Source organism: Equus caballus, chromosome 11 (genome assembly GCF_041296265.1).
Source record: "Equus caballus isolate H_3958 breed thoroughbred chromosome 11, TB-T2T, whole genome shotgun sequence".
Taxonomy (NCBI): Eukaryota; Metazoa; Chordata; class Mammalia; order Perissodactyla; family Equidae; genus Equus; species Equus caballus.
In genome coordinates, this window is record NC_091694.1 from 48,326,034 (window position 1) to 48,394,627 (window position 68,594).

General features: G+C 50.4%; 6 protein-coding genes across 26 annotated transcripts in view; 4 read left to right on the forward strand and 2 right to left on the reverse strand.

Annotated features, from left to right (window-relative positions):
• The first annotated feature begins 221 nt into the window (after positions 1-221).
• Positions 222-24,360, forward strand: SLC13A5 (solute carrier family 13 member 5). 2 transcript variants are annotated; one of them, XM_001504735.5, is made up of 12 exons: positions 222-425; positions 3,877-4,005; positions 4,286-4,422; positions 5,730-5,917; positions 6,942-7,110; positions 8,276-8,398; positions 13,341-13,556; positions 14,404-14,504; positions 15,388-15,506; positions 17,485-17,646; positions 20,252-20,389; positions 21,527-24,360. In XM_001504735.5, the coding sequence occupies exons 1-12, from the start codon at positions 324-326 to the stop codon at positions 21,656-21,658; spliced, it is 1,716 nt and encodes a 571-aa protein (XP_001504785.2). In that variant the 5' UTR covers positions 222-323; the 3' UTR covers positions 21,659-24,360. The 2 variants fall into 2 exon arrangements, with proteins under 2 accessions (XP_001504785.2, XP_014583588.1); XM_014728102.3 differs by having other exon boundaries at positions 227-425; positions 5,730-5,905.
• Positions 24,361-33,484: 9,124 nt separating this feature from the next.
• Positions 33,485-51,607, reverse strand: C11H17orf100 (chromosome 11 C17orf100 homolog). The gene is made up of 4 exons (XM_070227926.1): positions 50,829-51,607; positions 46,681-46,809; positions 38,722-39,199; positions 33,485-34,589 (listed from the first exon to the last, which is right to left on the reverse strand). The coding sequence occupies exon 1, from the start codon at positions 51,511-51,513 to the stop codon at positions 51,139-51,141; it is 375 nt and encodes a 124-aa protein (XP_070084027.1). The 5' UTR covers positions 51,514-51,607; the 3' UTR covers positions 33,485-34,589; positions 38,722-39,199; positions 46,681-46,809; positions 50,829-51,138.
• Positions 51,608-51,880: 273 nt separating this feature from the next.
• MED31 (mediator complex subunit 31) lies at positions 51,881-61,150 on the forward strand. Its single transcript, XM_001502782.6, has 4 exons — positions 51,881-52,023; positions 52,884-52,961; positions 53,241-53,337; positions 58,530-61,150. Exons 1-4 carry the CDS (start codon positions 51,996-51,998, stop codon positions 58,720-58,722), a joined length of 396 nt encoding a protein of 131 aa, XP_001502832.5. The 5' UTR covers positions 51,881-51,995; the 3' UTR covers positions 58,723-61,150.
• On the reverse strand, positions 59,967-62,351 carry TXNDC17 (thioredoxin domain containing 17). Its single transcript, XM_001504736.6, has 4 exons — positions 61,997-62,351; positions 61,352-61,433; positions 60,848-60,923; positions 59,967-60,203 (listed from the first exon to the last, which is right to left on the reverse strand). Exons 1-4 carry the CDS (start codon positions 62,139-62,141, stop codon positions 60,135-60,137), a joined length of 372 nt encoding a protein of 123 aa, XP_001504786.1. The 5' UTR covers positions 62,142-62,351; the 3' UTR covers positions 59,967-60,134.
• KIAA0753 overlaps positions 62,322-68,594 on the forward strand; it is a 57,887-nt gene continuing 51,614 nt past the window's right edge. For 9 of the 20 annotated variants that reach the window (XR_011423437.1, XR_011423438.1, XM_023653298.2 and 6 more), the window contains exon 1: positions 68,027-68,160. Coding sequence is in view for 7 of the 20 variants with exons in the window: in XM_023653298.2 (XP_023509066.2) it covers positions 68,068-68,160 (93 nt within the window). In the remaining 13 variants the exon portion in view is untranslated. Of the gene's footprint in view, positions 62,595-67,202; positions 67,302-67,997; positions 68,161-68,594 lie in introns of those variants that run through there. The other 11 variants (XM_070227917.1, XM_023653300.2, XM_070227915.1 and 8 more) reach the window with 5 other exon arrangements.
• Positions 62,865-66,574, forward strand: LOC138916305 (collagen alpha-2(I) chain). Its single transcript, XM_070227913.1, has one exon. It carries the CDS (start codon positions 62,865-62,867, stop codon positions 66,393-66,395), a length of 3,531 nt encoding a protein of 1,176 aa, XP_070084014.1. The 3' UTR covers positions 66,396-66,574.

Consider the following 68,594-nt stretch of genomic DNA (forward strand, 5'->3'; position numbering starts at 1 on the left):
CCCCGGGGCGCGCCCCTGTTCAGGCAGCGCAGGAAAGACTTGGAGAGTCATGAGGTGCCAGGGTCCCGGCCGCTCCTGGAGGGCCGGTCCGAAGCGCAGGAGTCCGCAGGCGCCTCCCGCCGCCGCCGGGTGGCAGCGTTGGGGGCCGGCGCGCCCCACAGACCCCGCGGGGTGGCCCCGCCCAGGGGCCGCGGGGAGGCCCCACCGTGGGGGGCGGAGTTGCCGCCGCTTCCCCCATCCCCGGGGACTGCGGCCCCTTCTTAAGCCCGCGGAGTCTCTGGCTGCCCCTCACTCGCCTCTCCCGCCAGTCTTGCTCCCGCGCGATGGCCTCGGCGCTGAGCTATGTCTCCAAGTTCAAGTCCTTCCTGGTCTTGTTCTTCACCCCGCTCCTGCTGCTGCCACTCATCGTTTTGATGCCCGCCAAGGTCAGTTGCGTCTCGGGGCAGCCCCGCGGACCTGAGCGCCCCGTGCTCAGCAGTGGGGACCGAACCCCGGGAGCACTGAGCTGGATTCCAGGGCGGGCACAGCTCTCCTGGGGCAGGCACACTCGGGAGCTCCGGGTGCCGGAGGGAAGGTGCCCTGCAAAGAATCCCGAGGAGCACGGAGACCCCGGGGCGCACCGATCTTGAGGTTCACAGACCCCAGGGAGCAAGAACCGTGCCGGCAAGCACAGAAACCTGGAAGTTAGCACAGATCTTGGTCACACAGCCCATCCAAGACTCAGCCTGGGCTCAGGTTCTCCCCAGACTGCATAACCGCTTGCCCCCCTCCCCACCTCTGCCGCGCCCCAAATGCCACTCGTGCCAATAAGGAGCCTGCGCTCCTGTCCTTCCTTCCTTCTCTCTCCTGTGTCTTCCCTTGGCCAATGGGGACTTCCAAGCTGTAGGTGGCTTCCCAAATCAGGGACTTACAGGAAAAGAGCCTCACCTAAGTGGATCCTGAGGGCTGTCTTTGCTACTTTCTGGCCCTTCTTCGAGCCTCAGTTTCCCTATCTATCATCCATATTTCTTTCCAGCTCTGAAACCTGAGAAGCCCCACAGCGGAGTCAAAATCCTGCTCCCAGCTGAAAGGCAGGTGGGGGTTGGCCTGCTTTGCTCGCTGCCTGCTGTGGCTGTGGCAGGAGGCGGGACATGTTCCCAGAGCTCACACCGTGGGTGGCACGGCCCAGAGTGGTGGGGAAGCCGTGTCCCATGCCCTGGCCTCCTAGCGCTCCTGGGAGGGAGGCAGAGAATGAATGGCCTTGGCCGCCGAGTGGGGGCGGTGCCCGGAGCCCTGGCCGGGCTGTGCTGGGCTGTGCAAAGCCTGTTTGGCAGAGGCCCGAGCCCTTTGAAGGCCTTTGTGGCTGCTGGCTGCTCCTTCCTCATTCCCTCTTTCAGCCCTTTCACTCTCAGCCCAGACAGGAAACCTCCGGTTCCCCCCACCGCCCCAGGCAGGTTTGGGAAACAGAGGAGCTTTTTAGGGGATGCTCTGGGTGCAGTCCTGGTGGAGTGGAGTTGTCCTGGGATATCAGGAAGCCAATCTGCTTTGGCGGAAGCCGAACTTCCACCATTCACTCATCCTGTGACTTTAGCCAAGCCCCTGTGTTCTCTGGGCCTTGGTGTTCTCGTCTGTACAATGGGGCAAGGTGGTTTGGTTCTGATACTCTACGGCCTTGGGTGCCAAGAGGAATTATGGTGGTTCCTAGGATGGGGTGGGAGCCATTGGGTGAGCACTGGCCCTGGGTAGGCCATGGACAGTAGATCCAGCTGTGGTGGCTCTATGGTTGCCACGCCAACTGTGCACAGCCATATTTCCTCTGTAGAAGGAGATTTGGGGCTGTTATCGTCTGTGGGAGGGAGTCAGGCAGGAGAGCTGTGATTTTAGTTCTGCTGGCGAGGAGTGATGTTCCCTGGAATAATTATAGCAGCTGAGCTGAACTTCCTGCTCCGGTAGAGTGTGATGGAGACCCCACTCCTGCCACGCACACACACACGCACACACGACAGGTGGCCCTGAGCCAGCACCCCCCTCAACTTGGGGTTTGCATGCATGTCATTAACCTGCCCTAGGAGTGAGGACCAGGTGGGGGAAGAGGAGACACGAGTGAAAATGGTTCTAGAGGCTTCCTTCATGGGGTTTCCCACCCAGTGGGGCAGGTGACTGGGAGCCTGGACCCCTGTCTTGTTTTCTCCCTTTGTGCCTCTGTTTTGGTCACAAATGAAGAACTCCCTGTCCCCCGCCCCCCATGGCCACACCATTGTGCCCGGAAACCTAGAGGTACCTGGCATGGGGCAGAGTGGCCGGGAAGCCAGCAAGACCTTGGCAGCCTGGCCCGCAGGGTTCAAGCGGAGTGGTGACTTCCTGGCACGCCACCCTCTGCTGGGCTGGTCCTCTCCTGCAGGCTTTCTGCCTTTATTCCTCTCCTCCACCTTGCTTCAGTCCTGCCTTCATCTCTGCTCCACTTTTTCTGCCATTTCTGTGGCTCTTTTTTTTTTTAAAGCTTCTTAATAAAATAAACAATACATTCATTGTGTTATTTATTTTATTAAAATCGTAAAAAATTCTTACTTTTAAAGTCTGTAAAGTAAAAATGACAATACTCTGAAGTCCCGTAACTTAATATTTTGATGACCATCTTTCCAGAAATCAATCAATCTCTTGTTTTTCTGTCTTTCTGTGTCTCTCCACACACCCACACACACACACACACACACCCACACACAGCAAATTCTCTTACCTACATTTTTTCATTAAGCAGCATCTCATGGGCACCCTTACTTGTCAATAATTAGATAAATAATGAGTCATGGTTTATTCGGTTGTGCATTTAACATATGTTTATTGAGCCCCACTATGTGCTAGGCACACTGGGTGCCGACTTTTAAATCCCATTGTCCACTTTTATCTTCGCTGCAAGGGTTCCTTTGGCTGCCTGCTCAGCTGCAGGAAGTGCTCTGAACGCATCAGGGCACCGGGCTCCTCTCTGCAGGGAGAATCCAGCTCATTCTGCCGGGTTACCACCTCCTCAGACTTCTTTAACATCCCCATCCCGTTCTGCTCTCTCCACTCTCACGGCAGAGCGTTCTAGGGGGAGGGTCAGGTTTGCTGACTGGTCTTAGTCAGGGATGGGGCATCTCCTGGGCCTCCTGATTGCGGCATGGGAGTGGAGGGCAGCTAGCCTGGGTCTATTCTGTTGGTTACGTTTGGCACCTCCAGGAACTGTGCCGTGCAAATTGACTACACGTGGCACCTGCTGTTGCTAACATTAAGTAATAAAAAATCAGTGAGCACTTTTTGCGTGCCATCCGTTAAGAATGGGCACTCTTAAATCCTCACCTTAGGATTGGTGAGGATATGAAACAAGCGGGGAGAGGGGCCAGGGTTGGGAGCGGGAGAACCCTTTTATCAATGCCATTGTTGAGAATTGCTATGACATGGCACTAAGAAGAAGGAGACAGACTTTTAGACAGTGTTACTGTTGTGAAATTCTTTACAATGCACCTCTTATTACCCACCCCTGGAGGGCCTCATTCCGACCCCTCTCCCCCTCGACACCAAGGCCCAGAGAAGTTAGTGACTGCCGAAGGCCAACAAAGGCAGACGGTGGACATTGACCAGGTCTGTCTTGTGTCAAAGCCGGGTCTTCTAACCACCTTGCTGTCCTGCCTTGAGCCTGGGGGCTTTAACCAGTATTGATTCCCCATCCTTCCCAACCAAGGGACATCTGGCAAAGTCTGGAGACATTTTTTTGTTGTCACAACTGGAGAGACTGCCACTGGCATCTAGTGGGGTGGAGGCCAAGGGTGCTGCTAAACCTCCTGCAATGCCCAGGACGGCCTCCTACAACAAACAAGCATCGACTCAAAATGTCAGTAATGCTCAGGGCTGTGTCTTCAGTTTGTCAGGTGTGCCTACGTCATCATCCTCATGGCCATCTACTGGTGCACGGAAGTCATCCCTCTGGCTATTACCTCCCTCATGCCTGTCCTGCTTTTCCCACTCCTCAAGATTCTGGACTCCAAGGAGGTGAGCCCACCCAGGGGATCCTGGCAGCTTCCTGCTTCTCCCATTGGCTCATTCTCCAAGCCCCTCTCTGAGCTGCCTAGGCCCCCAGAGACCAGATAAGCCCACCTGTGGATCCTCTCTGGCTGGAGACATACTCCTTGACCCTCCATCCCCACTCCAGTCTCTGCTCCCTGACGTCAACACCTGGTCTGCTCCCCTGTCTGGGGACGTGGGTGGCCCTGGGCCCAAGCAGTGTATGGCCAGCGGGCAGCCCTGACAGGGCCTCCATGCCACCCTCCAGGTGTGTGTCCAGTACATGAAGGACACCAACATGCTGTTCCTGGGCGGCCTCATCGTGGCTGTGGCCGTGGAGCGCTGGAACCTGCACAAGAGGATCGCCCTGCGCACACTCCTCTGGGTGGGGGCCAAGCCCGCACAGTAATTACACCTTCTCTTTCTTGCCAGGAAGTTCACACATGCTTCTCCGCTCCTTCTTGCTGCCAGGCTCCTCCTCTGAGCTTTGCTTTCAGCTGTCCGTGGCACTGCCTGCCCTAGGGGTGACCTTTATGTTGAGGTCCCCTTGATGCCCTGAAGCATCATGTAGAAGTCATGGGCTTTCTAAGACCAGCCTCATTTATGCAAATTCTGACCCTCCTCCTAGTCTGAATCCCAGTCTTTGTTCTTATGGGTCCATGAGGTCAACCTGCGTGGACACCAGCTGGACTCTTGATTTGGTGCAGGCCCCAGATCCCTTCTTCAGACAAATTAGTGGCCTTGGGGACTGCAGAGGGGCACAGAGACTGAGAGCAGCTGAGTTCTATGCAGCCAGCCCTCCCTGAGCGCCTTCTGTTCCTCCCTGGGCCAGGATGCATGGGAGCCATGCAGAAGAATCAGAGCTTTTCCCTGGAAATGGGTCCTCTGAATCCAGCCAGTGATGAGCGTAGAAGGGGGGATCCAGGAGGGTGTGGTCGGCCCCGCCTGGTGTGGGCTGGGAGGGAGGCCACAGAGGAGGGATGTTGTCCGGCAGGTCTTGAAGGACCATGGAAAGTTTTCTAGGCAGATGGCAGAGATGACACAGGTAGAAGAAGGGGTCTTGTAAGTGAAGGGAATGTATGATCTGAATACTGTGTGTTTGATCCGGTGCGTTGCAGAGTGGCAGGGGTACCAAGTACATGTGCAGAGAGACATGGTGCAGGGTCAGCCATGAGGGCGGTCACACCTCCCCAGACCCCTCCCTGGCTCGCCCTACCCCTGAAGGCTGCCCAGGTGCAGCCCTTCTGAACTTATGAGAGGAGAAGCAGGGTTTTGGGTGGGTGAGAATATTCTAGATAGAAGTAGAAAGTTGGGGCTCCCTGCACTTAGGGCTGCTCCAGCACCGCCTCCCCCAGGTCATTACTAGGGCCAACTTTCCACACTGGGTTGGCACCATCTGAATGCTCATGCTTCCACTGATAGACAAGGGGCCTAAGGTCCCTGGTGGCCCTGGTAGCCAGCAGAGGGGACATCAGTAATGTTTGTGGGAGGGAGGTGGGGGGGAGAAAAGAAGGAAGGAGGGGTTGGAGGATGGGAAGCAGGGGAGGAGAGAGGCACTAGGACTGCTACCCGCTCCTGGACTACCTAGTCTTGAACTGGCCTCAGCACCTTGGCCCTGACCCCCATCCCTACAGGGGGACCTAGCACCCATTGCTCCCTAGAGGCTGCGGGGTGGGGGATTCTCTGGCTTTCCTTCCTGCCCTCCTCTGCAGGTTGATGCTGGGCTTCATGGGCGTCACGGCCTTTCTCTCCATGTGGATCAGCAACACGGCCACCACGGCCATGATGGTGCCCATTGTGGAGGCCATGCTGCAGCAGATGGAGGCCACGAGCGCAGCCACGGAGGCCAGCCTTGGGGCCCTGGAGCTGGCGGACAAGGGCAAAGCTGGTGAGCTGCCAGGTGAGCCCCTGGCCAGGGCCCCGCGGGGGCCCACAACGGCAGCCTTCCCTCTTGTTGCCAAAAGCTGTGGCCGTCTCCCTGCCTCCTGGAACCCTCTTTCAAACAGGCGTACAGAGAAATATTTAGAAAATGCTGTTTACATAAGTTTTAGGAATGTAATTCTTGCATTAGATCCTTTAGTGGAGCTTATAGCAAGTTCCCACCCTTGGTTCCTGCCAATCATGGCCATCAGTATGTGTTCACTTTATTCATTTGGGCGTCTTCTGAGCATTACTGGGACCCCTCACTTCGTGCTACTCCGAGCCATCCTCAGGAAGGCCTTCTCTGAGCAGGTCACCTCCCTGCACCCTCTGCTCCCACAGGCATTGGGGTTGGTTTCCCCACAGGTGCCTCCCCTCTAGGCGCTGAGCTCAGGGAAGCCGGCGAGCATCTGTTTTCTTCTCTGCCTTGTCCACTGCTCCATCCCCAGGGCCCAGCACAGACGGGCTCAGGGCCCATGCTGATGGCCTGATAGCCAGACCCTGGGCCGGGTTCTGGGGCCACTTAGATGAAGCAGACACACTCTTGCTGCGGACGGATGGAGCCTAGTGGGGCAGGGTAAAGAGGCCCTCGCAGAGTTCACCTGACTTGGGGGAAGCCACAGATGCCATAAGCCAGACACGGAGGGAGCTCAGGAAAGAGAGAGGGTTTGTGAAGAGGAGAGGACACCCGGGATAGACCTGGACCCGCAGATGGAGGGAACAGCCTGACCAACAGGAAGGAGACAGGAGAGAAGGCCGTGTGTCTTCAGTTGCTGAATTTGCATGGAGCATGGAGGACCCTTGGGGAAGCGGTGGGAAGTGAACTCGAGAAGGGACCTCAGGGAGGCAGATGGGGCTAGACTACAACTCTGGGCCGGAGGCTGAGGAAAACGGGAGGAGGGGCCAGCAGAGCTGGCATGTCCCAATCCTCAGGTCAGCAGCTGGGTGAGGAGCGGGAGCTGGGCATGCCTCCAGGACCAGCTCACAGCGCTGTGCCTCCACAGGGAGCCAAGTGATTTTTGAAGGGCCGGGCATGGGGCAGCAGGAGGACCAAGACAGGAGGAGCATGTGCAAGGCCATGACCCTGTGCGTGTGCTACTCGGCCAGCATTGGAGGCACCGCCACCTTGACTGGGACGGGACCCAACGTGGTGCTCCTGGGCCAGATGCATGAGTGAGTCACTGGCCATGCCTTCTGAGGACAAGAATGTGGGCCCTGGGGTTGGAGGGGCCCACCCACTCTCCCTCCTCCTCAGCTGGGCCCTGGAGCTGGGGACTTGGTAGGGCTGGGAGGATGTGCCCCCATCAGCCTCTGTGTCCCAGCACCATGCACCAGCTCAAGACCCCTCAGGGGGTGGACCACAGGGGGATTCTGGAACTTTCCAGCCTTGGCCACAAAGGGACACAGGCCTTGAGGGCCCCAGTTCTGTCGGGGCTGGGATCACAGAAGTGCGAGAGACCTGGGCCCTGCCCTGGGGTACTCACCATCGGCTGAGGGGAGCAGCCGCCCGGAGAGCTCCAGGCAGGTCCAGTAGAGGCAGTAATGAAGGAAGTACCAATTGCGGTGGGCACAGAGGGAAGGGACTGAAGTACAATGGTGTCCGTCCCCTGCAGACAAGAGCCCCGGGCAGGGGTGGAGAGCGCAGCTGGGAGGTGGGAAGGACAGGCTGGAGCAGGCCGGGCAGACACTTGAGATCCCACCAGCAGACTGTTTTGGTCCTGCGAGTGTTTTCTGTAATGACAGCCTTACGGGTTTCCCTGGAGTTCCTCTGGGGAAGGCGGCTGTCTGGGCTGAGCCGGGAGAGCTCTGCGTCCACTGTGACACCGTGGGCTGAAGGGAGCAGTGCCTGGGGCGGGATGGGCGCCTGGAGCGGAGGTGACCCTCCTCCAGCCCCCAGGAAACGACTTCCAGTCCCACCCTGGGAAGCTTTTGAGAGCTGCTTTCCTATGGAGGCCATTCCCTGGTAGACGCCCACGGGTGAGGGTTCTGAGGCCCCCGCGGAGCCCCTGAAGCTGTTGGCCAAACTTTGTGTGTACAAATGAGTATTTTTCTGGAGAGAAGGGCTGTGACTTCCATGAGGTTCTCAGCAGGTCTGGACCCATAGGAGGGTCAGTTGGTCACTCCTCAGGCTTGTCTTGTTCGTGGCTGTGTTCTGGGGCGCCCCCTTGGTTGGGGGTTATGCTGGGTGATGGCCTTGGCTAGCTTGCCCTCAGGAGGATGAGGCCCCCACTGGCCCCGCTCTGGGGGCCCAGCTGCTGTGCAGCCTCTACCCACAGGGCCTGGCCCACCCTGCACAGCCCGGTGTCTGGAGAGACGTGGATGGTGTTTCTCCCTTCAGACTGTTTCCTGACAGCGGAGACATTGTGAACTTCGCCTCGTGGTTTGGATTCGCCTTCCCCAACATGCTGATAATGCTGCTGCTTGCCTGGCTGTGGCTCCAGTTCATTTATATGAGATTCAAGTAAGTTTGAGCTGCTTCAGGAATAAAGAGTCTGTCTGATCATGCCACGCCCCTGCAGAAACGCCTCAGGCTATAGAGTAGGCGAGTCTAGAGAGTTCTTCCTGTCTGGCCCCATTTCTCCAGCCCCATCTCCTGCTAGGCTGCCCTCCTGTCTGGCCTCCCCAGGCTGTTCACTGTGCCTTTGCACATGCTGTTCTGTTTTCCTTCCCTACGTTCCGACCTCCTCAGCCTTCAAGGCCAGTTGAAACCCTGCTTCCTCAGCCACACCTCTCCTGACTTTCCCCTCCCCCATTCCGTCTTGGGGGGATTCCGTGCTTGCACCCCTAGGCTTTCCTGGACACTTCATAGCCCTCTCCCTCGGTGCCTGCAGTCATGTTCCAGGGCCGTCCCTCCCCCTGACCTGAGCCCCTCTGGGGACTGTGGTAAGTCCTCTCTGTTGCTGTACCCCACCCAGCTCCCGGCCCCGGGAGGAAGGGCAGGTGTGCCATCAATGTGGGTCAAAGCAACTAAGGAGAAGCTTGTCCTCGTGTGCACCTCGACACTGCTGGACAAACTTCCACTTGGCTGCATGTGTGCCTCAGGCCAGGTCACAGCAGACTGCCCGGTAAGGGCCAAATCAATCCAGACCCAGACCTTTACTGGACGCCCACACCGTTCCCAGCAGCGTGCGGTTCTGGGAAGTCACCTTCTGTTCCCAGCACATGGCAAGTGCACCCGGAGTCAACCTTGACAGCAGCTGGACTCTGGACAGAAGCCATGATTCGTGGCTGACAAACACCTCAAAAGAGCTGTTGTTATTTTAAAAGGCACAAATCTGTCTACGGTGCAAAGGGGACTCCCTCACACTGGGCTGGAAAGTCCTTAGCTGTGAGCACGTGCTCTGTGCCTTAGTTCACAGGGAGCTGGAGCCAATGAGAAACAGGGGCCTGTGCGGCCATAGGAAGCAGATCTCAGAGCTGAGAGGCAAAGGGGCCCCTGAAAACCTGTGAGTTGACGGGGAAAATGGGCATTTTGGTAAGTTTTATTGCGAAGGAGAAACTGTTTTGAAAACTGCTGTTAAAAAATCTCCAGACGTAATCAAACAGTCCTAATGACGTAACAGTCGTAGGGGGCATCCCTCTCATTGCCCGCCCCGCATCCACGGGAAGCTGCTCCCCTGGGGGCCTGCTGCACAGCTTGGGTTCCACTGCGCCTCTTTGCCCTGCTTCTCGCACCTGCTCCAGGACCAAAGTCCTGCTTGCTCGCTCGCATCCACCCAGCAGGCCTCAGACCTGCCCCAGCCTGCCGCAGCTCGGTGTCTGGGTCTCCTCGCGGGGCAGTCGTAATAATAATAACCAGTATTTACTGAGTGTTTATCACGCACTCCACACGTATTAATCTTCACGTCAACCCGGGAGGTGGGTGCTCTTGTTACTCCCAGTTTACAGACAAGGCAGCTGAGGCACAGAGAGGTTAACTGACCGACGCAGGTTGTATGACTTGGAAGTCGTGGGACTGAGATGTGAACTCAGGCGTTTTGGCTCTGGAGCCTGTGCCCCCCACCCTCCATCCCTGTCTCAGTTGGCGCGGGCCGCCACCACAAAATGCCACAGACTGGGCAGCTTGCACCACAGGCGTTTCTTTCTCAGCACTCTGGAGGCTGGAAGCCCAAGATCGCTGCCCCAGCAGATTTGGGTCCTGGTGAGGGCTCTCTTCCTGCCTCGCAGAAGGCAGCCTCTCACTGTGGCCTCTCACTGGAGGGTGGAGGGGAGAGCCCTTGTGCTTTCCTCTTCTTATAAGGACACTAATCCCCCTAAGGGGCCCCACCCACATGACCTCATCTAAACCTGATCACCCCCACAGGCATCGCCTCCTAATACCACCACTCTGGGAGCTAGGGCTCAACCTATGAATTTGGGGGGACGCAATTCAGTCCATAGCACTCCCCTCTTGAGGAGGCCGAGGTTGCTGCCCTTGGCTGCCTTGAAGCCGAGGTACAGCCAGGCGTCAGGGGCACCAGTTGTGGCCTCCCCTCAGCCTCGGGGGGCTGCCCTGAAGCCCTGAGGCCTCCTGAGTTCCCTGGCAGAGCAAGCAGAGGGGGGGATGGCCTGGCCCCAAGGCCACAAGGGCACCGCCAGCCTCCAGTGGGTCTCCAGGCCCCTGGGAACTCACAGCCAAGAACCTGAGCTGCAGCTTACGCAGCCTGGCGTGGCCTCCATCAGCTCTTCTTGACTGGCAGGGCACCTGGAGACCTCTGGAGTCTGCCTGTGTTTGGGTTCCCAGAATGCCACTCTAGTTCATTCCCAGAATGCCACCCTTGCCAACCAGATGTGGAGTGTGGTGGGTGGCGTGGGGTAGCTCACCGATAGCCTTGTTTGGACAGGTTTTTATTTTATTTTTTATCTTTTTGTGAGGAAGATTGGCTCTGAGCTAACATCTGTTGCCAATCTTCCTTTTTTTTTTTTTCTCCCCAAAACCTCAATACACAGTTGTATACCCTAGTTGTAAGTCTTTCTAGTTCTTCTATGTGGGATGCTGCCACAGCACGGCCTGATAAGTGGTGCTAGGTCCATGCCCAGTATCCAAACTAGCGCACCCTGAGCCACAGAAGTGGAGTGCGCAAACTTAACCGCTCACCATGGGGCCGGCCTCAGGACAGTTTTTTGCACTCAGCTTGAATGACAGGAACAGCAGGGCGTGTCCTCCAGTCCAAGCCATGTCCTCCACGTACCAGGACCTGGTGGCCCTCCCTCCACACCGCCTGGACCTCCTCCCCTGAGGCAAGGGAGCACCTCTCTTGGCTGTGGGAAGTGCGTCTACTGTTGCCCTCGCTTGAGTCCCTCAACGGGCAGTCGCGGAGTCAATGCCAGGTTGCTGCCTCTAGCCTAATCCAGAAGGACGATCTTCCTGAGTTTATGGGCAGCCTCCTAGGCCACATCCAGCCAAGGGGGCCACAGACCCCCCAGGACCACCCAGGACTAACGGGGTATTACTGCTGGCTTATATCCAACTTTCTTAACCAGGCTACTCCCCTGCATTAGGGATGAGGGGTCTTCTGGACCCTTGCCATGGCAGAGGCGCTCGGGGCTGAGGTCCCTTTGCCTCTCCTCAGCTCTGCAGCATATTCATCAGCGTGCTGCAGAAGGACACTGTGTGCCCACCCCACCCCTGGGGCTCCCACAGGCAAACTGGATCCATCTGCCTGCATCTTATGCCAACCCAGTGGTCACCAGGCAGGATTAACTCAGAGATGAGAGCAAAACTGCTTAGTGTAAGAGGGTCCTGAAGGCTGGTGGCACCACTGTGCAGGGCTCGCATTGGACACCAGCATATAAGAGGCAGCCCCCTGAATCTGCAGCCACTGTGGTGTCAGGATGTGTCACCAGCATCAGACATGAGCTGAGCAGCTAGGAATACCAAAGTCACTTATCCTGGAAACCTGAAGCCTCTGGCCCAGCCCGAGTCTCGAGAATGACAGCAGATCGGTGCTTGGTAGAATGCAGACTCTCGCACACCAAGGGAGCCAGAGCAGAGAGGTGACCTCCCATGCCTGCAGAGTCATCGCCATACTGGATGATCTGGAGGCTGTCCCCGGCGGGTGACCCTCGGGACACACAGCCTTGTCCCTTGTCCAGCATGGAGATCCTGGCAGGCTGTGTAGACTGGAGACCCCATCGCCACTTCCTTTCCTACTGAGCACCCTGGGAAGCTGTGTCCTGAAGTCCCCGTGTCCTGTGCTCCAGGCCAGACCCCCCCCACCGGCACGGCCCGCACCCTCTCAAAGGCGGTCCACGTGCAGCCCTGGCATCAGGAATTGGCACCTCGGTGCCTTTTCCACAAGTCCCTGCCCTCCTAAGAAGTCTGTCTTAGGGCCCCAGGAAGGACTCCCACAAGCAAGGGCTCCCTGGGGACAGTCCTCTTGGACTTGCCCACCACCTTCAGGCTGACAGGAGCTGGAATGTGTGAATGGGATCCTCAGAGAATCCTGCAGGGCCTGCGTCCTGTGCACCAGCGGCCCCAGTTAGCCCCTCCTCACAGCTGGGGGACCCTCTACACCTCCTCCAAGAATCCCTCCTCCTTCCTGCCCCCTCATGCCAGCACCCCCCTGGGGGGTCCTGCAGGGCACCCTGGGCAGGCCATGTTGGCCAAAGGGCACTGGTCCCCAGGGAGCCCATCTGAGAGCAGGGCCCAGGCTGGCTTCCTTTCTGCCATAGCCAGAGTCTCCTGGATCCCTAATCCTCCACATCCAGCCCCCTGGAACACAAGCATCCAGCCTGCTCCTGCCTGGCCGTCTACTTGGACCCGTCCTTGCTCCTTGTGTCCTCTTGAGCTACTCTGATGATGGGGGCTGGCATCCTGGCACCATCAGAGGCAGTTCCAGCCTGCGGTAGGAGGAGGAAGACGGGGAGCATGTGAGGGAGCCTGGCCCACCTCGATCTAGTTCTAGAACTTCTCACGGCCTTCCCCCAGATGATGGGGGCAGCTGGTCTCCAGGCGACTGGGCACCTATTAGGTCCCTGTTGCCAGTGGTAGCCTCAGTTCTGCTTATTTCCGCCTCCTATTCTCCTGTCCTCACCTCCCTACTCCTGTTCTGCTCAGCCTCCTGCCCTCCTGGCCATCCCCTCTTTTCCTGCCTTGACTGTCCCTGAGAGCTTGTCCAGACTGGCCATCCCACCTGTGCCATCTCAGGCCTCCTCTAGGAGCACCCTCCAGTTCTGGGGGCACTCTGGGGCATGTGCTGGGCACGCATAACAGAGACTGTCCCCAACTCTGTCCTGTGAGGTAGGGTAGGCAGATAACAGAAATGGGGAGTGGGGAAGTGACTTGCTCAAGGCTCCCACAAGTGACAGGCGGCACCGTGTGCCTTTCCACCATGTTCTGCTGCCCAACATTCAGGCTTCCATCCGACAAGCCCCTGACCAACCAACCTGCCCCGCTGTTCTCTCCTCTTCGCATCCTCTAGCTTTAAAAAGTCCTGGGGCTGTGGGCTGGAGAGGAGGAACAATGAGAAGGCGGCCTACGAGGTGCTGCAGGAGGAGTACAGAAAGCTGGGGCCCTTCTCCTTCGCTGAGGTCAACGTCCTGCTCTGCTTCCTCCTGCTGGTCGGCCTGTGGTTCTCCCGGGACCCTGGCTTCATGCCCGGCTGGCTGTCCATCACCTGGGTGGAAGGCGAGACACAGTAAGTCGCTCCTTCCCCAGCATCCTCCGTGGCACTCCTCCTTTCTGCCGTGGAGTTCTGGAGTGCTCTCTTGGTTTCATGACTCATTTTTTTCTCACCAATCTTCATGACAAGCCCGCAGATGTGTTCCTGTGTCCCTTCCTCCCCCAACAGGCTGAACAGAAAATACTTGGCCAGGCAGGGCGGCCAGGGCTGTGATGGAGGGAGACTTGTTGGGCTAGGAGTGGGGCTCCCAGAGTTCTGGTTTCCAATGTCTTTCCATCTTTCCTTTCTCCTCTTTCTTCAGATCCAGGCAAGATCCCTCTAAAGACACACATCCTGGGGTCCAGAAGTTTCTTTAGACAGAGACTTGGCAAAAGAGGGTATATGTAGTTTTTTTCCTGGCTAAGATGTTCTGTGGTCAGCATGGAAGAAAGGTTGAGAAACACGCATATCCTAGAAAAGACAGAAGATGCAGGTCGGGAGCCAGCTGCCTGGTACTGCTTATTCCTATTGAAGTCTGCCTGGGTCAGCACCAAAGTCCTTGCGGTCACCCTGGTGAGCCCAGAACTCTAGAGAATCTGGTCAAGAAGAGGTCATGAAGTTTACCCATAGAGCCACACAGGCTGAGAGGGAAGCGAGCTGCTCTGGGTCACCCAAAGTTGGTGGCAGAGCCAGGAATGTGGGTGTCTTGGTTTCCAGCCAGGATTCAGTCTACCACCTGACTCCTGATCTTGGCCTTTGGGGTCCCACTTTTCATACACAGCTGAGCCTGTTTCTTCTTGTAGGAGCAGTCACAGAGCAGCTCTGTTGAATGACTGCCACTGCAGCTGAGCTGGGCGAACCCTGTGTGCTCTTCCCCACCTAGGTATGCCTCCGACGCCACCGTGGCCATCTTTGTGGCCATCTTGCTGTTCATTGTGCCTTCGCAGAAGCCCAAGTTCAACTTCTGCAGCCAGACTGAGGAAGGTAAGTCTCCTGTCCTGGTCCCCCATTCATCAGGGTTGGGGCCTCATGGGGTCTCCATGGGATTCCCTGGCCCAAGAGGGAGAATGTCGCACCCTATGGAAGAGGACTGGCTGGGTCACGTCTGGGCAGAGGGTGTTTGTCAGCCTTCCCGGGGTATCATTTAGTGCAAGATCGCTTCTCTTTTTCTTTTTAAATATTTGAAATCTTATTTATATTATGACAGGAACAGCACAATGTTTCAAATTTCCCATAATGCCATCAGCATTTTTTGGGTTTCTCTCTTCTTCCCAGTCTTTGTTAATGTGCGTATATATTATATGACTATAATCAAAACACACACAATTTGAATCCTGTTTCTTCATTGTTTTTGTTTTCATGTTTTTTCCTGGGATCACGCTATAAACATTTCCTGCTATTACCACAGTCTTCAAATTTATTTTCTCTTAATAACGGCATTATTTTGCATCGAAGGGCTGTAACTTCTCCTCTTATGGAATATTCTGGCTGTTTTGAATTTTTCATTATTACAAATTACTGTTTTCACGTATACAGCTTTTTCTTTGAGGGTGTTTCTTCTTTAGGATAAGTTTCTAGGAGTGATGTTACTGGGGTAAAAGAGTACATATGTCTTCATGGCTCTTCAAATGTATTGCAAATTGCTTTCCGCAAAGATTGCACCAGTTTACACTGCTACTGGGCGTGTGTAAGAGCTTACCCTATCTTCACCAGCAATGGGTGCAGGAATTATTGTAAATTTTAGCTACTTTACAGACATGAGATGGTCCTCGTTGGCCTTACAGGCTTTTATTCCCCTTGATTTGATCTCTTTTGTTTTCTAATGCTGCTCTGGGTTGTGTATGTGTGTTTTGTTGTTTCTTCTCAGAAAGGAAAGCTCCCTTCTATCCGCCTGCCCTGCTGAACTGGAAGGTGGCCCAGGAGAAAGTCCCGTGGGGCATCGTGCTGCTCCTGGGCGGTGGATTTGCTCTGGCGAAGGGATGCGAGGTAACCTCTCCAGCTGTGGGCTGCCAGGGCCCCTCCTTACACCAAGGACTGCTGTGTCCCTCCAGCCCCGCCCCCGGGCTGTGCCTGAGTGGTCCTGTGTCTGTCTCCTCCTCCTAAGTGCATATATCCAGGACAGGGACTGTCTTGTCGTCCAGGAACCCTGCACCACAAATAGTGCCCGGAGTAGAGAAAGTGCTCTTTGATTGCAGAAACCAGTGAATAAGTGACCCTGGTTAGCCAAGAGAGGGAGAGGATGCTGTGAGGTCTCCTTTGGGGTTTGGTAATAATGATCTTTGGTTTGATTTATTCTAGGGAGATCTTTCTTTCAAGTCCTTGGGAATATTTTCACTATTACCTCTGGGTCTTCCACTTGTTGAACTCTTTGTTGATATGGTTGCCATTTAAAAATTTTCCTCTAGCTAAGTATGTAGCAGCATAGAAGGAGAGGAACAGATTTTGAGATGAAACACCCAAAAATGTAACTTTCTTAACCCCCCTTACCTGATAGGAAAGTAATGAACCAGAGGGAGGGATAAGTCAGCTTGGTGCCGCTATCTTTCATTCATCCACTCATCCATCTGTCCATACGTCTGTCCATCCACCCATCCATCCATCCATCCATCTACCCACCCAGGAATAGAATGTAATAGATAGACTTGGTCTATCTTGTATTGCTGTTTCCTCAGTATCTAGGACAGAGCCTGGTGCATAGTGAGTACACAAATATTGTTTCAATGAACAAATCCATTTGTCCAGTCACTTCTCCATTCAGTCATCCATCCATCTATTCACCTCTCATTCATTCATCCATTCATCAAACATTCCTATTATGTCTGTGTTAGGTCAGGTAGGGGAATTACAGAGGAGACTGATATATGGGCCCTGTTCTTGAGCACTTCCCAGCCCAGAGAGGGGGATGTATCCGGACGAGTATTTCAGGAAGAAGTGACAAGTGAGTATAGGAATAAGTGAGTGGTGTCTAGCTGAGGAACAGTAGAAGATGAGGCTGGTGAGGTTTGCAGAAGCCACTTCACTGAGGGTCAAGAGAGGGAGTGTGGATTTTATTCTGAAGGCGGTGGGCAGCCACTGAAAGATTAAGGCCAGAGAACGATTTGGTCAAATCTACACTTGGGAAAAATCATTCTCATGTCTGGAGTGGAGGGCTGGGCAGGGCAGAAGTTGGGGGAGACCCAGTAGACGCTCCATAGCTTTCATCTAATTCAGTCTCATAACACTGGACGCCATGGAACTTTCTCTCCTTGAAACTCCCTCCTCCTTTGAACCCCAAGACACCATTCTCTCCTGGTGCCCTTCTAGCTCTGACTGTTCCTGCTTTGCCTCCTCTGATGACCTATCCTCTGCTCTCCCTTAAATATGACTGTTCCGCAAAACTCTGTCCTTGGCCTCGTCTCTGTTCACTTTTCATTCTCTCCCTGGACGATCTCTTCTCAGCCCAAAGCCCCAAATATAAATTCCCGATTTCTGGCTGAAATCACTCTCCTGAGCTTCCAGAACTGTGGGAGACGGAGAGGAGATAATGGACATGAAATGATCTGGGTGACTTGGTCACTGATTGGGCACAAGGAAAAAGGGGACAGAGAACCCCAGGATGACTCCCAGCCTTCCAGATTGGACAGCGGGTGGATGGCGAGTCCATTCACCAAGCTGGGGAGCAGACTCTGGGCTAGCGAGGATGAGTTCAGGGTGGGGCGTGTTGAGTCTGACATGCTCACAGGACATCTGGGTGGAAATCCGGATAGTAGACCAGCTAGGCCAGAAACACAGATTTAGGAGATAGCAGAGTGCGGATGGAGACTGAAATCGTGGGCATGGATGAGATCACCTATGGAGCATATGCAGAGAGCGAATGAGAGGTGGAGGCTGGGCTGACTCCTTGGAGAAAGATGACGGTCCCTCCTGGCCCTGGAGGAACTGTCACCAGTAGCCCTGCAGTAACTGCCCTCCCGCTGCTTCCCAGGCCTCGGGGCTGTCCGAATGGATGGGGAAGCAGATGGAGCCCTTGCAAGCTGTGCCCCCAGCAGCCATCACCTTGATCTTGTCCTTCCTCATTGCTGTGTGCACTGAGTGCACAAGCAACGTGGCCACCACCACCCTGTTCCTGCCCATCTTTGCCTCCATGGTAAGTAACCCTGCTTAGGGGGACAACCCTTAGCCATGGATTCATAGGAAGCTGTCAACCCCTGACAGGACTTGCCCCAGGAGGAGTGGGCAATGCCACAGGGGAATGAGAGAGGGTCTGAAGATGTAGCACAGGTGTGTGGGAGGACTGCAGAGCAGGGGGACGTCGCTGGCTGGGACCCACCAGGAAGAGATCATGGGGGAACTGGGGTTTGGGAGTGGCGGGAGGGGAGAGGACGACCTGGGAAGATGGAGTAGCCCAAGTAGAGGAAACGGGGTGCATTACTGAAGATTCCCAGAAGCTTCACCTGGCGAGCCCAGGGATTAGGGATCAGTGGGAGCTGAGCCCAGAAAGGTGGTGGGTGATGGTGGAGGGGGCTGCTGAGTGCCAGGCTGAAGAGTTTCGTTCTGTGGGCAAGCATAGTTTTGAGTTGGGATGGAGAAGAAAGCAGAACTTATAGGAAAATCAGATGTGATCTCTCCTTGCATTTCCTTCTGTCACTCATCACATGGCAGTACTGACCTCAAGGTGGTACAGAAAGAGCCCTTGGCTTGGAGTCAGAAGACCCGAGTTCAAGTTGTGGGATCCTCGAACATGTCACTTAAGTTCTTTCCTCCTACACTTGTGCTGAGGGTCAAGTAAGAGGAAGGCTATGAGAATCCTCTTTAGACTGCAAAACGAGCCTGGGAGAGGCCGTGGCTATCATTCTGGAGTTGGGAGACAGACATACAAAGGCCTCAACACAGGCTTGAAGTTGGTAAATTTCCATTCGGCTGCCGGGGCGTCCGCATGTATAAAAAGCAAACTCAAGTGGTTTTCTCCTTCCATTCCAAGAGAAGATGAAAGTGCTGGAAATAGCAAGGTGGCCCCATCCCCCGCTCCTCTAAGCAGGCTACCCAGACAGAGGCCGAGGAGCATCTTTGGATGCTGGGAGTGTGGTGGTGAAGCCTTCCCTCTTCTAGCCAAGTCCTGGCTTTGTCACCTCCAGCCCCAAGCCAGACAAATGGAGGTCTTCAGCTGAGGGGGTGGCCAGGCCCTTTGAAAACAAGCTTTTCTAGAACCAGAAGCCCCAAGTAAGATTCCCCACAGCTACCTCCAAGGCCCCTCACACTCCTGCCTCAGCACCATCCTTCAGGAAAGGGAAAAGAGGTGACCTCCCAGCTGGGTCGCAGAGGGACGTGGGGTGCACACACCATGTGTCCCCAGGGCCAGGACAAGTAAGGGAACCAGGAAACCCTGCCTGGGACCCTCAGTCACTCCCAGAGGGAGTGTAACTGTGCAGCCTCTTCAAGCCCTGTTTACGCACGGGAAGCCTAACTTGAAACCTGCTCACACCCTTGACTTGGCAATTCCATGTCTGGGACTCTGTCTTAGGGAAATCATCAGAGACGCCTCCAAGCATATCTTATAAAGATGCACATCACAGAATTATTTATTATAAAAACATTCCCATAATAGTAGGGTATTGGTGAAATTAGTTATGTATTCATACAATGTAATACTATCAAGCCATTTTTTTTAAAAAAATCACAGTTTTGAAGGGTATTTAATAAAATGGGAACATGTATAATTTTTTAAAGTTGAAAATGTAATACATATACATGGCCAAAAAGTGTCTAATAATACCAAAGAGTATACAGTCCCTAACCCTCCACCCTCTTTCCCAGAGACAGCTTCTGTCACTAATTTCTTAGGTATCTTTCTGGATGTATTACACACACACACACACTTTTTAAACAAATGGTATCATTCTATGGTCCTGTCTCTGCATCTTAATTTTTTTTTTTTTTAGCTAACCATACATCTTTGAGATCTTTCCACGTTAGCACATAAAACTCACCCAATTCTTTACAGCTGCAAACTATTCCATTGTTTGTATATACATATTTTGTTTAACCATCCTACAACTGAGTCTGTTTCCTGTGTGTTTTACTGTTATAATGTTGCAATGAACATCTCTGCATATGTGTCTCCCCTCACGTGCATGTAAATTTGCAGGATAAATTATTAATTTTGATACATATTGACAGATATTATGAATTATATAATTCATTCATTCAACAAATGGAATTTAATGAGTGTCTATCTACTCTGTGCTAGGCGCTGTTAGATGTGGCTGAATTTAAAGCTGCGGAGTAAAAAAAGATGGATACCTAATTCCATATGCAAAACGATCCCAAATGTGTATAAAAATGCATGCATACATAGGTGCAAACATGAGTGAGAAGACATTGTCCCTGCCCTCTAGGCTGTCTCGGTGCATGGCAGGACAAACAGATGTGCACATGTGGGCTACAGGAACACCGCAAGATTCAGTGCAGTCTAAGTGCACAGTCTCTGGAACATAGTAGGCACCCAAGAAATATCATCTATTGAGTGAATTGAGGAGGTTCAGAAAGGCCTCCTGGGGAGGTGGCTCTGAGTTCAGCCTTCAGGGTCCAGCAGAGTTACCATCCAGAGACGTGGCTAGGGTAGCGGACCCAGTGGAACAAAGCACAGAGGTGGGAACGACGCAGTGCATTAGGGGAGTGCGTTTGAGAATGGTGGTCCCTCCCCGGAGCTTTGTTTTCTGTCTGTGACATGGCAGTGCTGTGTTTTTCCCCAGTCACGTTCCATTGGCCTCAATCCGCTGTACGTCATGCTCCCTTGCACCCTGAGTTCGTCCTTTGCCTTCATGTTGCCTGTGGCCACCCCACCTAACGCCATCGTGTTTGCCTACGGACACCTCAAGGTTTCTGACATGGTAACGCAGCCCTTTTATTTACTCCTATCAGCTATGATGCTTTTGTCACGAAGGATGCCCTATTTATTAATGACCTCATATGTGATGATGCATGATGTCATATCGCTTGGGAATACTACTGAACGTCACACCTATACTCACGATTTGCATTCGTGTGCAGTTTTTCTTCTTTTTTGAAATGATCTCAAATTTCACAGACTGTTCTATCTCCCAAAGCTAAGAGGTGGCTTATAAAATCTCCCACCTGGAGGTGCCAGAGCAGCCCCAGGGGAGCCCTTGCTGAGCCCTCAGAAGGGGGAGGAGCAGGGGGTCGACATGACTGAGATGGGGGAAATGCTAGTGACAGCCAGAGAGGTTTGTATGTCTGTAGACATAGAGCAGGGAGGGGCAGAGAGACCACTGCCTGGGGGCAGATGACGCCTTGGAAACAAAGGCAGCCAAGGAAGTACTCTTCATGCCTCTGTGGCTTTATCACCTCTGACGGGAGAAGGAGGGCAAGTGTGCAAGTGGGGCAGGCCAGAAATGAAGGGCCCAACCTCAGCCCAATCAGGGCTTCATTATCTCAAAGCCTCCGCTGAGTATCTCTGGGACTCCATGGAGCATTTTCACAAAGAGGGTGGCGCCCAGAAACCACGGGCTGCAAACTCGATTCCAATCTGCAGCAACAAATCTACAGCAGGGTTTGAAAGCGATGGTTAACGAGCACGCGGAGAGAATGCGGGGCAAGCATCAGAAGGAGCCAGAGGAGGTTCTCGGGACGGTGAAGGTGCATGGGTGAGCACCGCACCTCGATTCAGACCCGGGCTCCCCCAATAACTCCCTGAGCGGCCTGGGGCTCTTGCCGCGCCTCGCCTCGCCTCCCTGAGGCCCGGCTTTTCAGATGCTCAAGTGGGCACAGAGAACCCCCCTGCTCTGCCTGTTTCCCAGGGATGCCTTGAACACTGATGAAGCTTACTGGACAGGAGGTTGCTTTGTCTGTGGGTCGGGTGCGCACAGAGCATGGCCCAGGGACGGGAGGCCCAGCAAACCAGCCTTTGTCCCCTTCTCCAAGAACACTAGTTCCCAGTGTCCCATTCACCTTTGTTCTGACAGCCTGCCAGACCTGCACGTGCTGACTCTCACCCTGTTTTTTTCCAGGTGAAAACAGGACTAATGATGAACATAATTGGCGTCTTCTGTGTGTTTTTGGCGGTCAACACGTGGGGACGAGTCATATTTGACTTGGATCATTTCCCTGACTGGGCTAATGTGACGCATATTGAGACTTAGGAAGAGCTGCAAGACCACCGACACAGCTCCTGCCCTCCTGAGGACTCCTGAACCTTCCGGCTCACCTTGCAAAAGAGCTCTGGGGTTCATACCCCAAAGTAACCCAATGATGCCCATACCCCACTGATACCCAGCCAACAGGCCACCTCTTCCTCTAGGCCAGGGCTCATAGCTGGGGATAGGCAGCCGGAGGGCAGGCTCAGAAGTGAAGGGGCCTCCCAAGAGGCTGCTGGCATCCATCTTTCCCAGGGCCCAGTCATCATCTCAGGGACAGGCAGGCTGCAGAGGGCCCAGGATGCAGGCTCCTGCCCCTACTCAGTCTCCAGGGGGCCCCATGTTGGGCTCTGGTGTCCACTTTCTTAGTCCCAGGGTTATCTAAGTGGGAATCAGATCCCCATCTTGGAGGGGAGAAAACGATCTTCCAGAGCCTGCGCCTCTTCCAGCTTACCATGGGCCGCCTTGCTTCGCTCCTGTCACTCAGAAGGGGCAACCCAGCCCAGGGACAGAAAGTCTGGTCATGGGTAGCTTCCTACTGCCAGAGCAAGAGTGGGAATCAGAGCCTCCTGGAACCACCAGGAGGATGGTGCCACCCCCGAAGGATGAGGAACTTGAAGTAACTTCCAGATGACACCACCCACAGTGCACCATGGGTGAACCTGCTCTCCTCCTTGCCTCGCTCCTTTTTAAGTGACCATTTGGATCCCATTCCCAGCTCTCCAGGAACCGCCTTCACCTCCTCGGGCCCTTTGTTGTCTGGTCCAGTATTTGCTGGGATCCACCGGCTGGGGCCCTCCAGCATCCCCTGTTCTCCCAGGCAGCTCAGTGTGGCTCTCCCGAGAGATACTTTTCCTGCCACCCCACAGCTGGGATCACACTCCAGGTACAGGCAGCAGTGATGGCTCCTTTGGGGCCACAGTTGGCTATCTAGGTCCTTCCTCACCTGGAGGCTCAGAGTGGACACAGCTGTTTACAGCCAAAAGCAGGGTGCCTTCAGAGTTTGTCAGTCACGCCAGAGTTTGAGCTTCTTGGGGAAGCCTCCCCTTTGCTGTTGGCCTTCACAGCCATGCTGTGGCGACTGAGCCGACAGCCCCTGCCCGGGAGGGAATCTCCCTGAAGTTGTTGGGCAGACCCCAGTGTGGCCATGGGACCCTCAACACCCCTGTGAGAGAAATGAGATACCCACCCTCTTGCCCCAACCTCCTTTTCCTTCTCTCTTGTGCTGCCCTGGAAGAGAGGCAGTGGCAGATATACTAGGTCCATTGATGGCATTTTTCTGGGCAGGAGAAAGTACGAGAACCCAAGGACACCCCCTCAAGGACCAAGCATGTATCTACTTCCTTGGGTGGGATGACTCCTGGCCACTCCGACTGTCTCCCATGGAAAGGTGCGCAGTGCTGACCGTCTCTAGCTTTCTGCCATGGGTCGGGGTGGGGCAGGTGCCCACCCTCTGTGCCAGGCCTCCCCATGCCATGCCTGGGGCGTCCGCTAGTTACCTCATCCATCTTTGCAGCAGCCCTGTGAGAGAGGCAGGTGTCATTATCCTTGTTCCTCTTTCAAGAGTACCGAAGCTCACAGAGGCCAAGTGACGTGTCCAAAGTTACACATCAAGTTAGTGGCAGTTAGGGTTCCAATCCAGGTCTTCCGCTCCATGTCCACTGCTCCTTTCTCTAGCCACTCAGGGCCTTGGCCTTACACGGCCTGTAGGGAAAGGTGAGTGGCCAGGAGCAAGACTCCCCCCCCCCCCCCGCCCCGCCCACAAAGGGCCTGCCTGCTCAGGGAAGCTCATTGAATGAGAGCCCCTTTGTGCAGCTGCCTCTGAGATGGGTTCAGGACACACTGGGGCAGACATGGCTGGTCTTTGCCTGAAGCAGCAAAGCATTTGGTTGGAGAGAGCGGTATGAAAAAGGCTACCTGCTCCCTCCCCCAGCATAGAACTGGCTCACCCCTCTGTCGTGCTCTCCACACCGCTGCTGTGGACGTGTCTGTCCCCTCAGGCTGAGCAGACGCCCCTGAGGACTTGCACTGCCTGCTGAGTCCAGTGCCAGCTCTGTGACCGACCCAGAGCAGGCCACCAGAAGGATGACTGACAAATAAATGATTGATCAGTGTGGTCAATCAGATGCATACCTGGTAGTCAGTGAAGGTCATCCAAAATGGGCACTGAAGGATGAGCAGGACTGGCCAGGCTGCTGGGGGAGGATGTGGCGGGGTGGAAGGAGGACTCTACTAGACTCCATCTGGTTGAGGGCTGACAAGAAAGCTGCGTGGGGGCTTCAGGAGAGCAGACCCCACCGCTGAGGAGGCTGACCACTGGCTGTTTCTAAACAACCTCTCTGGAAGTTGGCTGGAGTTGCACTAACATTTATGGCCAATGCCCATCGGGATTGCTTTTGGCTGCAAGCAAGAGAAAAATCCAGCTGACAGCAGCTTAAACCATAAGGCATTTAATGTCTACTTAAGAAGTCTGAGAGGAGATGGTTGTTGGCATTGGTCCAGCAGCTCACTCAAGCCACCAAGGACTTGGGCTCTATCGTCCACCCTGCCATCCTTGGGGTATCATGCCTTTACTGTCATGCTTGACCCTCATGCTATATACATATCTGCATTGAAGGCGGGAAGAAAGAGGTGCTGGGTGGGGGCATGACAGTGCCTACCGCATCTTTCCTTTTTATTAAGAAAACAAAAGCTTCCTCAAAGCCCCATACAGTCTTCGCTTTATGTCTTATTGGTCAGAACCAGGTCATATGCCCACCTTTAGACCAATCATTGACAAAGGGGACTTAGAATACCACTGGAATACCATGATAACAGTTAGGACTCATTTTTTGGGCTTGGGTAAATGGCCTATGTTTTCTGAAATCAAGAGATTTCCAACCACTACAAAGTCTGGGTTCTGGAAGGAAAAAAGGAGGGGAGCTGTTGGGTAGGTGGTGAACAGGGTCTGGTATTATGACCGTTTCACAGGGCTGCCCTCACTCCAGGCTACTTGAGTGGCTCCCTTTCCATGGAATTCAGGAGAAACACATTCCTAGGTAGGAAGAGAGAATGTGGGTGTCTGGTCAAGGGCTTCACTTCTGCCTCCACTTCTCAAAGGCCAGGCCTTCTCCAGGAGACCCAGTGAACTGGGAGGCTACAGTCTGAGTTATGGACGGAGCTTGGTCCTGACATCTGACACTGAACAAGTCAGTCTACTCTCTGGGCCTCAGTTTCCATCAGGGAAAGGCTGAGCTAGAGGATTTCTAAGGGCCTTTTCCCAGAGTCATATATCCTCTTACCCTTCATCTGCTTGGGCCAGATGCAGCCCTTGCCCCCAGTCCCCACGCTGTCTCAGCTTGGAGTCCATTACAGGACCCACTCCCTGCCCACGTCTGGGTCTTAGCCATTTACTGAAAGCCCTCTCAGACCTTGCCCCATAGATATTCTGCCTCTTACATTTTGTAAAGAGGTTCTACCCGAGACCCTTGAGTTCTCTCTTCTTAGCATCTGGATCAGACATTGGGGCCCAAGGTTAGCTGGACTCCACAAAGGTCACTTCTATGCCTTCCAAAGGTCAGGCCCCTGGGGTTCCTTATCCTCTCATCCTGGAATTGGGTCCTTCCCTGTCCCTCGGAGCAGAGAACTTCCTTAGGGAAAGACCTGGGCCTCTGGCTGTGGCAGGGCCAGGGAGCAGGGCACCTCCCGGCAACGGGGAAGTCTCCTCTCCTCCTCACCATCTCTCACGCCCTGACAGCAATAACTGACAGCGAGACTCTTGCTCCGATCCAAGCAGGGCATCAGCTCACTAGCAGAGTCCAGTTCCCAAAACCGATACGAACATTCTCAGGTAACGGCATGTTCTTCTTTATGGAAATAAAGACCAAACGCTGGATTGGATGGTTGAAAACTACTCCTGGCAGTCCCATTCTCAGCTCAGAACTCCTGCTTCCAGGTACTCTCTCCCCCAGTCCCACAGCCTCTTAAAAACCTTGTCTCCCAACCCACCAGGGAAGCTTCTTTTCACATTAAAAAAAAAAAAAAACTTCCATCAAGATAAATCTTCCACACCAAGGGATGGGTTTTCACATTTTTCAACAGAGAGCTTATCATGTCAGGCTGAAATCCTTGCAATTGGATATTCAGTTTATTTCCCTCGGTGTCCTGAGCAGGACTCAGGTTCTCACTTCCCTGCCCCAGGCACTCTTCCAGGCGCTTCCCTGATCCGCCTGTCCAAACACCCACTTCCACCCTCAGAGATGCAGGCCGCCCACTGCCGGCAGCCTGAGAGCAGCTTTTTGCATCCAGCTATCAAATTCAATCTCAGCACACCCTATTACCCTATCAAGAAATTTTACCTAGTTTTTATATTAAAAACAGTTCACATGAACACAGTGAAAGAAATCCGTATAGTGCAAAAAGTTTTAAGACGTGTCCCTCCCACTTCAGGCCTTGAGGCCTCCACCCCTCTCCAGGCAGGCAGCCACTGTCAAGTTTCCCACGTACCCTTCCAGAAACATTATGTATATACAAGCTTATGTAAGAGATATATATATGCTCTTTATTGCATATGGGAGCATACTATATACATTTTCTCTCCTTATTTCCACCCCATCCCCTTAATTTATTTGGAGATTATCCCATTTCAGGACATACGAAATTTGACCAGTTTTTTTTCATTCAACATTTAATTTTGGTTTTAAATAGAGGTAAAATTAAATTCAGTGAATCACACAGATCTTAAGTGTACAATTCAATGATCTGGACAACTGTATACACTGTGTAAGCAACAGCCCACTTCCACTTCCTTCCCCGCGAAACTTCTCTGCCCCTTCCGGTAATTGGCACCTTCCCTGGGCAGCCCCTGTTCTGACGTCTGTCACCAGGGGTTAGCGTCACCTGTTGAACTTCATATCAATGGAGTCATACAGTACAGACGCTTCTGTGTCTGATTTATTTTGCTCAACAAAATGCTTTTGAAATTCTTTCCTGCTGTTGTGTGTATCTATTCCCTCCTTTTATTACCATGGCTAAGTAGCGTTCCATTGTATGGATATGCCACCATTTGTTTATTCTCCTTTCATGGACAGTGGGGTTGTTCCAGTTTGGGGCTATTACGAATAAAGCTGTTGTAAAATTCTCTGTACAAGTCTTTTTGTGGATGTATGTCTTCATTTCTCGTGGATGTGTGCCTAGCAGCAAGCTGCAGTCTTTTTAAAAGCTGCATAGATTCCCTTGTAAGTATACACCATACAATAAGCAAGCCCCCCGTCCAGGGCATTTGGATGTTCTGCAGTCTTTTGCTAATACTGTAATAAATGTGTCTGTACTTACATCTTTGTGAACGTATGTGAGGAGAACACTTTCCTAGAATGGCATGCCAGATAAAAGGGGATGTATATTTAAACCTGGGACAGATATTGCCAAATTGCTTTCCAAAGGGGCCATGCACTCTCAAGAACTGTGCATGATACCATATTCTCCCACATCCTTAGCAGCGCTGTGTATAATCAAACTTCTCAATTGCTGTTAATCTGATAGTTGAAAAATGCTATCTCATGATTTTCATTTTCATTTCTTTAAATTGCAAGTAATGTTTAACATTTTTTTATGTGTTTATAATCCATTTGTCTATCTTTTTTTTGGTAAACTCTGTCTTTCTCCCATTTTTCCCAAGAGTTTTTAAAAAGGCCTTTTCTTATTCATCTGTAAGAACTCTTTATATATTAAGGAAATTAGTCATTTGTCATAGAAATATTTACAGTATAAGATACAGTGAAGCTAGTTACTCTGCCTATTCTTTTTAATTTTTCCCCCTAGCTATTCTCATGTATTTTTCCATAAGAATTTCTGAGTCAGCTTCTCTAGTTCCAAAAAAACCCTGGTTTGCATTTACCTGTCTGGCTCTCTCTCCTACCACTCTCCCTCCCTCTCTAGGGTTTCTTGACCTCAGCACTGCTGGCACTTGGGACCAAGTAACTCTTTGTTGTAGGGAGCTGTTCTGTGCACTGTGGGAAATTCAGCAGCATCTTGGCTTCTATTCATCCGATGCCAATAGCAAGCCCTCACCCCTATGCCCAGTTGTGACAATGAAAAGTATCTTCAGGTGATGCCAAGTGTCAGTGAATACTGATCCTGCTCTGGCTACACCGGCCTCCTTGCTGCTCCTAGAGCATACAAAGTGCACTCTTGCCCCGCTGCCTCCTTTAAATCTTGCTCCGATGTTACTTCTCAGCCTACTTTAAATTATAACTCTCCACCCTCCCCACAATCTCTATACTGTCCTTGATTTTTGTCTATTGCACTTTTCATCTTCCACTATACTATGTAATTTATTTTTTTTGGTGAGGAAGATTAGCCCTGAGCTAACATCTTTTGCCAATCTTCCTTTTTTTTTCTCCCCAAAGCCCCAGTACATAGTTGTATGTCCTAGTTGTAAGTCATTCTAGTTCTTCTGTGTGGGACACTGCCACAGCATGGCTTACTGAGCCGTGTGTAGGTCTGCGCCCAGGATCTGAACTGGTGAACCCCGGCCTGCTGAAGTGAAGCGCGTGAACTTAACCACCTGGCCACGGGGCTGGCCATGGTGACTTACTTCTTTAGTCCTTTGTTTGTCTGTCTCTCACCAACTTTAAGAATGTAAGTCCCACAAGGGCAGGCATTTTTGTCTGTTTTGTTCCCTCCTGTTTCCCCTGTGCCTAGAACACACTGGTACATAGTAAGCACTCAATAAATATTGAATGAATGAATGAATCAGAATAGGTTTGTAGATTAGGTTAGATGAGAAATGATCTTTATAATATTCATCCTGCACGATAAAATGTTTTTCCATATAGCAAAGCTTTATGTCCTCTTGTAAAGTTTTAAATTTTCTCACAAATAAGAAACACCAAATGTTTTTTGTAGTAAACATTTGTCCAGTCTGTTTTTTGTCTTTCATATTAGTGGACTTGGGAAGCTAAACTGCCTGACTCACAGGGGGTGGCGATGGGCCCCCAGCAGGGGCCAAGCCCCCGTGACTTCCCCGCTGGTGACCCTTGGGCCTGCAGTCCTGTCTGAAGGCTCCTCGTGGTCTCTCTTCCCCATCACCCAGCCCAGAGCTCTTCCTCACAGTCTCCCAGGATGGCCTCTGCCTTGGCTGATGGCTCTTCCTAGACGTCCGTCTCCATCCTTCCTGAAGGGGCTCCAGCCAAGGGACATCGAAGAGACATTGCTCAGGACAGTCCTACTGTGTGGGCTCATCTCTGAGCTCTCCTGTGGGGCAGGTGACAGACAAGCTGAGGGTGACCCTCCTTTCCTGGTCAGTTCCCTAGCCTGATGGGAGGGGCCTGTGCCAGGGGACAGACTGTCCAGTGGAGGAGGGTGCTGGAGGAGAGGCCTTTCCTAGGCAGGCTCTGAGAGGACAGAGAAAGAGGGCCTTTCTTGACTTCCCCAGACTCCTCCAAAGGGGCCCCTGCTCCCACCTCGCACTCGCTCCCACCCAGGTGTGAAGTGGGAGAGGTGGGGAGACCCGAGGCCCAGTGGCGCTCCGGGCCCTCCTCCCTGGGCATGGCCCCTCACCTGTGAAATGGGCACCACAACCCTTCCAAGGTTCAGTGAGCTCTGGGCTGGGCACGCAGCAGGCATTTGAAGGGGGCTGCTCCTATCTTTCAGCCACCGCTGCTGCTCCCGGGGTCTCTTTGCCTGCCTGTGAAGATACCCGTGAGGACCACAGGAGTCCAGCCCGAGGTCACCGTGCCTGTGTCTGAGGCAGCCTGCTGACAGGTGTGCAGCTGTAACCTGCAGCCACCCAGCACAGGACTAAGACCTCGAGAAGCACTCACCTCCAGCAAGAATAGGGGACTCCCTCCTCTTGGGTGGTCACCATAAAACAAGATGGGGCTTGTGAGGCGAGGCCGGCGGCCCTGACCGTCAGCGCACAAAGTGCTGTGTGGTGTCCTGCCTGCCCGCCCCAGCAGGGCCCGGCTGTACCGGGGACTCCAGTGGCCCTGCTTGGGCCCAGAGCGGAGCCCACTCAGGTGGGGCAGCCCTGCATCGGGGGCCTGGAGGGGCAGGAGGGGCAGGCTCCCACCCCCTGTGGGGCTGCGGCAGTGTCCGCGGTTCACCACTTCACATTTATAGCTACAGTGCCTCTCAGTTTACTGTCCCTGCGGCGAGAGGCCTGGCTCTCTGGAAACCGCAGCCGTGGTTAGCTGGGTGCCTGCCTGAGTGCTGAGCTGTGAGGGCGGCCCAGCCCCCCTCAGGCCTGCCCTGCGCTCTTCCTAGAACCTGGCCAGAGCCTGGAAGGAGCTGCCAGGATGTCAGGGGTCCCCGGACAGCCCTCACTCAGTTGGCCCTCCATGAGGAGCAGGAACCTTGCCAGCGTGGGGTGCTCCCTCAGGCCCCAGTGGGACTCTGGGTCAAGGGAGCTGGTGGAGGGGATGGCGAGCCGTGACACCAGGGAAGGCGGCTCCCAGAACAGGGCTGGACTGCCTGGAGCCCGAGCCTTGCTGAGCACACGGGAAGCATCAGGCTGCTGCCCTCCATCCAGATTTCTCACCTGCTGGGTTTCACACAGGCCCGCTGCCGGAGTGGCTGCCCTGTGCTGTCCCTGCCGCATGGTGTGACGCTGGGCAGACGAGTGCAGCAGCCCTGTCTGTCTGGCCAGTGCGGGGGATGAGGCTGGGGGAGGTTAGGGAGGTACGGGGTTGTCTAAATGCCGGAGCCGGGACCAGGACCCTGAGCCTGACTCCAAAGCCCAGTTCTTTTCACTGTGCGCCACTCGGACCCCATGCTTTGAACTAGGGAGTGGGGTCTTGCTGGCTTGACAGAGGCCTAGGGGGCAGGGCCTGGCTCCTGCGCACCCAAGCCGTGCATCTGTCCTGCTCTGGTTCAGTCAAGGGGCCACCCAGTCACAGACAGACTCCCTGCCCTGCCCCTCCTCCACCCCACCCCACCTCATGGGCCCAGTGGTCCTGACTCTGGCCTGCTCCTGGGAACTCTAGGATTGGAAGGGCAGGTCAGAGAGGGAGGGAGGGAGTCTGGGATCAGGTACAAGACAGGCCTCTGGGGCGCCTGGAGGCTCACACCCTGCAATCGAAGGAAACCCCAGGAAGCAAACACAGGAGGGGATAAGGGCAGGTAGGGCCATGATTACCGGGTGGGGTGTGGAGGGGACCTGTGGGAGGGCAGGGCCCACCTTGGGGAGGTGAGGTGGCAGGACAGCTACCTAAAAATGGAGCTGAATTTCATATAAATAGAATACCTATTGGGTGTGTTCCTTTTTTAAAGCTAGGATTTATTTCAGTATTCCCTTCCTCAGCAAACATCCCTGGCATGCCAGTCCCTGGTGGTTTCAGCCTGGTGACATGGGCAGCTGGCCGGTTCAGGTCATGGTACTCCTAAGCTGGACCTCTGAAGCAAAGAGCAATTCAGTTCTACATTTACCGACCCCTGCTAGATGCCTGGTCTGTGCGGAGAGACGGGGTCACAGGGAAGGAGCAGGTTTGTCCCTGACCTTGAGGGTGTACAATCCTACAGACAGTATAGGAAGGGATGGGGTTAGCTCAGTCTGTGTGTATCAGGAAAGGATTCCCAGGATCTATTCTAAGCAGAGTTTTGAAGGACAAATAGCTTTTCAGACTCTCATTTTTTTCTTGCAACAAACAGTAAGCACCTACTATGTGCCAGGTATCAAACTCGTAAGAAAGAGATAGGACACAGGCCCTGCCCTGAGAAAACTAGTAGGAGAGTCATGTGAATCGTGACAACAATGTCTTAAATGTTAAAATAGAAGTGTGTGCAAGATGCATCAGAGGTCAGAGGAGGGAAACATTCGTTCTCTGTGGGGACAGGAGAGGAAGGGTCTGTGCAGGGAGCTGGCTGGCTGTTGTGGGCCCTGGCGGAGGCAAGGGGAGTGTGTGCAGCAGGAAACTGTGCTAAGAGACAGGTACTGGGGTTGGGCTTTCTTGGGCCCAAGTGTTCAGGGAGTTTCCCGGGGGCAGGGGACCACCAAGCAGCAGGCAGGAGCAGGACCGGTGGCTTCAGGCCAGTCGCCTGTGGATAAGCTGTGTGGTTTGGGGGCATCTGACAACCGGGTTCCAGCTCCCACTCCTTCCCCTATGAGCTGGGTGGCCTTGAGCCCCACACTTTACCTCTCTGAGCTCCATTCCTCATGCCTGAAGTGGAAATGATGAGAACACTAGTCACACCTACTTGCCAGGGGAGATGCGAGTAAATGAGAGGAGGCATGTGAAGGGCCTCCACAAGCCCAGGCCTGCAGTGCATCAGTAAGTGGGAGCTGTGCTATCCCCCTGCCGGGGCTACAGAGAGGCAGGACCGGCGTGGGGAGGCCGTACGGAGGAAGGGGCAGTGGTGCCCCAGGTCTGTGAGCAGGGACCCAGTCCCGCTCCTACCCTGTCAGGTGCGTCTTCGTGAGGCTGAGAGGTGGTGTGGTGGACCCCAGGACAGGGAGGGGGCGCAGCCCACTGGAGGGTCTTATTGGCCAGGCCTAGTTAGTCACAGGGGCCGTCTGTGTAAGTCTGGCTCCTTTGGTTTCCTTTTTCTCCCCTTTTCTCAACTAGGCCCCTTTGGGCAATGCCAGCCTCACTGTGACAACTGTGCCCAAGAGCCAGGGCTTGGCCTATCTGACCCTGGGAACCTGGTCAGAGTGGTGGGGAGAGCAGCATTCAGGAATCTTCCAGAGTGCAGAAGCTCTGAGATGGCCCTGACCAAGGGAGGCTGGCCTGTTGCAAGGATGGTGCTCCCCTCCGCTCTCGGGGCCCCTGGTTCAGGCCTGGGGGTCAGGCTGGGCAAAGCTGTAGTGTCCCAACTGCTCGCAAGCATCAGTGGTCTTTGAGAAAGCCCAGCGCTGACCTGGCTTTCATGCAGGCTGCCCTGCGAGGGGCTCCAACAAGGCGGGCCTTGTGAAAGGCCCGTTACCTGCCAGTGCTGGGCATCCAAAATAGAATCTTGAGGAGCAGCAAAGCCTTTAATTCAATGTGTCCCAACAGCAGGTCGGTGTGGGGATAACTATGATCTGGCTGGTCTTGAGCTATAATTACGGAGTCAGAATAAAAAATTACAGGCATTGTGTGGGCTGGTTTTAAATATAACGTAATCCATACCGTCCTCTCTCTTATTTGCTACATTTGAGGTGGAGTCTTTGGCAGTTGGCACAGGTTTGGCCTGACGCGTAGCAGATAAAAATGGCCCTTGCCCAGTGAAAAGGGCACCGCAGTAGGCCTCCCCAGACCCCTAATGTTCCCGACTGCCTGGGCCCGTAGCCCAAAACCACATGCGCGCATGCTTCGTTCCCATTATCTGTACGTCGCATCTCCCCAGAACCTCCCTGTCTCCAGCCTCCTCCAGACAGTCCACCAGAAACATCTCTGTAGAACAAGTCTTGATGCTGAAGAACCCATTAATGGTGCCCCTCTGTCTACAGGGTAAATCCGAACTCTGAGTTTCTTTACGTCTAGGCCCCAAACCACCGTTCAGCACTCTCTGGGAAGAGCAGCTGTAGAAGAGAGGTGAAGTACAAGGGCCTTGGGTCTCACCCGGGGACCACACTCAGGCTCCCGTCTCAGGAGCTGAGTGCGAGTCTGGGCGGGTCCCTTCATCCCCGTGCGTTAGGGCCTCCACCACTGTTGCAGGTTCTTGTGAGGATGGAATGAGACAACACCCTCCTGGAGAGACCCCAGGTGGGTTCCTTTTCCTCACCAAGTCTCAATTTATCTATTAAAACAAAGGAATAGAATTATTGGCTTTCAAATCAGTAAATATTTTTTAAAATGAAATTTCTTGGTGTAGTTTGTGGTGAGGTGGGCATGCATTAGGTCAGGCCTTTTGGAAAGCAAAACAGAAAGAGATATACAAAGTCTTAAAACATATTTATACTCTATGAGTAGGAATCTAACCTAAGGGAAAAACCAAATTGTGGACAAAGATTTTTTATATTTAAAAGATGTTCACTTTGGTGTGTTTTCATATTCTTGAAAAACTGGAAACAAAGTATTTACTGTGTGTCCACTCAAAACACTCTTGTGCAGTGTTGAAAAAGAATATTTCATTACGTTGAAAATGCTTATAATCTAACAAAGTGAATAAAGCAGATACAAAATGATATATACTGTATGATCTCAGTGATGATAAAAATACGTACGACCATAGGAAAAAAGGTGAGACGGAAATAAAACAGCAGCTATCTTTGGTAAATTTATAGGGCTGCATTTTCTTCTTTATTGTTTTCTGTACTTCCCAAATATTTTAGAATGGGCATGTGTTACTTGTCTAATAATATTTTTTAAAAGAGCTGAGTGTTAAAAATGTTAAATAAAATGAGAGGGTGGAACTTGATGTCTGAGCTCCTGTCTGACTTTTAACGCTCTCTGACTTCTATGCGCTGAGACCATCCCCGGGTCTGAGAGGTGACTGCAGAAACCCAAGCTCTCTGTCCCGCCCGTCTCAGCATCAAGCAGCAACAGGTCCAGTGCCTGGAGTCAGCAATCCGCCAACCACAGGTTCACCAAGTGCATCTGCACAGACTCCCCTTGAGCTGCCTTCCGAAAGCCTTTCTGAAATCTTCCCAAGTGCCCGAGCACCCTCAGTGCCCCTGAAGTGGGCAGTGCCCCAGCCCCGCTCTGTCGGAGCGCTGGGGGCCCCCCACCCATCTGGTGCTGAGTTTTCCACCTGAGAGGTGAGCTCTTTCTGACACTTCAGGCAGGGGCTCGTTGGAGCAGGAAGACAGGCCTCTGGGTTGTCACCACTGTGGGCCTTGCTGCTGTCCACACATCTGGATGTGGGGACCCCACTCACTGGCTCTGTCAGACCACACGTCCCCAAATGCAAGGACATGCAGGCCCATCTAGTGGGTTGCCCTGAGGGTGGAGAGCCTGGAACGCTTCATTGGAGGGGGTCACTGAGGGACAGCCTGGTCACTCCCAGCCATTTTGCAGGAGGTCAGCCCAGATGAGGCCACCTGCAGAGATGAAAGGGTTCTTGATGAGTCCCTGGTAGAAGGAAGGGCCCTATCTGAGTCCAGCAGGGAGGGAGGCCTTACAGGCCAATGGCCCAAGCGTCCGGTTTACCTGGCAGCTTGTCAGGGCTTGCCCAGGGCCTCCATGAACCAGCCATGTGCCTGCCCACTTAGAAACCAGAGAAAGACAGGATTTAGAAGCTGAGAGACTGAGACAGACAGACAGGATTAGAGAGAGAGTGCAAGGACGACACACAGTCAGCGAGGGGCGGACAAGTGGAGAGAGACAGACCCAGAGACAGTGCCTGAGAGGCGGCAGGGGGACCATCACCAAGAGGGGACTACAAAGAGTGGACCAGCACCTAGAACACGCTCATCCTCGCTGTAACAGGGAGAGGCACCGTGGAGCGCCTGACGTGCCATTTTACACCTACTAAATTAGCACACATTAACAAAATAACATCCCGTGCTGTGGAGGCTGTGCGCAAACCAGCTTAAACACACTGCCAGGGCCCTGTAAATTAGCACTGCCTTCTAGGGAAGAAATTGGGCAACACAGCTCCAGAGCTATTAAAGTGTTCATCCCTGTTTATGTGGTAATTCCACTACTGGGAATGTGTTGCAAGGAAATAATTCAACAAAAAAAATAACAGGTTTGTACATAAAACATGATGAGTCCAGTGCTATCCATTATGTCCAATATGCTGTAGTACGGCCGCTGTGAATATTTTTAAAAATAGGAAATATGAAGACTATATAATAACACTTAAGGATCCTTATGATATGAGCAAATAAGCAGAAAATAAAACCATCTGTAAGTGAAAGTTAATAATTACATAAAAGAGCCACCTGGATGCTCGGCCGGCCCCACCCCTGCTAGTGAAAGGTGGTCCTTGACTCCTGGGCTGGCCAGACAGACACTCCTGTCTTCCCAAGGGGCCTTCCCTGCGGCTCCCTGTCTGGAGCTCTCTAACCATGAAGCCTAATCCACAGACCTCAGACTGCTGGGGAGACAGTCTCAGCTAAGCCTGCCCACCTCACCACTCACTCTGGTGGCCCCAGGGAGTCTGGGTGATGCCTGCTGAGTCACTCCAATGTCACACCTCAGAGAGCCCAACCAAAGCAGATATGGTGGGGTTGGGTCCTCATTTAAGAAAAGGGATAAAGTGATTTTGCAGGCTCTGAAGCATCCTGCTATTTGCAAGCACAGCAGTCGGTTTAAGCTAGCTGAAATCTGGACTCCCAGCTGGACCATCATGGGGTGAAGGCAATTTATAACAGACTGACGGCAAAGGAAGGAGGAATTGTGGGGTTGGCCCTCCTGGCCTGCCCCTGCAGCAGGCACAGACCTGATTCTGAACTTGAATCGTCCCCTGGCTCCCAGTGGCCGCCACAGAATCTGGCAAGGAGAGGGAACAGTAAATTGCGTGTGAATGAAGAGGAGAAGGGGAAAAGACCACAGAGTATACGAACGAGCCTATGTCACCAAACAATTGTCTCTATTCAAAGCCTGTCTGGCTTTCCAAACGGGCCCTGAATCATGCCCTGGAGAAGCTACGCCCCTCGTGCCTGCCCTGCCTACTGCCAGGGAGGCCCTGCCTTACAGGGGCCGAGAACAGTCAGTGACCAGGCCTGTGTCCTTGTTCATTGGGTCCATGCAGATTCTGAGCACAAAGAGGCTTTATGACAGTCCCTGCCCTTGATGTGCTTTCGGTCTCATGGTAGACAGGAGCAAACAACGAAGGATAATTCGAGGAGCAATCACATGGGGCTGTACAGAGAGGGAGCAGTGGTGGGGAGTGAGACACCCACAAGTAGGCTCAGGGGTGGAGGGCGATGTGTGGAGGACTGGCCAAGGCTCCCCGGGGAGGTGGGAATGGAGCACGGCCCCGAGGACAGGCAGGATTTCACCTGGCAGCAGGAACACTGGAGGGTCAGGGTGAGACTGAGAGTCCACCGAGGCCTCCCCCAGCTCCCCACCCGGGAGCCTGCCAAGGACCTTGGCTCAGTGCCAGCCAATCCTGCCCAGAGCAATGCAGAGAGCACAGTGGCAATTTCAGTCTGTCCACAATGCTGAGGGCCCTGAAATTCATCTTGCCCTCTCATCCATTCATTCGTTTGTTCATCCCTCACATACTGCACACCTGCTCTGTGCTAGGTACTATTAAAGGCTTTTGGGGATAGAGCGACAAACAAGTCAAGGTCCTTGCCCCTCCAGTGTGGAACGCAGACAATAAACAAGTGAATAAATGCACACTGTGATAAGTGCTACGGACAAACACAAAATAAGGGTTAGAGGATAAGGGTGATGAAGGTAGGGGAGGTGGAGGGGATATTTAATCAATAAAATCAGCATTTCATTTGACACCTAAATGATGTGAAGAGGCAACTCATTAAAAAATGTGGGGAAGAGCATTCCAGGCAGTGTATCTGGCAAGTTCAAAGGCCCTGAGGCAGGAATAAACTTGACATATTTAAGGATTAGTATGAAGGCCAGCAAGGTGGAAAAGAAGCTGGGGGGATGGGAGGCAGTGGCAGGAGATGAGATCAGAGAAGCAGTACGAAGCTGGGCCTGGTCATGATGCTGGCTCCCGGGCTCCAGGGAATTACGGCATCTCTTACATCTCACCCAGGCTCCTGCCTTGAGTTAAAGGTCTCAGGACTGGATCCAGGCCCTGGACACTAACGTGCTTGACTGGGGGCTGGTACACGCCACACCCTCATCCAGAAGTGCCTGCTGGGTCAGACAAGGACAATGGACAAGCCACACCTGGTGTTCCAGCCTCACCGAACACCAGACCCTGCAGCTTCTTTGGCTTCACCAACTCCCATTCTGAGGCTCTCCTCCTCCTGTTCCTCCAGGGAGTGGTGTGGCAGTCCCAGCATAACTTGAAACCAGGCCACGGAAAGTGTGTTCTTCAGGAGTGAGCGCAAGCAGGGCATAGCTGGAGCACAGAGTGCCTAGAGAGATCTGGTGGTGGACGACGCTGGAGACTGACGGCCAGGCTAGGCATGGTGTAGGGATGTGCAGAAGCACTGACAGCGTTTGAGGAAGAGGAAGAGTGAAATGTGTTTTAGAGACCTAATTCTGGTAGCATTTCAGAGATGGATCAGAAGAGAGGAAAGGAGACCAGGCCTTTAAAGAGATGACAGGACTCTGAACTAGGGCAATGGCCATGGGCTGATTTCAAGAGACAGAGCAGATAGATCCCCTGGACTGATTTCCATGGGGGCTGGTAATTGTGAGACAGAAGTCAAAGATAATGGAGATTTCTACCAGCAACAGGGCAGACAGCGTTATTCATGGAGGAAATGCAGGCGGAGGTGTGTGGGAAGAGGGCCAAAGTTATGGTGGGGAGTCGGCGACAGGAGGCAGATGGGCCAGTTTTGGACACTTTGAACAGAAGATGAATCTAGGCCATCAAGGACAAGATGCAGGTCATGAAGGTCTGGTGCTGAGGAGAGAGGTCCGGGTGGGAGGGACATTAGCCCTCAGGTAACAGCTGGTGCTGTGAGTGCGGGGGTAGGGGGTGCAAAGCGAGAAAAGAAGGCTGAGGAAAGGACTCTGGGGACCACTGACACTGTGGGGTTTGGGATGGGGGGAGAGGACATAGTGAAAGGAGATGGGGCCAGACTAGACTCAGGGAAACCAATGGAGAAAATTCCGAGAAGGAGGGGATGGTTCCCAGTGTCAAATGTTATAGAGGGACAGGGAGGATGGGGACAGAGAAGAGCCCACTGGTGTGACAGCAGGAACCACAGGAAAAGACTTTGAAAAGGAGATTGGCGTGGCGAGGCTGCAAGGGTAGGGAAAGCCTATAGGATGGGCAAGTTTGAACCGTGAGTACAGAGAGCTCTTTGAAAGTCTGGGAGAGAACAAAATAAGATGAACCATGGCTTATGGGTGGGGGGAAGAGTGAGTCCAGCTTGGGAACAGGAGAGATGAAACATTTTTGTTGACTCAGGCACGGGAGCAGGAGGAGGAGAGGTGCCCCATGGTCCTCCAACTTTTTCTTCCCCCTGCCACCCTCAGACCTCAGGCTTCATGGGACCTTCCAGGCCCTCCTGTCCAACAGGCATCTCTACCCAGGTGGCTGTCTAGCCCCCCATCTGTGCTTAGGGAGACAGTGCTTACCACGTGTGCCAGGCAGCCCAGTCCATCAAGGGACTGGCTCAATGGTTAGAAAAGTTGTCCTTGGAGATCTGACACAGATGTGGCACAGCGCTGGGATTTCAATGGGGCTGGGCTTTTTATGTTTGTCTGTAGATCTTATAATGAATACATTTAAAAAATTCTTCCTTCTTTTGAGCCCAGATGCATCTCCTTGTAGCTTTTCACCTTTGATTTCTAGCTCTGCTCTGGAGGCTTCCTCTTCCTTCAAATAGTAGCAGAGCTGCTCACCTTGTCTTCCTTCCTCAGGCTTGAATGTCCCCTGCTCCTCAGATGGCCTCTAGGATTTCTCCTGAACATGATACTGAACCTCTTAATCTCAAGTTCCTGTGTCTGATGTGCAGGAAGCCAATCACTGAGACACTGGTGCTTGGCAATGGAGAAAGGTTTATTCGAAGTGGCCAAAATGAGAAGATGGGAGGATAGGTTCTTTCAAATCCACCTTAACAAGAAGAGAGCAGAGAGTTTTATAGAGCTAAGTGTCTTGGCAGGAGGAGTTTCAGAGAAACGTGTTTCTTTCACTCCTGATAAGCCCCTGGGCAATCTGACTTCTGGGCACATGATCCTTGAGCATTTTCTTTCTTCTCTAAAACAAGCTCATAAATTCTTGTGACCCTTGAGTCACCCTTACTTTAAATAAAAGAGCAAACTGACAAGATTAACTTTTTTCATAACAAGGTCGAAAGGTAATCTTATTGGATATTTACAGTAACCCTCAGGTACGTAGCTTCAATTACACTGTGCCCCTCACTATCCTCTGAAATAGACACAACACAGAGGGGAACAGATATCTACTCCCCTTGTGCCAGCAGAAGCCAGGGGTTACAAGCACAAGCTCTGGAGCCAGCCTGGGTTTGCATCTTGGCTCCGCTCCTGCCAGCTGGTGACCCTGGGTGAGACACTTCACCTCTCTATGCGCCTGCGTCCTGCCCAACATCATTCAGGGGTGAGGAATGCATAAGCTGGCACATCTAGGGGCTTCCAACAGTGCCTGGGGGACGGCGAGTGCTCCATGTGCGCTCACTGCTCTTAGATGTCAAAGCTCTTTCAGAAGGGCACGTGAAACCCGAGAGCTCTCCCTACATCAACGTGGGCGTGTCACATGAAGATGCTTTGATTTTCCGGATGAACGTGGCGAGGGCCCAATCCTGAATCACAGGACCTTGGTCTGAGAAAAACTAGACATCTGGAAGCATCCCCAGGGTGTTTGGAAAGTTCAGAGACAAGAATCCAGTCTGGGGACAGAGAACGGGAAGGGGCTGCCGCAATGCCACCTGACAGTGCCTCTCTGTAGGGAGGAGCAGGGTGCTGTGGAGCTCTGGGTCTCTCTCAGAAGCAGTCACTCCTGAAGGCAAAGGAGCTGGACTTTCTGTTAACAACTGTCACCTCAGGCCTCTGTCCTCTGTCCTGCTGGGCACTCCCCTGAGGTTCTGCTCCTCTGAGGATCAGCCTTTGCTGCTGTGTGGTGACTGCCTGACATCTGCTGTCCACTGTCTGTCATGGCACCAACTTAAAGATGGTCACGGACTCAGAGGGAACATTATGGTGGGAAGAGACCTCAGATAGGCCCTTTTCTCCGACTTTTTTGACAGTGACTCCCAATATTAACATATTTTACACTAACAGTACACAAACGTTTCACAAACCAAATCCTACCTTTACTATGTGTGAACGCTCTGATATATTCTATATTTTTCTATTTTCATTTCATTAATAAGAAAAATGCTGATTACAATCCACTAAATTGATGTCACAGCCCCAGGTTTTCTCCTGGAGTTCACAACACACTCACTATGGACTAAATCCATGCCCTAGTTCAGTCGGTGTGCACATAGCACCTTCAAACCTTCGGCCACACGCAAGGCCAAGTATGTATGCAATTAGATTATTCTTTTCTAAATCAACTCACTTAAACATTTTTAAGTGCCCACTACAGCCTAAGTAAAATATTGACGAAATAAGTTGAAGGGCTAGTTGTATTTTTTCCCAATACCCACTGAAACAAATGTTTTACTATCAGGGTAAAAAATGTTTCCACACCTCCTACAATCATCTTGCACACCAGCACTGTCCGCATTCCTCACTTTGGGAGCCGCAGATCGAGAGATTACTCCAAACACCTCATGTCACAGCGGGCAGCGAGGCGCAGGGAGCTGAATTCACTTATCTGAGGTCTAGTGCTCAGTCAGCGGGAAGAAACGTGCTGTCTGGTCACAGGACAGGAAAAAGAAAACCAAAGAAACTCACCTCCAGGTTGCCTCTGACCAAATGCTGTGCTAAATGTTATCAGTCTTAGCGCTTTTGGAGAGAGGCGCTCTATCATCTCACCAGAGCCCAGACATCAGTTTATAGTTACCTTAGTAGAGCCATTTTAAGAGTTTCCTAGGTCTTAGACATCCTTATTTTTGGAGGTCCTGATCTATATCATATCATGCATATTACAATTTGTCCACGTTGGCACTTATTAATTTCAATTTTGTTGTTTTCTTTTTATACTTTGAAGCCAATGAATTTATTTTTTTTAGTGAGGAAGATTGGCCCTGAGCTAACTAACATCTATTGCCAATCTTCCTCTCTTTGCTTGAAGAAGATTGGCCTGGCACTAACATCTCTGCCAATCTTCCTCTATTTTGTATGTGTGATGCCACCACAGTACGGCTTAATGAGTGGTGTGTGGGTCCATGTCCAGGATCTGAACCTGCGAACCCTGGGCCACCAAAGTGGAGGGTGTGAACTTAACCACTACACCACCAGGCGGGCCCAAGCCAATGAATTTTTAATGCCTCAACCCTTTTTTTGGCCCTGACAAAGTTCATGGCCCCTAGGGTTATAGCCCATCATGCCTAATGGATGAAGCGGCCCTGGATCTTGGTAAACAAATTTGATCAAAGAAGACACACAAAAGAGCAACTTAATTACATAAGCCCTGTCTCCTGGCATCTTTGAAGGGGAATGTGGACAGGTCACTGATAACTAAATGCATGAGTTTCCAGTGGCGAAATCTTTGCTCTTCTGGCAGACTGGTGTGGGCAGAGCCATTGCAGGTGGGCCAAATGCTGTGTGACTGGCAAGGTGCTCTCTCTCTGGGCCTCGTTTTCCTCATTCAGTAAAAGAAAGGGATTAGACTAGATTGCTAATTTTCAAAGATTTTATTTTAGTATCAGGACCCTTTTGCAAATGAAGTCTCATTAGCAGGGAGAACGCAGACCTGCCCTGGGAGGGCGAAGCTCTGAGCAGCCCTGAGTCTAACAGACACGCATGCGAGTGTGTGACGGCCTCTAGGGGAGCCTCCCCAGTGTATGCAAAGACGGGGGCTTCCCACAGACCAGCACAGGTCCAGAGACCCCGGGACCCCGAGGCCTCAGCTCCAAAGAACAGCACAGTGTTTCTCAAACCTCTTTGACAGTGGTGAAAGGCAGGCAAAAAATAACATTTACGTCAAGATATAGTACATATGTACCGAAACACACAGTTTCATGAAACACACCTTCATACTGTAAAAGAAAAACATTGTACCATACTTGGGCTGGGTCAGGGACATTTTGGGAATATAATCCACAAATCTCATCTTGAGAATCAATAATATTTCTGATAAAATGCTTAAGCAATTTTCAGGAATTTCAGTGGGACTAAGACCTCTTCTGAGCAGCCGTCCTACGCACTCCGCTAACGTTAACCTCTGGAGGGATCCAGCAGCCTTTAAGCGTCTTTCAACAAATTTAATAATCCTTAACCAAAACTTTTTTCTTGTATCCAGTCTAACACTGATTATCTAATCATCTCTTTTCCTATGAAATGTCCTTATCAATAGGTACTTGTTGAATTGGCCAGGTAGAATTGCCACAAGATTGTAATAACTTTGACACCGGGTTATAACTAAATTGGGCTTTTCTTTCCTCATCTTCCCTCCCCCTCCCCCTCTCCTCTTTCCTTCCTTCCTTTTCTTTTTCTTTCTTTCTTTTCTTCCTTAACAGTGTGATACAATCTGATACTTTTTGTTCTATTCTATTCCATTAAAACAATGCTGATTGTGACCCACTAAACGGATTTCACCAGACTGTAATGGTTTCGACCAGGAGCTTAAAAACCATTGGGATAGCACTCCCAGTGGGTCCGCCTATTAAGACAAAATCACATTGCTGCTATTACGAAATGAAAACAAAGAAGAAAACCAGGTAAGATAAAGGTCACAGAGTGCTTACCTTCCCTGAGTACCTGGCACCTGGTAGGAGTTGAGTAACTGTCTTTTGAAACTGGAAAAAGTAATTAGAGCTGAAACTCAGATCTCTGAGGAGTGCTAGCCGGCTGCTACTGGTGTTCTGAAGCGGGGTGCAATAAAGCTAGTTCTTCAAACACCAGAAAATTGCAAAGTAGATTCAGCAGCTGCTAAGAGAAGGCGCTGCTGCTGTCAGGGTGAAGTGTTCCCGGTGCGATGCTCATAGGAACCACAAGGAGGCAGGGAGCCCAAGAAAACAGGCAGGGAGAGGCGCCCCGTCATCTAGCCTCGAAGGCCCCCTCTAGTGCCCCTTATTGGCAGAGTGCAACATGGGGCCAGTTGGCAAAGTGGAAACGTGGTCTGTGGAGTCAGCCTCAGCCACAAAGTGGAACACAGAAGGGGGATTTGGAGTCAAGGGATAAAAAATATAACTGCCACAGCCCATCGTGTTGGCTAACGAACTTCCATACCAAAAGAAAAAAAGTGGTTTCCATCTAACACAATGCAACTATTCTTCATAGAAAGAAAGATGCTATTACCCCCTCCCCTGAAAAAGAACACAAGGTCCCAAAAGTCATTGTATCCCTCACTGGGAGACAGTTACACTGTCCACCTCTGGGTGTGATAGTTACTCCATAGGTTCAGTCACAGTCCCATCTGAATATTCTGCTACCTATGACTGAACTGTAAAGTTAATCTCCAACAAAACATATTATTATTATTTTTTTTCCTTTTTCTCACCAAAGCCCCCCGGTACATAGTTGTATATTCTTTGTTGTGGGTCCTTCTAGTTGTGGCATATGGGACGCCGCCTCAGCGTGGTTTGATGAGCAGTGCCATGTCCGCGCCCAGGATTCGAACCAACAAAACACTGGGCCGCCTGCAGCGGAGCGAGCGAACTTAACCACTCGGCCACGGGGCCAGCCCCGCCAACAAAACATATTAAATAATGAGGCGCCTTCCTGACAGGGTGAAGTAACAGGGATAGGCTTTACCCTTCTGTCTGAGATAACTAAAAACACAGACAAAGGTGAGCCTTACAACTGCCCCAGCTTACTGTCCGGACAAAGCTTGAGGCTGCAGTAGGAAGGAAGAGGCCTCGCAGAGTCCAGCAGTCTCCCCGAGCTGAGAAAACAGAGCTCGGAGTCTGGAGAGTTTAAGCCCGCTGTAATTTACAGGGCAGTGTATGGAAAATAAGAGAACGGCACAGAGACAACTGGAGGCAGCAGAGGTTCCCCTGAGTTCTGAGCTGAGTACTGATCATCGCATGCACATGAGGGCAGGAAAAGAAACACCTGGAAGGAGAGGGCATCGACCCCAAAGCTCAGAGAGCTGAGAACTGGGCCTATTTCCACCGGCCAGGGTGGGAAACCTCGTCACTGAGAGGATGCCCAGAACGTTTTGCCTCAGCAATGGGAAAAAAATCAGCCCTTGATTTAACACTACTCTGGACCCACTGAACAAAGATTAAAAGCAAGACTTGAAAAGGATAAAATTGTTTCCAAGAAGCTTAATGGAGTTCTAGAACAAAGCTCAAAAATATTTAAAAGAATAGAAAAATATCCAACACTCAACAAGGTAAAATTCAGAAGGTCTGGCATGTAAACAAAAATTACCAGAAATGCAAAGAAGCAGGAAAATACAACCCATAACAAGAAAAGAATATCAATCAACGGAAACCTACTCAGAAATAACACAGAAGATACAATTAGTAGACAAAAGCATTAAAATAGTTATTATAACTACGTTGCACATGTTCAAGAAACCAGAGAAAAGGTTGGACATGTTAGGCAGATATAAAAAAGAATATATGGAAGAATTTCTTTATATATGGAACATGTGAAAAAGACCTAAATTAAACTACTAGAGATGAGTGAGATTAAAAAACACACTGGATGGTATTTATGACAGATTAAACATTGCAGATAAAAAGATAAGTGAACTTGAAGACGTAGTAATAGAAACTATCCAGTGAAATACAGAGAAAAAAGACTAAAAAAAAAAAAAAATCAGTGAGCTGTGGGGCAGCATCAAGTGAGTGGTCTAACACATTTAACCGGAATCCATGACGACAGCGTAGCAGAAAAAACACATCAAGGAATAAGAGCCAAAAATTTTCCAAACTTGATCAAAACTATAAAACCAGAGATCTGAAAACCACAATGAACCCCAGGTACAAGAAATATGAAGAAAACTAGACAAAGGCACATCATAATCTAACTGCTTAAAACTAATGATAAAAAGAAGATATTGAAGTCACAGAGATGCCTTTGTACAGAAGAGCAAAGATTAGCACAGAGTAGATTTCTTGTTGGAAATAACGCAAGTCAGAAGGCAGTGAAATAACACTTTTAAAGTACTAGACAAAAAAGAAAATAAGAATTCTTTACCTAGAAAAAATATATTTCAAAGATGGGGGCAAAATCAAGACTTTATTGGACATACAAAAACTGAAAGAATTCATCACGAGCAAACCTGCGCTGGAAAAAATGATTGAGAAAGTCCTTTAAGTAGAAGGAAAATGCTACCAGATGGAAATCTGGATCTACACAAAGCAATGAAGAGCACCAAAAGTGCTAATTATGTGAGTAACTATAAAGAGCTTTCAAAAGACATTCAAATTTCTTTAAAAGATGATCAACTGTTTAAAGCTAATATGCCAACAATGTAATGTGGGGTTTATAACATATGTATAAATAAAATGTATAACAATAATAGCAAAAAGGCCAGGAAAAATGAAAGCATACTCTTGTAATGTTCTTATACTACACTGTCAAGTAGTATAATATCAGGTGAAGGTAGAATACGATAAGTTAAAAATAAGCCCTAATGAAACCACTAAAATAAAACATAGTAAATAAGCTAACAAAGGAGATAAAATGGAATAATTAAAAATACTAAATTAATCTAAAAGAAAAAAGGAAGAAAAGAGAACAAAGACCAGAGGCAACAAATAGAAAACAAACAGCTAGATGGTAGATTTAAATCCAACCATATCAATAATTATAGAAAATATAAATTGCCTACACATCCCAATTAAAAGTCAGAAATTATTAGGCGGATTAAAAAAAAATAAGATCCAACTATATAATACTCATAACAAATCCACTTTAAATATGAAGATAGGGGCCGGCCCCGTGGCCGAGTGGTTAAGTTCGCGCGCCCCACTGTGGCGGCCCAAGGTTTCGCCGGTTCGGATCCTGGGCGCGGACATGGCACCGCTCATCAGGCCATGATGAGGCAGCATGCCACATGCCACAACTGGAGGGACCCACAACTAAAATACACAGCTGTGTGTCGGGGGGCTTTGGGGAGAAAAAGAAAAAATAAAATCTTTAAAAAAACCCAAACAAACATGAAGACACAAATAGGTTGAAAGTATAAGGGTGCATCCTAACAATAACCAAAAGAAAGCTGGAGCAGTTATATTAATATCAAATGGGATTTCAGAGCAAATAATACCACCAGGGATAAAGAAGGTCATTTCACAGCGATAAAGGGGCCAATTTATCAAAAAGACATGATGAGGCTAAATGTCTATGCACCTAATAACGAGCTTCCACAGTAACAATGTGTTTTCCGAGTCTCAGAAATGAGAGTGCTCTGTAGGATTCCACACAAATGTTACTTTTGTCTTTCTTCCTTTTCTATTTTCAGTATTATCCACTATGCTCACCGTAAATTAAACTTAAGGACACTATACCCACCTTTATTTGGCTATCAAAAGAAACCATCCTGGGAGGCAGTGAATAGTGATTGCAAGAACCTTCGCTCCTGGTCAAATTACTTTCGGCTTCTACGGACTTCAGTTTTTCCATGTGTACCATGAAGATCAACTGTTTTGGAAAAAAAAGTTTTTAAATAGTGAACTCTTTCTCCAGCCTAACAGCATGTGGAACCCATAAAAGATGAGGAACCCCCTGGAGTCTGGGTCAAGTACCCGGGGCTTGGTACTCGTACTAGCCATTTTTGGATGGGAGCAACAGCAAGAATGAAAGAACTGGAATCCTGGGAGATCCAGAAGAGGACTTGAGCCACGTGACTCGCTGGTTGGGCTCTTGATTCTTGCCGTGGCTTGCGTAATCTGGAGAAAGAGTATCCTATTAACAGCATTCTTTCATTTCAAGTGTTTTCAACATGACTGACAGCAAATATACATGCTGGATTTTCTAAGCTGCTCTCAGCTTATACATAAGTGAATGGATTGTGAGGAGAATGACAGGTGCTGACTTGTACTTATTTAGTTTTTCAAACTAACCTGATTGGCAACAACTGAAGGCAAGTCACAGCTAGTACCGAGCTCAATAAATCCAAGGGCTTCGTAGATGGAGCCACTGAAGGCTTTCTTGGCCGGAAATGGAGGGTCAGCATGGCTCTTAGCTCTTTATTGGACACATATTGGGCCAAGCATTCTGTACCATGTCGCAGATACAAAAGCACCCATGCTCCTTTGGAGCTTCCAAGAGTGGACAATGTGGGGAGGATGATGACACACAGCATGGGTAGCACACTCTTATAATATGCAGCAGGTACATTAAAAATTATGACATATGTTTCTTCAACATACAGGGTCATTTTAAAGTTGTGGAATCTGACGTATAAAACAGTATATATGACAAATATCTTGTTGCATCCTTTTTCTTCATGTCTCTTGTCTTTTTGGACACTTTCTTGCTCTTTGGATTTTAGCTTTGGAACATGGATAAAGAAAATTGGAAGAAACCTAGGTAAAACCCTTCTTATTAAACACGTATAACAAAAGGAAAGAAGCTACCAGAATCTTCTATCTTTCCAAGAGACCCAATCATCTAGTAACCAAGTCTTTGGCTTTTTCACAATAACCTTCCAACCAGTCCTGTGGGTACTACTGAGAAGGGGGACAGAAGCAGTTAATGCAGAAAGGTCTGGAAGGACATGTACCAGGTTGCTGACATTAATTATTTCCAGAGGATGGAAATGGAAAGGAATGATGACAAACTACTCAATTTTTCTTTACACATCCTTGAATTTCATTTGTTACATTAAGCACATACCATTTTTGTAATAAAAAACATTAATAAGGAACGTTGTTAAAGAAAAGTAACTACTTTGTTCATTAAAAAAAAAACGGATTAAGAGTGTATGTAATGCACACGGTCTGTCACCTTAAAAAAAAATCAGTGAGTTCACCAAAGACTAAAGTTCCAAAGTCTGATTATTAGTTTATAGGAGCAGTTTTCTGAGGCAGAAGCATTCGGGTACCCTCTGGGGCTGTGTAACATTCCCCCGGCCTGCGCCCCTATTCTACTGGGTGGCCCAGCGCATGGGGCTGTAAGTAAATGAAGGAACTCGGGGAATGTCTCAGCACAGTGCTGGCAAGAGCGAGTACTCTACCCCACAGTGAGTCGCTCAGAATCAAGGTCGTTCACACCTGATCCATGGACAGCCTTTTCTCTTCGGACAAATATCACATAAGTTATTGAAAGCAGGAACGTAAGGTCTCCTCAAAAAGCAACCGAGCTCCTGCCCTGACATTTGACAGAGGTCACTACCTCTAACCCTCTCCCATAGCAAATCCTGCCACAAAGTGGGGTGCTTCCCCCAACGGACCACACTCTAACTTTCTAAGCTGCTAGAATCTTCAGGGTTTTTCAACCTTGATACTATTGACGTTTTGGGCCAAGTGCTTCTTTGTTGTTGGAGGTGGGGTGTGGGGATGGCCTGTGCATTGAAGGATGTTTACTGGCACCCCTGGCCTCTACTCATTAGATGCCAGTAGTATCCAACCCTCACAGTCGTGACAAAAACATCTCCAGACATTGCCCAGTGTTACCTGTGGGGCAAAACTGCCCCTAGTTGAGAACCACTCTTTCAGATAATTCAGTAGTTCTTCAGCCATCTCATGAAAGTCTGGGACTAGGGCCACACATTAATATTCATGCACACCCCCCCCAGAAAACCCTGAAAAAACATGAACTTTTGAACCTTTGTTTCAAGACCTTTTTCCTAGGAGCAGTGTAATGTTGCCTGTGAAAGTCATGTTTGCTAAAGCATTTTGGTGCAAACTTTCTCCCTTATTGGTGGCTGCCAAAGGACTCTAGGCAAGGAAAAATTAGGTAGGTCAATGCAGGCCCTGTGGGGGGCGAAAGAGAGAGAGGAGGCGTTTAGCCAGCTGGTGCTCCCTTAAGAACAAATTCCCAAATTCATTCATGCAGCATAAATGAGCGAGACAGACTGGCAGAGGATAGTCACTCATACCACGGCTTTAAACACCACCCACGTACTGATGGCCCCACATTTTATATTTTCAATCCTCACCTCTCTCATGGTAGCCAGCCTACTGCATCCAACTGCCACTCCGTGTCTCCACTTGGGTATTTTATAGGTATCTCGAACTCAACACGGCCAAAATTGAACTGATTTCCCCTCCTAAACCTGACCTTTCCCTAGTATTTCTCATCCCAGTAAATGGCACCACCATACACCCACCTGCTCAAGTCAGAACTCACAAGTCATCCTTGATTCTTCTATGCCTCTTTCCCTCACCTTCCACATCCATCAGTCATGTCAGCTGTCTCCAAAACACATCCCTAATCTGCCCTCTTTTCTCCAATTCCACCTTCTGCCACCCTAGTACGACCACCGTCATCTCTTACTGGACCATGGCATTAGTTCCTAACTAGTTCCCATTTCCTCTCTTGTCCCCTACATCAGGGTCTCTCAGCCTCACATTGTTGACATTCTGGACTTAGTTCAACTTAGTCCCCCTTGTTTGGGGGAGGGGGCTGTCTTGTACATTGTGGGATGTTTAACAGCATCCCTGGTCTCCACCCACTAGATGCCAGTAGCACCCCCCCACCTCAAATTGTGACAAAGAAAAATGTCTCTACACATTCCCAAATGTCCCCTGGGGAACAAAATCATCTCTGGTCAAGACCTACTATCCTATATCCTACACTCAGAAGCCAAGATATTTTAAAAATGTAAATTGCATCATGTCACTCCCCTGCTGAAAACCCTCCAACATCTTCCCACCGACCTTAGAATAAAACCCACATTCCTTACTGTGGCTTACAAAACCCCCATGAATTGGGCCCCGCCTACTTCTCTAACACCCTCCCTTCCATACCACCCTCTCCCTCACTAAGCTCTAGCCACCCTGGTCTTTCTGTTCCTTGAACATTCCAAGCTTGCTCCCATCCCCCCTTGGCACCTGCCTAGAATGCACTCTCCTCACACCTTTGCATGGCTCACTGCTCATCCATACAAATCTCAGACCAAATGGTGCCTAACCAGCAAGGCCTTCCCTGCCCATCCTATCTAAAGAACCCCCTTACCTCCATTCTCTCTCACACTGCCCATTTATTCCTTCATCGTGCTAATCACAACAGCAAATTGTCTTGTTTTGTCATTTGCGCTCTATCTCTTCATCAGAGCACAAGCTCCTTGAGAGCCAGGACCCTGTCTCGCACCTTGTTCACTGCTATAGCCCAAGTGCTAGAATAACACCTGGCCCAGCACAGGCACTCAATGCTCCTTCCCTCCGCCTCCTCAAACCGCAGGTCAGGTTTCCCTTCTAAGATAATGCTTGGTGGGTGATGTTTAGTCTACCTTCAATTTTCATCTTCAACTACATTTGGCCTATGTTAGAAAGTGTCTGGGCGGGGGTACCATGTTCAAGGGCTTAGCAAAAGAAAATAACCTCAATATTGAAATATAAACAAAGGCCAATGAATGAATGAGTGAAAGTCTGTTCCTTGCCCCTGAGACTTTCAGCAGGCATATAACTGCTCCCCTGGTCACAACTTCAGTTCGCTCTCGGGCCCTAAGTTTGAGGCAGTGAGCATCATTCAGGGACTATGAATTCAAAACTCACCTGGCTCAGAGGTTCAAACAGCCTCTTTATCTGTCAGTTCAATTTATCCAGTATCGTGGGCCTCAAAATGTTTTGTGTTGGCTTCAAGTTAAATCACTGGGTCAAAGGCAGTGTGGTCCAAGGTGCCGCACGGTCAATAAGAGCTGGCTGAGTCCCGAAACCGCAGCTTGGCTCTCTCTTACATTGATTTATGGGCTGTTTCCATGAAGCCAAAGATGATTGGTCCACCTGGCAGCCGGCTGGCCGCAAACTGGAGGCAGCTCTGCCCTGGCTCCGGGCCATGGCCCTTGCCTGGCCTTTGGGAAGCGATTCATCGGGCCATTTTTACATTCTGGCGGGCTGCCGACCTGTCCCGCCGGGGCGGGCTCTCCACGCGGTGCAGAGCCGTCTCCACCCGCAGGGACGAGGACTGTACGTGGCGGGAGGACGTTTCAGTGCGCTGCGAGGAGGTCTCCACGTGCTGCGAGGATACCTCGAGGACGCGGGGGAGCCGCTTCCCAGAGGAGGGGGCGGGCCGCTCGCAGCGGCGCTCGGAGGTCTCCGCCTGCCAGGAGGAGGTCCGCACCTGCCGGGAGGACGTCTCCACGCGGTGGGACGAGGTCTCCACGCGCACCGTCGACGTCTCCCGGCAGTGGACGCTCTCCACCCGGGGCGACGGGGGCTTCCCCCGAAGGGGTGAGGACATTCTTCGAGTGTAACGGGGACAACGAGGCGTGAGGCCCCGCAGCCCAGCAGTCCCCGACAGTCACTCCTTTGGGTTACGTCACAGGGTAAGGAATGACGTCACAATGACGTGTGACGCTACCGCAAGCACGGGGGTGGACGAGAGTGCCACGAGAGGAGCACGAGGAGGCACGCACGTGGGCCCGTGGGGGCTGGACTGTACCTTTCAAACCCTGGGCCCCGGCCCTCGGGCGTTCCGTCGGGCCCCGCACCTCCCCCTCGCCTTCTGGGAGGCTGTGCGGGCGGGGCCGAGGCGGGCCGGGATGGGCGGAGCTTCCCGCCCCTTGCGCAGGGCTGTGTCCGCCCCTTGCGCAGGGCTGTGTCCGCCCCCTCGCCCCACAATGCCCCGCGACAGGAAGCGGGAGCCACGGCTTCCGGGACCTCCTCCGCCTCTCCGGGCGGTTGCTGTGTGCGGTTGGTGGCGACTTGGTGTCTTTGCTGGTGATGGCCGCGGCCGTCGCTATGGAGACTGGTAAGTAGTGCTCGGGGCCGCGGGTGTTCGTAAATAGAACTGTCGCGGGCCGGACGCTCCCGTCTCCCCGGCGACTCCTTGCAGGCCTGCCTCCCGGCAGGAATAGAACTTGGGCCGGGACGGGGAAGCCCGGCGGTAGTTCAGCCTTTTCCCAGTTGGTTTGTTTGCAGATCCTTTTTCCTCACTTGCTGTTCAAACACCGACCCCACCGGCTTCCCGGAGTGGGCGAGACGAAGGGAGAGGACTTCGATCTTACACCGTCCTCTCGATTTGTTTTCTGCGTCTCCAGTGAGCCTGCAGAAGTTTGAAATGTCGTCGACAGACTTGTGTATTATTATGCCACTGACGCTTCTCACACGTGTACACGCTCCTTGATCTTGCATACTCGCCGTAGTCTCTTTTTCAGCTTGCATTCGATGTTTTTTCCTGGTTCACTTAGCATTTACCTAGTTAAGCATTTTGCTTAACTTACTCACAACAGTTGTTGTGATGCGTTATTAAAATAAAGGAAGGCATAGTTATTACAACCTACCCCAGTGATCCCTGTTAAAATCCCTACATAGTGGCTCACAAGTGATAAATATTCTGCCTCGTGTGTGTTTCTCTTTTCTTTGATGACGTCTCTTTAACTTTAGAGAAACTTCTAACTTCTTTTTATCAGGGCTTTGCTTTTCTCAAACTTCTAAGGAAGGTTTATCACCTCCCACACCCGGTGTAGGAAAACCAGCACATGCCCTTCTGTATGCAGTAATATATCTCCGCTTTAGTCATGTTTTTCTTTACTGCTCTTTTTTCCCTGCAAACCAATATTATGTATAGTGACTTTTCTTTTGGATGATTTTTGCTGTCTTCTCTCCTAGATGATGCTGGAAATCGACTTCGGTTTCAGTTGGAGTTGGAATTTGTGCAGTGTTTAGCCAACCCAAATTACCTTAATTGTAAGTTGTTGAGCGCCTCAGTGAATTGAGTAGCTATTAATGATTTCTGACAGAAGGGTTGCAAATCATAGTAGTAACTGCTTTTGTACGTTCTGAATTGAACGGCATTACTGCCACACTTACATTGGTATATATAATTGAGCAAACTGGGACTTGTGTTTTGAATTCACTGTGTGTTGGTGGTGGGGATGTTATAAGTAAATTCTTTGTTAGGAGTCACAAATCAGTAATTCGCTGATTGGTTTGCTGTACAGATGTATTTTTTTTTATGCCTTTCAGTTCTTGCCCAAAGAGGTTACTTCAAAGACAAAGCTTTTGTTAATTATCTTAAGTACTTGCTTTACTGGAAAGAACCAGAATATGCCAAGTATCTAAAGTAAGTTTAACTTTTATAGTCCTAAATATATGTATACTTTATTATACTCCAAAACACCGATATTTAACAGATTTCTTAGTTTCACATTGGAAAAAATATGTTTTAAATCTCTCTACTTCTTTTAGTTGCCACCACCTTAATACAAAACACACTCATCACTAACTTGGATTATTGCAATAATCTACTCACTGGTTATCTCCACTTCCACTCTTACCTCCCCACTCCTCCCCCACCCCAAGCAAACAAAGCAAAACAATTTTCTACACAGAGGCCAACTTGATCTCAAAAATGTAAATCACAACATGTCACTTTCTTGCCTAGAACCTTTCAGTGGCTTCCCATTGCATGCAGAATAAAATACAGTTTCTTTTTTTGGGTGAGGACGATTGTCGCTGAGCTAACATCTGTTGTCAGTCTTCCTCTTTCTGCTTGAGAAGGATTGTTGCTGAGCTAACATCTGTGCCCATCTTCCTCTACTTTGTCTGTGGGACACTGCCACAGCATGGCTTGATGAGTGGTGTGTAGGTCCAGTGCCTGGGATCCGAACCAGCAAACCCTGGGCTGCTGAGGCAGAGCGTGCGAACTTAACCACTACTTCACCAGGCCAGCCCCAAAATACAACCTCTTTGCTTGAGCTAAAGCCCTATATGTTGTGGCCCTAACTTGTCTGACCTTACCTTGTACCCCATCTCATTGGGTTTCTGATTCCAAGGAACCCACAATCTGTAAATGTGACAACATAGCCATAGGCTGAAAATTAAAGAACATAGAAAGAGATACTTGTAAGGAAGGTTTTCTGGAGGAGGTAACCTTACCTGAGTCTTTTTTTTTTTGAAGGTTGACGCCTGAGCTAACAACTGTTGCCAATCTTTTTGGTTTTTTTTCCCCTGCTTTATCTCCCCAAATCCCCCCTGGTACATAGTTGTATATCTTAGTTCCAAGTTCTTCTAGTTGTGGCATGTGGGATGCCGCCTCAACGTGGCCTGACGAGTGGTGCCATGTCTGTGTGCACGATCGGAACCAGTGAAACCCTGGGCCGCTGCAGTGGAGCACACGAACACGAACTTAACCACTCCGCCACGGGGCTGGCCCCCTTACCTGAGTCTTAACAGCTGCTTTGTTTAGGGCCTCCTATGTGCCAAGCACTGTGTTCATTTAAAAAATATACGTATATGTATCATTCAGGTTGTGCAACAGATACTCTTGTTTTAAGGCTTACCAAATTGCAAGAAGTATATTATAATCACAAACCCATTCTTTTTTAATGGTAAAAAAATAAACTTTGAACTTACACCTCTGCCTTGTCTTCACTAGGTAGTCTGAAAGCAATAGTGAAACTTTCTGCCTTTTTTCCTAAACACACTAAATTTGAGAGGAAAATGTTTCAAACTTGTACTTTACCCAAGTCACTTTTCTGATCTGTATCTGATAACTACTGATTCACGGAGCCCACATCTTCCTGCTGCCCTCAGGACCCTTTGCATCCTTAGTGGCCCTTTATAAACAACCATGTATGCATGTAGTAATCTGGAGAAAAGACTTTTTTATTAGATTGCCACATGTTGTGTGCAGGTAGACTTACAGACTCAGCGTTGGACACTGAGCCTGAGACACCGTCAAGTTCAGCTTCACCCACAGCGTTGCTGAGATGGTCACCTACACTCTGGCTGGAGGTTTCCAGGGAGCATATATTGCTCCGTTCGAGAACAGCTGATTTTATTGTTAGCTAGATGCTAGAAAAGTCTTCCTTATGTTATAGCTTCAACCATGTTCCGTGTTTTGTCCTTGAATTAATCCAGAACCAGCCTGTGCCCTCTTGAGGCAACGGCCCTTCAGATATTTCAATTCAAGAGAGCTGGCAAATCAACCTCTGTGGGCATTTCATTCAGTCTGCACAAAGTTTTTTTTTTTTTAATATTTGCCAACATTTAAAGATTGGAAAGTTTCATATAATAATCTAGATTTCTAGCTACTCTTTAAAATGTGGAGGATCTGGTAACCCTAGGTCTTCGTTCTCCCAAGTCAACAAATGGCTAGAGCTGAGGAGCAGCTGCCTCCTTGAGACCCCTTCCACCATTTGACCTGCTTCAGTGGTAGCCAGTACCTGCAGCTGTAAGGTATCTCTTACATCTGTTTTTCTCAGCTGTTTTCAGCCATTTCTCATGTGCCCTCCTTTGGATATTTTACAGTTGTGCCTTATGTTATTCAGTCAAGAACTAAACACAGGCCTTCAGATGTCAGGATACAGTGGACCAAATAGCATTTTTTCTTCATATGGACGTTACACTTCTATTAGTTCAACTTAAGTTTACATTACCTTTCTGGGAGGCAGGGGCAAGGATTCACATTGTTGACTTGCTGGGACCTTTGTGTCTAAAATTTTCAGTTCTGGGCCAGTCCCATGGCCGAGTGGGGCTGAGTGGTGAAAGTTCCCCATGCTCCCCTTCGTCAGCCCGGATTTGCCAGTTTGGATCCCCAGCACAGACCTGCTCCACTCGTCAGCCATGTTGTGGAGGCATCCCACTTACAAATAATAGAGGAAGATTGGCACAGATGTTAGCTCACAGCTAATCTTCCTCAGGCGAAAAAAAAGACGAAGATTGGCAACAGCGGTTAGCTCAGTGAATCTTCCTCACCAGAAATAAAATAAAATCTTCAGTTCTTATTTTCATCAATACAATTAACTGAGTTGTCCATTTATGTCTTATTTACTGTTTAAAATCTAAATGCAGAACTTTCTTCTGTACGTCTTCTCTTTCATCATGTAGGTTAATGCTATGATTATATCGTGTCAAAATGTTTATAATTCTTATTCTGTCATTTAGTGTATTGTGAGCATTGTCTTCTACAAGTTTGATAAATGATCGTTGTGTGTCTAAATTCCGGTTACTGACTAAATGCTACCTGAGACCATTCTCTTAGTTGTCATGTTAACTTATTTTACAGGTGAAGAAACTAAATCGTAGAGAGGTTAAGTACCTTGTTCAAGGCCACCCAGCTGGTGAATGGCAGAGCTGGTATTCAAACCCAGGTCTTTTTAACTACCAGTGCCCTCAGGAAAAGGAAATAGCCAGGGGAGGTGTGAGTAGGGCATTGTCGGCTTAGCTACTAAGAGTTACAAGCAGCTGTGTGTCTTTGGAGTGTAGATAGCAAACCTCTAAATCTTGGAAGGACAGTGTGGTATTGGGCCCTGCTAGTCAGTGTGGTCCTCAGACCAGCAATGTTGGTGTCACTTGTGAGCTTGTTGGAAATGCAGTGTTCAAGCCCAACCCCAGACCTACTAAATCAGAGTCTGCATTTTTAGGAAGTGATTCATGGGAACGTTAAGATTTGAGAAGCACTGCCTTATATACTGTTTCCCAAACTTTAGTCATTTGTATACCACTTGTACAATTTTAGCTATATCTGCGTACTCCCTGTATGATTTAAAGTTTTTTGATTGATTCATTTAAATTTTGTCTTTTCCATTTGAAATAATGTCACTTAGAAAACTGCTGGAAAAGTAGAGAATTCCTGTATACTCTTCACCCAGATATTCTAAATATTAATATCTTATGTAACCACAGTACAATGATCAAAATCAGAATATTAATATATTATTTAATCTTATTATCCAGTCTGCAGACCTCATTCCCATTTTGCCAGCTGTCTCACCATGCCCTGTGTCTAGACAGTATCCAGTCTAGGCTCACATGCTACATTTTGTCATGTCGTCTTAGTCTGTTTTAATCTGAGTTCATTGGTCTTTTTTATTCCCCATGAGCAGGACACAGAAGTGATGTTGTGTCCTTCTTGGTCTATCAGGAGTTACAGGAAGTCAGTTTGTGCCACTACTGGTGATGTTAATTTTGATCACTTGGTTGAGGTGGTGGCTGTTAATTTTCTCCATATCAAGTTACTGTTTTTCTTTTTGTATTTACAAGTATCTTGTGAGGAAATACTTTGAGACTATGTAAATACCTTGTTTCATATTCTTACTTTTACCCACTAACTGTAGCATCTATTGAAGATACTTGCCTGAAACAGTTTTTACTGTGGTGATTTTCTAATTCCATCATTCTTTCTACATTTATTAATTGGAATTCAGTTGCACGGAAGGAACCCTTGTTCCTGATTTATTTAAAAAAGTTACATGAATATGGACTCTTGGATTCTTATTTTTGTCTTGTGGATTGTTATTACGTATTTTCTTGCTCTGGTGATTCCAGATGTGGCTGTTGGGAGCCCTTTCAAATTGGCTCCTGAGGACTTTTGACATATCCCCATAATTTTTTGAGCACTTTTCTGGAGTTAAATAATATTCCAGGCTTATCTCTTACTTTCTCTGCCTTAGCCCTGGAGTCAGCCATTTCTCCAAGGAACACTGGAAAATGCTATTTAAAACCCACAATCTGGGTATTAAATGTGTTCATTGGTACCACAGTGTCTTTGCTTCTACGCCCTCTCAGCACACAAAGCTAGCAATTCTGTGTATGGGTGTGAAAATATACACACACAGCTATACCTCTTTCTGTATCTGTCTCTATATATTAAAAGCCATGAGTTCATACTGATGTTTTCAGTTCCAGCTCAACAGGGTTCATTCTAGCCTTCCCCTTTTCCTTATCTGTAACTCTTTTTCTGATAGCCAGAAATTTGGTTCTCTTTATCCCCAGTATATTTACTTATGTATTTGCTCAATCTTAGAGTCTACAGAAAGTAATTTCAGAATTGCTATAGCCCCATGGAGAACTAGACTACAATATTTATGTGTAGTTCTTTCTGAAATTGACTTACTTTTAAAATTTGTCTTTTTATCATTATTGATGGAAAACCAACAGTTATCAATTAAACATATAATTACTAAAATAAAAAGTGTTCATGTTCCTCACTTTGGAAACCGCCAGAATAGAATAGCATGATTTGCTCCACATGTTGATCCCACTTACCAGTTACTGTGTGGTCTTGGGCAAGTTATTTAATTTTTCTGAACTTCAGTTTTCTCACTGTTGAAAATTTGCTTAATGCTGACTTTTGATGACTAGCTTCTTTGCATAAGCAGGAAAACAAAGAACTCTACACTACCAAAGTGTACTAAGTTAATGTTATAGAAATGGTAGGCTGCAAGATCATTTTTAAGTGAGTAACTGAATTAGAGCTTGGCATTATTGACTTAAATTATGTCGATCATTAACTTATACACTTAAACCCAGGTACCCTCAGTGTTTACACATGTTAGAACTGCTCCAATATGAACACTTCCGCAAGGAGCTGGTGAATGCTCAATGTGCAAAATTTATTGATGAGCAGCAAATTCTGCACTGGCAGCACTATTCTCGGAAGCGGATGCGCCTGCAGCAAGCCCTGGCTGAGCAGCAACAGCAGAATAACACGTCAGGAAAATGAAAAGCTGGATCCAGACCAGGCTGTTAAGACATGCATATATGCTTTTGTACAGTGAAGACAAAGAGACTCTTCCTACCTCCCTTGATTGTGGTAGCACCTAAACCTTTAGTGTACTATTTAATCCAACCAACTTTTTATTGTTAATAGATTATTTCTGGTAAACCAGAATTGTTCTGCTTTGATTTCCCTGTGGATTTGTAAGTTTTTATCAGTATTTAACACAATCAACTGAGCAAGAACAGAAATGTTAGGTGCTTTAGACCGATTTAAGGAGGCAGTTGGGGATGGGTCAAGGGGAGGGTCACCAGACATCCTGAACTCTAAGCCTAGCTCTGTTCCTCAGTACAGTGGGGTCTGGGGCAAGAGTCTCCTGGAACCTTCCTGTCCCTCAGATCACCTACCCCACCTCTCTTAGTGTAGAACAAGGGGAATGGAGTTAATGACCTCTTTAAATCAGAGAGCAGCAACTGCTTGAGGTTCTTAAATTCTTCAGGGGAGGAAGTCATTCTTGTATCAACCACCTGCTTTGCGAGAGAGCTTTAAGGAAGAATCATTGGTATGTCACTGAGCTAGTGAGGCAGGGGAAGGTGGGCGGTTAACTACTAATTGGACTCTTGACCTTAGTGTAGGACAAAGATGAGGAACCTCAAGTACTTGTGCTTATTTGGGAAAGCTAACATTTGTTTGGCAGATACCACAGACCAGGCACTATGTTAAGTGCTTGGTTGCATTGTCGTTTTATTATCAGAACAATCCTTGTTCATAAAGGAGGAAACTGAGGTTTAGACAGGTTAAGTAACTTGCCTACAGTTACACAGCTAGTAAGTGGTAATCAGGGTGACTGACTCAATGGGCTGGAGTCCTTCCACCACTGAGTTATCCCGGCTCTGACCCCTGCCACCGGCCTCATCCCAGGTGGAGTGGAGCACCTCAGACAGCTGTGAAACAGACTGCCCGCATGAAGCACAGGTGGATTAGATGTATTGTGCTTTCCTCCAGTGGTTAGGTCAAGTTCCACCTTTTAAAGCCAAAGAAGGTGCTTTAGGATAACAGTTCATTATAAATTCATGGAATTAAGGTAAAAGACCCTAACTCCTTTAGGGATTTGGAAGCTGCCTATTGACTATTAGGGGTTTTTAGATATTTCTATCACCTCTAATACACATTCCTTTGTGCTATTACTGCCACTCCTGAAGACGTATTTTACCTGTATCTTAAAGCTCTCCATGTATTACAAGCAAACGAAGGGTTTGTGAGCATTTTAATAGAACTCTCTATTATGTAGACAGATACTAAATTTTTTTACACCATCATTTATTTATTTGTTGCTATCATGAATTCAAAGCAACTCTGCAGTTTCTTTTATACTGGAGCAAATCAGGAAATCAAGACACAATTGCCATTGTCAAATCTTAATCTTCAGAGAACAACATCTCCACAAGGTTGGCCTGAAGACACTCAGATTCTACCAGTTTTTGAGGCTGTAAGGGAAGAACAGTCAGATCTTAACCTGCAGCTACAAAAACATTAGTAAGGGAATGAGTTCTGTCTTGAATGACACAAATCTTGGAAGAGAGAAATTATGCCATTCAGAAACTGTCAACTAGTTGTAACAAGTTTTATGAAATAGTTAAGATAATTACCTTAAGATGAATCATTAAAATACTTGGCTTCGTAAACTAAAACAGGAAACAGCAAGCCCAGAGCCATCCCCTGCCCTCAACTCTTCAATTTAAGCCCCAGGGCCGTGACTAAACTAGAGGAGGTGCCCTTTCTTTTCAACCAAAATTATGGATTAAATAGAAAACAACCATTGATGCCAGCATTTTAAGGAATTATGTGTTAAGCACCTTTCTTGAGCAGTGCTTACAGAATTTCAAAAGAAGAGTGGCTTTAGAAGAAGCATGAAAAAGACCTAATATTTAGATATTTTACATTATTAATAGCTTATTGGGATTTGCCATAGGGATGGACAACCAGGTTGTATGTTTTTAATGTACTGTGAACAGCAATCTGATGTTTGGGATGAAATGTCAAAATCTTTGCAAATTTGAATTCGGAGCAAGTTAAAACAATTCTGACATGGTGAATTGTAGCCCCAACTCAGTTAAAGAAAGATACTCACTGTTCCATATTTAAGTAGTGTAGGCACTGCAGTTATTTTCAGATTTTTCCTGAAGTCATTATTCGGATCTTTCCAACTATTTTGAAAAGAAAAAGTGATCATGAAAACATTTACTTGGTTTCTTACAGTTTGCTTAATATTTGATATATTCCTACATTTAATCTTTTAGTAATCATTGTTTTTGTTGTAAACATTTAAAAGAACCTAGAGGACTATGACTTCTCTATTCCCCTGTGCAAAGTTTTGATATAAAGTGTGACTAAGGTATAAAATAAATGTAAAGACAATTAAGTTCTGAACTAACACCAGGCCAAATTCATTGAATTACCCATACCTAATAGAAGTGGCTGATTATTTGAATTTTTAATTTGTATTTAATATCTTCTAATTGCTTGACTTATCCGTCTGTACCTTAGGATGTGAAGCTAGTCCTGAGGCCCTTCCCGCCTATGTCTGCAAGAGTCTAGAGCATGTCTGGGAAATAGAGTATACATTGCCACTTACTAAGGTCTTTCTCCTACTTGGCAGTGGATGAACACACATCCTTCGCCAACATGCTTCAGCCCCTCTTGTACAACTGGTTCAGCTTTAAAAAAAGTTGATAGAAAATAATTACACATCAACTCTATAATAAGTCACTGATAAACTGCATCGCCCTCCCCTCCCGTCCCCTCCGTCTTGATAAGAACTCACACTTTAACCTGCAGTTAACTAAGGAGATTAACGGAAGTCAGGAGTTCTTTCTGATTTGAGAGCCACTTTAAGGGTAAGGACCAAGTCCCAGTCCGCTGTACCCACGCCACAGCGCCAAGAACAATGAAAGGCTTAAATATTTGCTGACTTATCGAAAGGAGACGGAGTCACGTCTCTTGTAAGACACTAATCATGCTGGGGCAGTGAAAAGTTTTAAAGGACCAGATTCCCAGATTACTGGGTGGAATGGTAGAAGAGCACTCTAGGCGGGGCAGGGAAGGACTTAACAGGAGAGAAGTGAACAGGACAGGAAAAGGAAGCACGATGACAGCTCAGATCGCCCCGCGGGTCTCCAGGAGCAAGCCTCCTCCTGCCTCTTTTCAACCCGGCAGTTTGGCCAGAGCCTCGGCCTTCCTGCCCCTTCGTCTGGGCAGCAGTCCCCGAATCCCGCCTTACCCTGTACGCAGTCGGGGCACCAGCTTTTCCCTCCGGCGTCCTTAGAGCCGGTGAAGTAGGCGAAAATAGTTTTGCCCTTGTGCTGCTCCACAGCCCGGTTGAACTCCTCGAAGCCGGACACCCTCACCTCCTCGTACTGGGCCATCGGGAGAGCACGCCGCGCACCGCCAGAGGCGTCTTCGGGCTGCGCCGCCGCTGGGCGGGGTCCCACGTGGGGCGGGGCGAAGCTGCTTCCGGTTGGGGTAGGAGCTGGGCGGTGCCTCAAGGAGCCAGCGAGGCTCTGAGGTGCTACGGCAGCCTCTGACGGCCATAACTCATCCGCACCGTCTTTCTGCCCTCGCGTCTCAGGTCTTTCCGTGCTGGCTGCGCTCCGAAACCCAGGCTTTTGCCCCAGTCGGGTCCCGGCCCCAGCCCCATATACAGTGGCTGCAAAACCTGCCGCCGCGCAGCCTCTGGCCCCTTAGGTGGCTCGGGAGCCTCAACGGCTCCCAAGCAGCCCTGCGCCTGTTGCTATGGCGACGAGGCGAGCGGCCGGAAGCGAGGCCTAGTTGCGGCCTCCCGGTCCGCTGCCCGGTAGCCGCGCCTCGTCGCAGGCCAGGTGGGCTCGGGCCGGAGCTGGGGGGGATACTGGGCAGCTGCGTTAGGAGTCCTGGACCCGGGGTAGAGGCGACCTTGGCTAGGGACGGATCCTGCCGTTCGTCGCCCCCAATTACCTTCTCTCTTGCCGGGGCTTTGGGGGGGGGGGCCGGGGACTGGGGGCGGGCGCCCGGGTGGGTGGGGGGCTGGGAGGGAGTGAGGCTGTGAGGGCTGAGCTGAGTGCGTGCGTGCGTGTGGGGAGCAGCCGTAGGAGCAGGGGCCGGGACGGGCAATGCCCAGGGGCTGCGTTGGGGAAGACGAGGATTGTCCTCGAGCTATGAGCAGGGCGACTGGCCGCGGGGTGCCCGGGCTGCGTGGGGCCGAACTGGCGGCGGAGCGGCCGGGCCGCTGTGTGGGGCCCAGCAGGTCGGGGCGCGGAGTTCGGCGGCCATGGGGGAAGCGCTGGGGCGCAGGGTCGTCCCGAGGCAGTGGAGCGCGACGCCAGGCGAGGTCCTCGGTATGGGAGACGAGCTGTGTGAGTGCAGAAAGGCTGCAGGACTGTCGGCGGCCATGGGGGAGAAGACGAGCCGAAGAGACAGCCGAAGCCGCGGGCGCGAACGCGGCCTCCGGGACACCTGCCACTGCAGGCTCGACTGAGGCTGCAGGGGACCCTGGGACGGTGTGGGTGAACGGGGCCGTGGGGGAACCGCAGGTGGTGGGGCCTGCCGGGTCTGTGTGGGTGACTGGCACTGGGGAGGAGGAGGAGACAGTGTATCGGAGTCCCCGGTGCTGTGAGAGAAAAGGCCGTCCGGGATCTATGGGGCATGAGAGCATTCTAGAATTGTGGTTGAAGGTGCAGGCTATGAGGGCGGCTTCGGGATGTGGGGAAGGAAGCAGAGTCGAGCTTCATCCTGTGCCTGCAGGAGGGGGACCAGTTGAAAGGGGTGTTCCTGGCCGGGCTTCATGGGTGGAGACCAGCCGCGTGGGTCTCACAGGACCGTGGGTGAAAGGACAGGCCGGGGCAGTCCCCCGGGCCACAGGAGTATCTACAGCTGCAGGCCTAGGGGCAGGTTGTGAGAGGACCTCAGGCTCGTGTAGGCAAGGACAGGCTGTGAGGGTGCTTCCTGTGGGTGTTCCTGGAACTCTGGAGACAAGCTCAGGGGTTGCCCCGCACCTGCTGGGGAGAGGACAAGCGGTGGGGGTGCCTGGGGCTGGAGAGAAGGTAGGCTATGGGGTTGCCCCAGGTCCTTGGGGAAAAGGACCCACTATGGGGGTGCCTGGGGCCATGGAGTGGCCTGAGGCTGTGGAGGTACCCAGAGCTGTAGAGGGAGGGATAGGCTATGGGGGTGCTTCGGGTCTGTGGGAGAGAGGGCAGTCAGTCCAGGTGCCTGGGGCTCCGGCTCAAGAGGCAGCCTGTGGCGATACCCCAGGCTTATGGGGAAGAGGACAGGCTGCGGGGGTGCCTGATGCTGTGGAGGAAGAAACTATCTCTGTGGGTGCCCCAGGCATGTGGCGGAGGAGACTAGCTGTGGAGGAGACAGGCCCTGGGGGTATTCCTGGCCTGTGGGGTAGTACTGCACAGCCTGTAGGAGTGCCTTGTGCTATTGAAGAGGAAGCTAGATGTGGGGGTGATCCAGGATTCAGGGAAAGAGGACAGGCTGTGTGGGTAGAGACAGGCTCTGGAGGTGACCCAGGATCATGGGAAGCTGCACAGACTGCAGAGGTATCTGGTCCTGAGGAGCATGAGGCAGGGCCTGGGGGTGCTCCAGGTCTTTGGGGTGTAGGGCAGGCGATGGGAGTACCTAGGGCTTTGGGGAAGGAGACAGGCTGTGGGACTGTCCCCAGGCTGTGGGAGACAGAACAGCCTGTGGGGGTGTCCCAGGCGGTGGTGGTACCGGGAGCTGTGGGAGAGCAGACAAGCTGGGATGGCGGTATCCCAGGCCTATGGGGTAGGCAGCAGGCTCTGGGGGTGCCTGTGGCTGATGTAGTGCCGGGGGTTGTTGGGGAGGAGACTTGCTGTGGGAATGTCCCGAGTCTGTGGGAGAGGAGGCAGGCTATGGGGGAGCAAGGGGCTCTGGTGCCTACAGTTTTAGGGGTACCTGGGCCTGTGGATCAAGAGACTGCCTACGGGGATGTTTCATGTCTGTGCAGGAGGAGACAGGCTGTGGGGTTGTCTGAGACAGTGGGGATACCTGAGGCAGCAGGTGTGCCCAAGCACAGGTGTGCCCCAGCAGGAGTACCGTCAGCTATGGGTGTGCCTGGGTCTGGAAGAGTGCCTGCCAGGGCACCTGCTGCTGTGTGGGTGTCTGGCCCTATGTGTCAGGAAAGCAGTTCTAGAGATGTCTTGAACCTGTGGGAAAGGATTCATACTGCTGGGATACCCATGGCTTCAGGGGTCCCTGTGGCTCCTGAGGAGCTGTGGTCTGTGGGAGAGGATCCTGGTTCTGTGGCTTTTCCAGAATCATGGGGAAGGAGACAGGTTATTGGAATTCCTGGGACTGACAGGGTTTCTGTAGCCCCTGAGGTACCTGGGCCTGTGGGGGAGGAGACTGGCTCCGGGGGTGTCCTGAGATCTTGGGGAAGGAGACAGAGTGCCAGGGTTCCTATGGCTGCTGAGGTGCCCACGGCTCCTAGAGTGGCTGGTCCTCTGGGGGTGGAGACTGGCTCTGGGGGGTTCTCATGCTTGCCAGGAAAGAGACAGAATGCAGGAGTGCCTGTGGCTGCAGGGCTGTCCACCGCTGGTGGGGTGCTGGTGGCTCCCAGGGCACCTAGGTCTTTACGGGAGGAGACTGGGTCTAGAGGTGTCTCAGGTTTATGGGGAGAGAGAGAGACAGTGCGAGGACTGGCAGATGGCAAGGGTCGCACAGGGATGGGGATGCCCACCACTGCCAGGATGCCTGGGCCCATGGGGGAAAAGATGGGCCCTGGGGGCATCTCAGGCTTGTCTGGAGGGAGAGAGACTGCAGGGGTATCCATGGCTGTGGGGCTGCGCACAGCCACGGAGGTGCCTGGGCCAAGCAGGGAGGAGACAGTCTCTGGAGGTCTCTTGGGCTTATCGAGAAGAAAACAGATTGCTGAGATGCCTGTGGCTGCTAGAGTTTCCATGGCTATGGGAGTGCCCACAGCTGCTGGGGTCCCTGGGCCGATGGTGGGTGATACCAGCTCTGGGGATGTCTCAGCTGTATGGGGAAGGAGGTCAGCAACTGAGGTGTCCGCTGCTGCCCGGGCTCCAGGACCTGTGGATGGGGAGATCGGCTCTGAAGGTGTCTCAAGCCTGCGTAGAAGGAGACCCGATGGAACAGTCCCTGAGGCTGTGGGGGTACCTCTGTCTTTGGGAGTGCTTGCAGCTGTAGGAGTCCCCATGGCAGGGCGTGTGCCTGCTGCAGTGTGGGTGACTGGGTCTGCAGGCGAAGAAATGAATGCGGCTGTCTCAGGCCTCACAGTGGTGAGGAGTCAGTCCATAGAGGGACCTGGGCCTTCAGGGGAGGAGACAGGAGGCGGAAGTAGCCTGGGACTGACGGGGAGGAGCCGGGCCGTGGGGGTATCTTGTGGACGTGGGACCAGGTTATGGAGCTGCCCAAGATCTGTGGGGGAAGGAGCAGACTATGAAGATGTGCCAGAAGTGTCAAGGACAAGAAGGACTAGGGGAGTGAATGAAGCTGCGGAAGTGCCGCCAGTTTCAAGTGAGGAAACGGACATTGGCCGTTTCAGAGATCATTTACAGCAGAGTGGGAGGAGACAGACCGGAGGAGTTGGAGTGAGGGGGAGCAATCTGGGAGAAAATTATGTCGGGGAGGACAGATTGAGGGGAATGTTCCAGTAGTGTGTGTGGGGAACAAGTTGGGGGGATCCTGGGGCTCTTTGGGAGGGAACAGGTTAGGGGGAGATTTGTCCTGGGTTATGGATGAAGGCACAGGCCATAGGGGTGTCTCAGGATAGGGGAGAGAGATACTTCATGGAGATATCCCACGGTATGTGGGGTAACAAATTGGGAGGTTTCCTGGAGCAGTGGGAAAGGGGCAGGTTGCAAGGAGAGGGATGTCCCAGGACTTTGTATAGGGGGATGGTTTGGGAGTGGGTGTCCCTGGACTTTGTGCGTGTATGTGTGTTTGTGTGTGTGTGTGTAGCATCACTCGAGGCATCGTGGAACTGTGGGGATCACTTAATTTTTTTCCTAGTGGAGAATGGATTATTAGGCCTTTGGCATCCAGGGGGAAAGTGCTGACCACGTAAATGTCACAGATGCCCTGGCCCCAGTCCTGCAGGCCCCTCCAGTCTGCGGCTTCAGCCCCTGGACTGTGGTGATGTCAAGCCAGTTGGGATTGCCTCGCTCATGTGCCTCTTCCCATCTTTGTTTCTGATCATGTCTCTACAGCCTTAGAAATAAGGGATCTTGGACAGCTGCCCTTATATTCCTATAGATGTGTCTGTTTTTAAGCAATTCCAGCCTACAAACTTCGGGTTTATTCAAAAGCTTAAGTTAGGGATTTTTTAAAACCTGAATTTCCTGATTGATTTACTGTGGAATTTTTTTGAGAACAAATTTCCCAGTCTGTTTAAAACTAGTCAGTTTATGGAAAATCAGCTTAATTCTACAAATGTTGAGTTAAATTGTCTGCTATGCTCAAAGCACTGTGTTGTGGGAAATATGAGAGAAGAGCAAGACAAGGCCCTTACCTTCAAGGAATGTTGTCTAGCTGGGAAGATGAGACATATACCTGTGAAATAGGTAAATAACAATATGAGACAAGTGTGTGATAAGCACGTGATGAGTGCAGGGAAAAAAAATGTCTATAAGGAGGCATTCAGGATAGGGAGAGGGGTGAAAGGGGCATAGCCCATAGCAGCTTATAAACACTTGCATATCTTTTATCTCACTGTGTGTATAGGGTAGAGGGAGGATGGGGAGAAGTTGAAGATTTAGAGCGGTCATTCAGCTGGTTAATGGCAGATCCTGGCGTACATCTAGGTATTCTGATCCTGTAGAGTCATTCACTTAGGTCCTTTTGAGCTGCCTAGTAGAGTAGAGCCTAACTGCCTTTGCCTAGTGGTTAGGGTGTATTAATGTGGGCTGTGTGTCCATAAAGCTGCCCTGCTGGGAAGTGCTTGTGTACAACAGCAGCACTCTGTTTTTGCAATAATGTCCTACTGGAGACCCTTCAGATTTGAAATTTGGAGTGAAAAAGGCTCAAGAGATCGTCTTGAGTGTGTTCCCCTATTCTCTTGGAAAGTAGAATTTCAGAAGTGTCGTTGCTTTTGTAAATGGAAGAAACTATTATATATCTGTCCTTAAACATTCACTCTTTAGGGTGGGATTGCTGTGGGCTACTTATAGAGTATTACATGAGCCTGGTATTGTGTTTTACTTATTCTTTCCCTTTGTTTGAAGACTCTTGGTCTGAAAGTCGCTTTCTTTTATTTTAAGGCAATGATTTTAGGGAAGAGCTGTTGGCCCAGGAGTAGGCTTTCGGTCTTGTTCTACGCTGTCTGACGTGATGGGACCAGGCAGACCAGCTTCAACCTGTGTTCATCCAGCATCTGGTGACCAACTGGATGAGAGGAGTGACCCCAGGAAACTTCAGACGCAGGTAGTTTTGTTTTTTCTTTGGATTTATATTATGAAGCATTTCAACATAAAAGTTGAAAGAAAAGGACAGTGAACACCTTTTAAACCACCTTCTAGGTTCAACAATTGTTAAGTTTGTCGTGTTTTTCTGTCCACCCATCTCTCTAAAATTGTTGCAGAACCATTTCAAAGTTGCAGACATCATCACACCTCACTTGTGAATATTTTAGAATACTAATCCTGAAAATAAACTTTCCTACTTAACCATAATACTGTTACCACACCCAGGAAAATGGACCAAAAAACCCAGTGTTTGTTCAACTTTACCCAGTTGTCCCCACAATGTCTTCGCCCTCAACATTGTATTAATGAAAACCTTCAAATGCAGAAAAGTTGAATTTTCCATCCCTCTAGAATCCATTTATTAGTCTACCTTATTTTTTGACACATACCAAA

Coding starts and splice junctions, on each gene's coding strand:
- LOC138916305 (XM_070227913.1), top strand. CDS start 62,865: ATGCCCAGGGGCTGCGTTGGGGAAGACGAGGATTGTCCTCGAGCTATG.
- TXNDC17 (XM_001504736.6), bottom strand. CDS start 62,141: ATGGCCCAGTACGAGGAGGTGAGGGTGTCCGGCTTCGAGGAGTTCAAC. Junction 61,434..61,996: donor GTGCCCCGACTGCGTACAGG/GTAAGGCGGGAT, acceptor CTTTTTTTAAAG/CTGAACCAGTTGTACAAGAG. Junction 60,924..61,351: donor CAAGTAGGAGAAAGACCTTA/GTAAGTGGCAAT, acceptor TTTTCAAAATAG/TTGGAAAGATCCGAATAATG.
- MED31 (XM_001502782.6), top strand. CDS start 51,996: ATGGCCGCGGCCGTCGCTATGGAGACTG. Junction 52,024..52,883: donor GGCCGTCGCTATGGAGACTG/GTAAGTAGTGCT, acceptor CTTCTCTCCTAG/ATGATGCTGGAAATCGACTT. Junction 53,338..58,529: donor GAATATGCCAAGTATCTAAA/GTAAGTTTAACT, acceptor ACTTAAACCCAG/GTACCCTCAGTGTTTACACA.
- C11H17orf100 (XM_070227926.1), bottom strand. CDS start 51,513: ATGTCCTCACCCCTTCGGGGGAAGCCCCCGTCGCCCCGGGTGGAGAGC.
- SLC13A5 (XM_001504735.5), top strand. CDS start 324: ATGGCCTCGGCGCTGAGCTATGTCTCCAAGTTCAAGTCCTTCCTGGTC. Junction 426..3,876: donor TCGTTTTGATGCCCGCCAAG/GTCAGTTGCGTC, acceptor CTGTGTCTTCAG/TTTGTCAGGTGTGCCTACGT. Junction 20,390..21,526: donor ACCTCAAGGTTTCTGACATG/GTAACGCAGCCC, acceptor GTTTTTTTCCAG/GTGAAAACAGGACTAATGAT.